The sequence below is a fragment of the Prionailurus bengalensis genome, chromosome A1 (genome assembly GCF_016509475.1).
Source record: "Prionailurus bengalensis isolate Pbe53 chromosome A1, Fcat_Pben_1.1_paternal_pri, whole genome shotgun sequence".
In the NCBI taxonomy this organism is placed as follows: Eukaryota; Metazoa; Chordata; class Mammalia; order Carnivora; family Felidae; genus Prionailurus; species Prionailurus bengalensis.
Window position 1 is genome coordinate 105,607,226 of NC_057343.1, and position 72,089 is coordinate 105,679,314.

The 72,089-nt window shown below is 39.3% G+C and overlaps 1 protein-coding gene and 1 non-coding gene across 5 annotated transcripts; both read left to right on the forward strand.

Moving 5' to 3' along the window:
• Positions 1-3,611: 3,611 nt before the first annotated feature.
• Positions 3,612-40,121, forward strand: PRRC1 (proline rich coiled-coil 1). Of its 4 annotated transcripts, none has more exons than XM_043586806.1 (9): positions 3,612-3,794; positions 8,542-8,664; positions 9,311-9,694; positions 11,808-11,968; positions 14,399-14,501; positions 18,501-18,664; positions 24,684-24,787; positions 30,761-30,863; positions 37,014-40,121. In XM_043586806.1, the coding sequence occupies exons 2-9, from the start codon at positions 8,562-8,564 to the stop codon at positions 37,221-37,223; spliced, it is 1,332 nt and encodes a 443-aa protein (XP_043442741.1). In that variant the 5' UTR covers positions 3,612-3,794; positions 8,542-8,561; the 3' UTR covers positions 37,224-40,121. The 4 variants fall into 4 exon arrangements, with proteins under 4 accessions (XP_043442741.1, XP_043442731.1, XP_043442723.1 ...); XM_043586796.1 differs by having other exon boundaries at positions 3,645-3,792; positions 8,538-8,664; XM_043586788.1 differs by lacking the exon at positions 3,612-3,794 and adding an exon at positions 3,870-4,434.
• Positions 40,122-66,649: 26,528 nt separating this feature from the next.
• TRNAR-UCG lies at positions 66,650-66,734 on the forward strand. The gene has a single exon. It is a non-coding gene; the product is annotated as a tRNA-Arg (tRNA).
• The last annotated feature ends 5,355 nt before the right edge of the window (positions 66,735-72,089 follow it).

Genomic DNA, 72,089 nt, shown 5'->3' on the forward strand with positions numbered 1-72,089 from the left:
ACTCCTAAACTTGAATTCCAGAGCAACCATGCATAATCGTTCAGTACAAGCATTTCCCATGCAATGTTTGGATCAATACTTCTCCTTCCTAGGAAACTTCTCGATCCTGTTTGCCTGGCTGTGGGCCCCTGGTCCCTATGTGTTGGCTGGTAGCCTTGATGTATCTGCTAATGTGTCTTTTGTGTATGTGGACCTCGTGGAGCATTTTCTCAGCCCAGCCCATGGTATCTCTGACCAGGTTCAGTTCTGCCTTTATTCCTGGTCATGCTGCAGATGCCCGGAGTTCCAGCCTCTTCTCCTTCCTACCTCAAAATACAGGCTTTAGAGGCACCTGGGTGGCTCAGTCAGGTAAGCATCAGACTTTGGCTCAGGTCATGATCTCACAGTTCGTGGGTTTGTGCTTATGTTAGGCTCTGTGCTGACAGCTCAGAGCCTGGAGCCTGCATTGACTTTCTCTCTCTCTCTCTCTCTCTCTCTCTCTCTCTCTCTCTCTCTGCCCCTCCCCTGCTTGCACTCTTTCTGTCTCTCAAAAATAATAAATGATAAAAAAATAAAACCAAACTACATGCTTTAATATCCATATGAATATTATACATTTTATAGACTATTTTAAGAATATTTAAGCGTAGACTCTGTAGTGAGCTAAAAAACTTCAACTCGTGTGGGAAATAGTTCCGTTTGCCTGGGGGTGATAAAATCAAATTTCCACTCTAACATGGTATCTCTCATTATGGCTGAAAAATGAACTCTCTTATTTAAAAAAAAATTTTTTTTAACATTTATTTATTTTCAAGAGACAGAGACAGAGTGTGAGTTGGGGAGTGGCAGAGAGAGAGGGAGACACAGGATCCGAAGCAGCCTCCAGGCTCTGAGCTGTCAGTGCAGAGCTTGACATGGGACTGGAACCCACCAACAGTGAGATCATGAGCTGAGCTGAAGTCCGACGCTTAACCTACTGAGCCACCCAGGCGCCTCTGGACTTTATTTATGAGAGACTTCCCAGAAGGAAAAATCTTGGTGAGATCTGTTAGTAATAACTAAACAAACTAAGCAGATCTTTGCTCTGTCATTAGGCAGCAATTTTTTGTCAATGCCCCTCATTACCCTCTATCTAGGAACACATTTTATTACCACCCAAAAGCAGGCCTGCAGTTGGGGTAAAGAATTCTGGGTTTCAATTCCAGTTCTACACACAATTTTCAAAGTCTTCTAATATTAGAACAATAGTCTCACCTGCCACACATTCTTTTGAAGTTTCATTGGAAAGCGGAAAGCAAAACATAAAATGTTTTAAATGCAATTCAAGGTCATAATCTTACTCGGTTGATTCCTGTCTGTCATGGCCCATGTAGTGAGCTGAATAGTGGCCTCCCCAAGAGATATGTCTACTGGGAACTTGTGAATGGGAGCTTATTTGGGAATTGGGTGTAGACCCCTAAGGATATAGAGATGAGATCACTCTGGATTTAGGAGGGGCCCTCAGTGCAATGATAGGTATGCTTAAGGAAAGGCAGAGGGCGGTTTGAGACACAGAGACACTAGGGAGAAGGACATACAAAGGTAAGTAGAGATTGATGTTGCACTGGTACAAGTCAAGGAGCATCTGGATCCAGCAGAAGCTAGACACACATGGAAGGATTCTCTCCAGGAGCCTTTGGAGAATCCCTGCTGACCCTTGAGTTTGGACTTCTGGCCTCTATAACTGGAAGAGAAAAAACGTTTGTTGTTTATCTAACCAGTTGTGGTGATTTGTTGGGCAGTCCCAGGAAACTGGTAACAGCTCACATTCAATCCATTGGTAATCAACCTTCAAAATATACCTAGACCAAGTATCACCTCTTCCTGCCCAATTAGAGATACAGGCCAACTCACGTGCTATTATTGGCAACCCCGTGTTAGTCCTTGTGTCCCTACAATGACAGCAGAGAGTGATTTCACCCTGAAGTCAAATCTTCTGAGTCCTGTGCTCAAAACCTTCCACTCCTCATTTCTCTCATAATAGAACCCAAAAGTCTTTACAGGGCCTGCAAGCCTAGATATGATCTAGCCCTCCTATCTCTCTGACCTCATTTCTTACCCCCCCCCTCCCCCAGTCCCAGTTTCCTTGTTGTTCTGGAAAGGTGCTAAGCACCCTCTCTTAGAGCCTTTGTGTGCCCTTCCTTCCATCCAGACAACCACAGGCCTGCTTCCTTACAGGTCTCTGTTCAAACCTCCTCAGAGAAGCCTTGCTCATTCACCCTATCCAAAGTAACCAATTACTGTCTGTAACTTACTGGTTTATTGATTTTCTTCAAAGTGCTCATTACAGTGTATTTTCCTCTGTCTGCTGTGAAAATGAAGTGTCAGGACCTTGTCTGTCTTGTTCGTTCTATATTTCTAGCATTCATGTGCAGTACATTGCAGCCAGTAATGAATATTTGTTGAATGAATGAAGAAGCCAACAAACCTTATAGCTGTTAAGGGTTTCAGCCAAACAGGTTGGAGATAGTAACTACTTTCAGCCCCACCCTAAACAGCACTTTTGGAAGAGTAACCTGGATACCTACCTACACCCATTCTCTATGGGCAGGACAAGAGTCACCACCAAAAGGAACAACCCATTGTAGTGGCAAGGCATGATCTAAAGTTTGGGCATAGTTAAATACCATTAACTTTTTAGTGAGGCATGTTAGAGTGCTCATGACTGTCAAGTCCAAGAGATCTATTAATGTGAAATCTATAGGTTCCTAAAGGAATCTGGAAACAGCAAAAACAAATATTCATGTGTTTAACACGACACAGTTTAAGAAGTGCTTTCATACATCTCATTTGGACTGTTACCTGCCTGACTTAGAGATGACAGATGATACTATTCTCAGCTATGATACTATTCTCAGCTTACAGATGGAAATAGGGAGACGGGAAGAGGCTAAGCGACCTGTACAAGGACATAGCTGCACCACTGGCATTAGGGTAGTCTCAGCCCCAAACCCAGACTTGTGATTTCAAATCCCTTATTTTCCTCCATTGCACGCCATTCGCTTATTTATTTAAGGTACATTATGGAGCCCAAACTGTTTCAAGTATTGTTTTAAGTGAGGCACTTAAGGTTAAGAAGGTTGATGATCTTTGTCTTGGGTTTTTCAATTATAAAGAAAAAATGTACACGTACTGTGGTTGAGGAAAATGTAACAGTAGCTGCTACCTTTTACCCGCCCGCTCTCTCTTTCTCAGGATGCAAGCCACTGCTGTTATCTGGAAATCTTTGTAAATATGTAAGTCCCCCGTTTGTGAAGCGGGGTCCTGCTTGCAGGTGGGGGCTGGACTAGACGACCTTGGCTGGCTCATCTCCATCCCGTGGGCAGCCACGGCACAGGATAAAGGGAGCTACACCTGGTAACGAGAGTGCCGTTCTCAGGTGCGGGGATGTGGAGTGGAAAGCATGACCGTGCTACAGAAGAACGTTTCTGGGGGGAATGCGCCGAGACCGCGCCGGCAGCAGCACCTTAGGTCGGAGGTACTCAGACGGGTTAGACTAGCGTCCTCGGGCTGGGCGGGCGGGGGGCGGGGCGGGGCGAGGAGAGACCCGGCTCCCAGCGGACGGGGCGGGGCGACGCGCGGGGCGGGGCGACGCGCGGTCGACGTGGCAGCCGCAGGGGCGTGCGCCTCCGGTGGCCATCTTGGAGGCGGGGACGCGCGGCGCTGAGCTTCTGCCGGCGTCTTCGTGGTCTTCTCCGAGCTTTACTCTTAGCACCCCAAACTCCACGTCCCGCGCTTTTCAACTGCCACGCAGACGCTCTGTCGGGCCCCCCCAGGTGAGCGTCAGCCTGGCAGCGACGCGGGTGCTTGCGGGCGGCGGGATGGGATGCGGGCGCCTACGGGCGCAGTCCCTGCCGGGTGGGCGGGCCGGCCGGCGCCCGGAGATGGTTAGGGTCGCGTCGGAGCCCTGCTGTCGTGGAGTCCGGGCGTAAGCTGTGCGAGCGTGCTTCGCCAGGCCAGCAGTCCCTGCCGCGCTCAGCCCTGTGAGTGCGGGTTGTGGGTCTTGTGCCGGCCCTGCGCTCCGGGGTGCCGACCCAGACTGGCGCCCGTGGCCGTTTGGCTCCGCCTTCCGGAGCGCTGGATGTGGGAGCGGGACCGGCGGCAGGCGCCCGCTGACCTTAGGCCGGCCCAGCCCAGCCTGGAGACGTGGCAGAGCCTGCGGGGAGGCCGCTGCCTCCAGGAACAGGATTTCGGCAGCTTCGGCCTTCTCTCGGCTCTGGGGTGCACACCCCGGGCCCGCCCTTGGGAAGTAGCTTGTTTTCCCTAGGTTTCTCCAGTCGGGCCGAGCCCCTTTCCAGAGGGTGTTTGCTTTCTGCTGTCTCTTTGTTCCTCCCTGGAGCCAAGTCTTTAGGCAAGTTTGCAAGAAAGCTCCTCTTCTAGATTGGCCGAGTGATACATCCATTTCTGCATTTCAAAGTAGGTACTTTGAGAGGCACCGTGGACATTCCCGCCAAAGTGACACATTTTGGCATTCCAGCCTTTCTCCTGTAGGGCCATTATTTCATTCACTTAACGTTTGTGGAAATTTCTTTTGGCCTCACAACTGAGAATGCAAAGTCAAAACTCACATCCTGCTTTGGCACTGTTTTGTCTGTTACTGGAGACCATCTTTTGCCCTAGTAAAAGATCAATAATGGCTTTTAGTGCTTTTATCATCAAAGCTGCATTATTCCATTTCTTTTATTGTATTCTAATAAGTAGGCATTCACTTTTTAACAGAAAACTCTGATGGGAAGCAAATTGGAAGAGGAGGGTCTGGCCAAAGCCTGAGGGCTCAATTTTTCTAAGCCATTTTCATCACTTTCTTTAATGTTAATACATCAATAATACTTCTTACGCTGAGACTTCTGCACTAAAACCTTTATCAACTTTGACATTTCACTGTTGTCACGATAGCTTTTCTTTAGAAGGGTTCATGTTTATGCACACAGCATTTATCCAGTATTGTCATTAAGCTGTTTCTTAAATAGGGTATCTTTTAAAGACTGAAAAAAATTGACCTTTTGTTGCAGGTTATAGATTGTTTTCATTGCATAGGTCATTTTGCCAACACATTCGTTAGTGTTATGGATCAAGATTATCTTTAAACCTGACTTCCACCAGCCAGTGTAAGGATTTGGCAGCACCTGTAGGAGGAGACTGAATGACCAACAGAAAATGGGGAGATGAAAAGAGGTAGCTTTCGCAGGGAGTGATAAAGTCCCCAGAAGGCCATTTGTGTTCGAGGTTATTGCCCTTAGGTGTATGGGTACTGAATGAAAGGATTTTGCCTCCCTGATCCCCGTTCCTTCTTAATGACACAGATGTTTCCTGTAGGTTCACAACCATACTTTTTGAAAGTGTGTATTTCTGCCTCACCTTCTACTCATTGTGGTTGAAATTGCCTTCTAGCCCCACTCTGCATGGAAATCGCTGTCACTGTGTTCATACCTTAGTTTGGGCAAGCCATCGACTTTTTCAGACATCAGTCACTGTATTTGGCATTTCCACAGCATTTGATATTGCTGCCTGTTCCCACCTTGAAACTCTTCTTTAGCTTTTGGACCCTATGGTCTCCTGGTTTTCTTCTTTTTGGTCGTCTCCCTCTTCTCAGTAAGCTCATCTTCTTTCTGCCAGACTATTTTTCAAGGACTGATGGGGTCATCTCTTTTCATGGTATTCTCTTAGGTAACCTCATTCCAGAACATGACTTTAGAGGCTATCAGTAAACTGAAGACATCCCCACCCCCACTTACTTTGAAACCGCAGAGCAAGTCACATGTCTCTATTTGGGTGTTTCAAGGAGCTGAAACTCGACGTGTCCAGGGGACACTGCACAATGCCCCCTTCCCAAGAAAGAAGACGTCATACAAATACCTTGACCTCTTCCTGTATCCCTGTCTTCGTGAATGGTGTAGACATCTGTGCAGTTGTGCAAGTCATGCCTCTTCCTGCCACTGCCCCGTATCCAGTTCTTCAGTCGACCTACTCTCCTCTCTCTCCCGTATCATCACATGTGTCTAGGCCAGAGCTTCTCACCTTTGGCACTTTTGCTATTTGGGGCTGGATAATTCTTTCTTGTGAGGGCTGTCTTGTGCATTGTAGGATCTTTAGTGGTATCTCGAGCCTTGACCTACTAGATGATAGTAGTCCCTCTAGTTCTGACAACCACAAAGGTCTTCAGACGTTGGCAAATGACCGTGAGAGGCAGGATTATCCTCTTTTCTTCCTGCACGTGAGAGCCACTTGTCTAGAGTGTTACCAGTTTTATATGAACCACTTCTATCCTTCTCTCTGCATTTACTCTGTCCCGTGTCCCTGTCTGCATACTGTGGTCAAAGGAATGTTTTCATACTTAGGACACAAATACGAATTGGCAAAAGCTGGAATTAGCTTTAAATACATCCTTCAGCATACCAGTAGCTAAACTGTGGCACATCTATAAAATGGAATACTGTTCAGCAGTTAAAAAAACCTACCTAGTGATAGAGCCAACAACTTGGATGGATCTCCAGAGCATTATGCTGAGTAAAAAAAAAAAAAAAAAAAAAGGCTGATCTCAAAACGTATGCTGTATGATTCTATTTAGGTAACATTTCATGAAATGAGAAAATGATAGAGAACAGTCGGTTGCCACGGCTTATGGTTAGTGGGCGGATGCGACAAAGGAACACTCTGAGGGAGTTTCTTTAGGGTAATAGAACAGTTCTGTAACCTGATTGTGGTGTTGGTTACATGAGTCTTTGCAGATGATGAAACTTCATAGAACTACACACACAAACATACACACAGGTGAAAATGCAAATAAAGTCTGTAGTTACTAGTATTGAACCAATGTTAATTTTCTGGGTTTAATCACTGTACCGCAGTTAGGTAGGATGCTGTTGCTGGAGAAGCTGAGTGTAGGGTAGTCCAAGAACTCTGGTCTATTTTGCATCTTTCTTTGAATCCAATTAAAAAAAAAATTAAGGCTTATTTATTTTTGAGAGAGAGAGAGGGAGACACAGAATTCAAAGCAGATCCAGGCTCTGAGCTGTGACCACAGAGCCCACTGTGGGGCTCGAACCCACAAGCCTTGTGGTCATGACCTGAGCTGAAGTCGCCGATTAACCTCTGGAGCCACCCAGGTGCCTCTAAAACTTTTAAAAAGTTAAAACAGAAGACCGAGATTTCATCTCCAGCTTGAATGCTGTACGATGATTTTCTGTTCTTAAAAACCCCAACTCCTTGACGTGGTGTATAAGGTTCACCCCAGTGTGGGCTGTTGCCTGTGTCTCCAGTCTTCATTCTTCTTTTCTGTTCAGTGCACATGGATTTTCTTGAACTTGTCTTGTCCCCCGCCCTTACAGGGCTTGTTTACCTCCTTTATTTTCACTTTGTCTGGAATCTGCTCTCCTTAGTTCTTTTCCCTTGCTTAATTCTATATATCTTTCAGATCTCTGCTTATATGTGATTGTCTTTCCTCCCTTTGAACTCAGAATCATATTCCTCTCAAGACTGTGTTCTTACCCATGGAGCACATAATTCAGTTCATTGCACATGGGTGGTATTATTTTATTGTCTCTCCTACTAGACTGTATGTATCCTGTTTGTTTCTGCATACATTGTATGTCCACAGGCACCAGTACAGTGCTTGGCAAACAGTTGACTTTCACTGAATATTTGTTAAATGAATAGAAACATCAAAAGCAAATTCTGAAGTTTTATTTGGAAGTTTTGATTTTATATTTGAGACAAGCTTGGAAATTTGTCATTTTTAAGGAAGTTTTCCCATATTTTGTACTTCATTATTGTCTTAGGACCTGCTTTTTTTAAAAAAAAATTTTTTTTAAGTTTATTTATTTTTGAGAGACAGAGAGAGACAGAGTGTGAGCAGGGGAGGGGCAGAGAGAGAGAGAGAGAGAGAGAGAAAGAAAGACACAGAACCTGAAGAGGCTCCAGGCTCTGAGCTGTCAGCACAGAACCCGACGCGGGGCTCAAACTCACAAGCCGTGAGATCATGACCTGAGCCAAAGCCGGACAGCCTAACTGCCTGAGCCACCCAGGCGCCCCAGACCTGCTCTTTAGTTACTGTATAACATTTTTGCTGAAGTTAATGTTTCCAGTACGTGAAACATATCATTTCACAGTTACTAAAGATGACTTAAGATGTGAACTAGAGATACTGGGAATGGAGCACATTTCAGTTTTATTTTCATGTTAACAGAAATAGCCCACATAATACACTATGGGGAGAGAAGTAATGTTAAGAATATTTAATAATAGGAGCACCTGGGTGGCTCAGTCGGTTAAGTGTCCAACTCTCGATTTCAGCTCAGGTCGTGATCTCTGGGTAGTGGGAATGAGCCCTGTGTCAGGCTCCAGGCTAGGCGTGAGCCTGCTTAAGATTCTGTCCCCTCCCTCTCAAAAAATACTGAGTGATACTTAATGCTTAAAAAATTCATTTTTAATTTAAATGTAACAGTGACTGGAATCTAGATATAAGACTTACATACATTCATGTGATTACCGTATAATATTTATTACAATTTTATATCTTTACAGTAAACCATAACTGAAGAAAAATGATGGAAGAGAGCGGAATAGAGACCACCCCACCCGGGACTCCTCCTCCACATCCTGCAGGACCAGCCGCGGCTGCTGTGTCTTCAACCCCTCTTCCTTCAGGTACATGAAGCTGTCGAGTGTCTAGTGTGTCTGGAGGGCGGTGAAGACACTTAACTTTTCTCAGAGTCAATTAGAAGACTACATATTTACAACTCTTGTGATCTTTGCCAGGATGAAAGGAAGGAGCCTTTCTTATTTAAGCCCGCAGGTAGAAAACGTTATGTTTTGCTTTGGGTCAAGTTTTGTTCTTTGTATTTATACTGACTGTATTAAATCATCTTCTTATAAAAATATCCTAAGAAGCACGTATTGGTTTTGTCTCATGTTCTGTGGGTTTGATGATTAACTTTCTGGCCAAAATTTTTCAGCCAGTATGTAGGTTTTTTATGCTGAAGTTAGCAGTGGTGAAAAACAGCTCTATTTTATTAAAAATACATCCAAAATGAATGAAAACACAAAGATCTGCTTATGAATGGGACTGTAACTTAATTATATACGGCTGCCTCTTTTACTTAAGGGAGTTGAAAGTCATTTGCACTCAGTCATATTTGTTGTGTAATTCAAATTGTACATTTTAAATACTCAGTTATGGCTTGCTTGTTAATGTGTTAGATTTTGCAAGAAAAATGTGATAAGATACTTTGAAAATCAAGTGAAAACATTTTCAGTCTTCTGTTTTTTTTCCCCTCCCCACCTGTTTTTTTAGCTGCAACCGGTTCCTTTTCTTCTCCAAATGTGTCCTCCATACAAACCTTGCCGCCGCACGTGTATGCCACCCCCCAGCCGCCCCTTCCTCCCGTGAGGCCCTCTGCGCCCTTGGTGCCACCTTCACCCGTCCCTTCTGTCCCAGCGCTTGCTGCCTCCGTGCCACCTCCGGGTTCGCCAGCACCCGCTGCCGCCTTCACTAGCCCTCCTCTGTCCCACTTCCCTCCTCCATCTTCTGCCCCAAACACGCTCTTACCTGCACCCTCTTCTGGTCCTCCCACATCGGGGTTTTCTGTTGGGGCCGCTTATGACATTACAAGGGGACATGCGGGAAGAGCTCCCCAGACACCCCTGATGCCGTCGTTCTCTGCACCTCCCGTCACAGGTAATCCTCTCGTACTGATATTTGAATTAAATGGCTGTAGGTAATGTTTAAGTATGTGGTTGTTGTTTTTTAATAACTGTTCTATTGAGAAATAACTTACATACCATATAATTCACCCCTTTAAAATATACAATTCAGTGGTTGTCAGAGTTTTTACTGAGTTCTGCAACCATCGCCATCATCAGTTTTAGAACCTTTTAATCACACCGCCCCCCCCGCCCCCCCCGAAAAGAAGCCCCATTGCTCTTAGCAGTCACTCCTGACTTGCTCCCAACGTTCACAGCCCGAAGGAAGCATTCATCTGCCTTCTGTCTCTACGAATTTGCCTATTTTGGACATTTCATATAAATAGAATCATGCAGCGTGTGGCTTTTGTGACAGGATTCTTTCACTTAGCATATGTAGCATGTTTCTGTACTCTGTTTGTCGTATGGATATTCCTTCCACATTTTATTTCATCAGTTGATGAACTTTGTTTTGTTTCTACTTTTTGGTGTTATGCATACTGCTTTTATGAACATTGGTGTACAAGTTTTCATGAGGACATGTTTTCATGTCTCTTGGGTATATACCTAGGCACGGGATTGCTGGCTTTGAGAAAATGCTAGACTTTTCCAAAGCAGTTGTACCATTTCACTTTCGCCTCAGCACTGTCTCTGTATTACTTTTTTTTTTTTTAACTTTGTTGTTTCTTGCTGCATTATTTTTAGCTCCTTTCTTTAAGCTCTGGAATGTTCTCATGTTTTGACTTTTTTTTTTTCTTTAAAAAATTTTTTTTAATGTTTATTTATCTTTGAGAGAGACACAGAGCATGAGCGGGGAGGGACAGAGACAGAGGGAGACACAGAATCTGAAGCAGGCTCCAGGCTCCTAGCCACCAGCACAGAGCTGGACGTGGGGCTCTAACCCACGAACCATGAGATCATGACCTGAGCTGAAGTCGGATGCCCAACTAACTGAGCCACCCAGGTGCCCCATTGACATTTAAACTATCAAAATAAAGCTGTTGTTAACTTAGTAAATGCTAAAGTTAATATGTTGTAAAATGTACATGTTTAGTATATGAAGTGCAGTTTCTCCTACAGAGAAATACCAGGGTGAAATTCTAGAGTTTCTTAAAGCTTTACTTGAAAGGTTATATGGGCAGAATGGTTCAGGAAATAGTTTTATTTAGCCAGGTAAAAATTTAGAACCAAATAAAAGCTCATGTATACCTTAAGTTTGTGGTGTTGGGCCATTTTCCTTTTCTAAGTTGGTTATACCTACTTTTTTGTCTTCGCCGAATGGTTTTTGAAAACCAGTATCCAAACTTCAGCCTTGTCATCTTCTGCCTGTTACTTCTCCTTTTACAAAAAGAAGCTACTTTTTTGTGATTTTTATTACCAAGGTTTCTGCTTATCTACCTTTAAAAACAGAATTTTTAGTACAGTATAATACGTCCATGAATGTGTGAATTTTCTATTTTGAGTTCAAGTAGAGCACATGGAATATGTACTTATTGTCATACTCTTTTTTATGATAGGCTTGGGTGCTCACATCAATTAATTTTATGCATTAAAGGGATTGGAATTATAGCTGCCCACATCCAAGTGCTAAATAGGGCCAATAGGAAGTACTTTTTGATATACATTTGGTCCATTTTCGGGACACTTCATAAAAATGTCTACAGAAAGGGAAAGAAATTTGTTCTTTGGAATCTTGTTCCATTTGTATTTTATAAAGATTTAGGTGATTCTTGGAGTACATAACTCAATCCTGAAATGCCTGAGTATAGGGGTGCCTTGGTGGCTCAATTCGTTAAGCTTCGGACTTCGGCTCAGGTTATGATCTCGCGGTTTGTGAGTTCAAGCCCCACCTCAGTCTCCATGCTGACTGCAGAACCTGCTTCCCATCCTCTGTCCCCCTGCCCCCCTTCTGTCTCTGCCCCTCCCTGGCTCATTCTGTCTCTCTCAAAAATAAATAAACATTAAATTAAAAAAAAAAAAAAAAAGAAATGCCTGAGTATATATTCACATTATTGAAGCTGTTTTGAGCTACTCATCTCATACATCTTTTTACAGGAAATAGTTTATGAAATAAATTACACATATTAGAAATTTTTGCCATTTACTAGGTATTTTGCCGACTCCCATTACTCAGCAAGCCAGTTTGTCATCTCTGGCACAGGGACCTGGAACCACATCAGCCATTACTTTTCCAGAGGAACAAGAAGATCCCAGAGTTGGTAGAGGTCAGGATGAAGCATCTGCTGGTGGACTCTGGGGTTTTATTAAGGTAAGGGGTATTTAGTGTAAAAACTAGGCTGAACTTTTTAATTCTAAAATTATTAGATGGCCATTAGAATAATTTTTAAAGAACAAAATGATATAAGGAAAAGTAAAAATTCTTTTCAGTCTTATGACCAGTTTTTTATAGTTTCTCTCCATCTTTTTTATGTGCTTATCGGCGTAGATAGATCTTTTCTAAAATTAAAGTCAAAATGGGGTAGTGACACGTGGACACTATTTTGTGTCTCGTTTGTCCTTATGTAGCACATGTCAGGAACATCTTCCAAGCCATAAACATTCTTCAGAAATTTTCTTTATGGCTGCTTTGCCCTTCATGCCGTGGCATTTATTTCCCATATTTTGCTAATGGACTTGAGTATTCTCAATTGTAATTCTTATAATACAGCTGTGATGAGCATGCTTGTAGGCAGATCTTTGTGCTCATCTCTGTTTTGTTGAGGTTAATTTCTGATGAATGTCAGCGTGAACAGAGTGAATGTCTGACTGTCCCAGCATTTTTCATTTGTCAGCACTGATTATGAATTTGAAATACAACTTTTTCTGATTTGATAAACACAACACATACCTTGTTTTAATTTGCATTTCTTCGTTAACAGATTTGAACATTTTTTTCATGTGATTTTTTTTGCCATTCGTGTTTTTTTTTCTTAAGTCTCCAGTCCTTTTCTTTGCCCATTTTTGAATTGGGATGATTTTTCGTCTCTGAACAAAAATTCTTAAGAGCTCCTAATGTAGTAAGAATGTTTTATTATATGCCATCATATGTTGCAGTTTTCTCTATTTTTATCATACATTTAAATTATATTATCCTTTTTTGAGACAAAATCTAGATTTGCAGAAGTTCTTCATATCAGTGTTATGGGTTTTTTTTTTTTTTTTTTTAATGTTAAAAATGACCTTTTACCACCACAATATATCATGAATGTTTTTCTGTGATTTCTTCTAATTCTTTTATGGTTTCATTTTTTTTATACCCACCAGTTTTTTGTTGCTGATACTTTATTACATGAAGTAGAAGTCAAACTTAATTTTTTTCTGACCACTTACTCGACTCTGGCAACATCGTATCCCAGTGTTTTGATACGTCATCTTTACGAAACTGTGTGTTAATATCATTTTCTGGAGTTGTTTCTCTTCCACTGTTTGGCCTGCCCCTGCAATAGTACCTCACTATTTCGATTATTATTAACTCTGTTTATTATTATACTATTATTTATTGAAAGTTGACTCTGTGCTCAGGGAGATTAGGAATATTCATTGATGAGTAAGATATAAAGGTCATTTCCAAGTGCCTGCTTTTGCACTGATTTATCAGTATTTAATTTTATAAGTTTGCAGGTTTCTCTTAAGAATTTTTTTTTACTAGTCTTCTGCATTTATTTCTCTTAATGAATTTTGGAATCACTCTGACAGAGTTTCTCCCAGTATTCTGCGGAGAGTTTGGCTACAATTTAATTATATATTAAATATATTTTTAAATTGCTAAGTAGCTAACTTATTTACTACATTTGAGCTTTATGTTACACAGGGATGGTATTTTTCTAAGCTTCCTTTTTTTCTTTTTTAAATGCTTCTGTACTTTTTAAAGGTTTTTCCTTATATAGGGATTACTACTAGTTTCCTTTGTTAATAGCATGTGTTATGAACTCAACTTTTTTCTGATTCCAGTTCAGTGGTAGATTGGAAAAGCCTGCTAGTCAGATGCCATCTCAGGAGGCACTTCTCCCTAGAAGTCTCTTACCACGGGAGAAGTATAGCATAAGAAGGGAATACTCAGACCTAGTTCCTTCTGCTTAATAGTGTGGTTGTAAGAATTCAGAGGAATGGGTCTGGGTTAAAAGAGAGAATTTGGGGATGAACGCAACAAACAAGAAGCAGGAAAAAAGAAACGTTAGTAGAACATAGCGGAGTAATACATATTAATAGGTAACTTGTGGGGAATAAGGGTGAGAAACATTACTATTTATATTTTTTGGTTAGGGAATCAAGTATGAGTTTATGGAGACATCTCATTACAGTTTTTATTTGGGATCTTAATGGATAAGTTTTGCATAGTCTTTCATATAAATAAGTGGAAATGAAATGCAATAAGAATATGTACATACAGAGAAATGATCGTGTGTGTGTGTCTCAGATGAATACGTATGAATATATACATCCACAAAATGAATACATACACATGTGGATATACAGGCCTGTGTGGTCTGTAGACTGCTGTGGGTCTGCGATAAGAAGAGAAATTGAGGGTAAGCATTTTGAAATCTTAACAGCAATTTGACATTGCTATAACCATGTTTTCTTACATTTTACAAAATCACAGGTCTACCATGTATCAGAAACTTCAAAAAAGTTTTCTTCCACCGTCAGGTGTTCTGTAGTTAGAATGGGCATTTATATATTAATTTGTCCTGTGCAGGGTGTGGCCGGAAATCCCATGGTGAAATCTGTGCTTGACAAAACAAAACATTCGGTGGAAAGTATGATTACAACGTTGGACCCTGGCATGGCTCCGTATATCAGTATGTACTTAAGATAGAGCTGCGTCTGCCGTATGGTTTTAAAGTATATGCCTTTGTCAGCCACTCACTGTGACCCATAGTCTTGTAATCATTGGAGATCTTATGTTCTTGATTATAAGTCTTAGCGTTGGCAATCTTAACTTTTTCTTAGTCACAGATACATTTTGAAAACTCCACAGAATCAACTTTGGGAGGAGTAAAACCCATATGAATTCGTATAGTATAGTTTAATTGCAGTTAGTGTATTTTAATTGTAAATGTGGTTGGTATTGTTTTGTGTGAATTTTATTTTATTCACTGTTGACGTTTGAAATGATGCTTTGTTTATATTTGGTTTTGATAATTCTCCACTTCATCTATTTTTTTTTTTTTATTTTTTTTTTTTTTCAACGTTTATTTATTTTTGGGACAGAGAGAGACAGAGCATGAACGGGGGAGGGGCAGAGAGAGAGGGAGACACAGAATCGGAAACAGTCTCCAGGCTCTGAGCCATCAGCCCAGAGCCTGACGCGGGGCTCGAACTCACATACCGCGAGATCGTGACCTGGCTGAAGTCGAACGCTTAACCGACTGCGCCACCCAGGCGCCCCATCCACTTCATCTATTTTAATTAAGTGATTGTGCTTACCCTGGGAATATTTTTAGAGGGTGTCGATCTATTTACTAATAATGTCTGATTACCAGGTCTGTTGGGGAAGTTATTTTAACCACCTTTGACTCCCCGTTACCAAGAATTCTCCAGACAGATGACATAGACATACATGTTCCATGCTGTTTAATTTTGAAGGTACATGTTCTAGTATGTGAACAAGCATAATCGTTAGCAGGATCAGTGACCAATTATTAGTAATTCTATTAAAGATAACAACTTAAAAGCCAGAGCCATGCACCAGGTACTTGAACAGAGATTTTGAGTAGCAAGGGAAAAGTTAGTAGCTTTCAGGAGTCTTGATATTTGGTGGTTGGCTAGTAAATGTCAAAGGACAGGACCTAATTGGAATGAGTATCCTTTATTAAGTGGTTGCTCTGCCAGGCAGTACTTGTCATAAGACCTCTGCAGGGTAAGTATTTTCTTCAAGTTGGAGATGAAGAACCTCGGTTAGGAGAGATTATTATCGTAGGTCGTATACAATTTGGTGGAGCTAGATTGAACCCATGTTCAATTTGTTTTTACACTTAGCCACTTGCTTCTCTGGAAATAGAAAATTGAATCAAGTATTAAATCAGCTGAATTGTTCTTTGTGTTTGTAACTGCCAGAGGATTTAGAAATTGGACCCTGTCATAGATACTGATTTCACGTATTCATAATAATCAAGTTTGACATAATTAATGCATCATATATATTCTTCGCAAGCTCATGTTTTGAATGAGGGAAGGAAAGCAAGTAGTATCTTTGAAGCTCTTGCTATTTTAACAGGTACTGTGTTAGACTGTGAAAGCAGTTACTTTACCATAACAACAAGCCCCCTGAGGTGGCAAATGTTTTTCCGTGAAAAAACAAGCTCATTGACTGCCCCGAGGTGACCAAGCTAATCGAGTCAGGACTCACATCCTGGGCTTTTTTTCAGGCCAGTGGTCTGCGCGGCATCATGAAAAAGGCAGAAAACGAAAGGGGTCGGGTTGCAGGGGAAAATATCAAATAAATTGTCTCCCAGCAAATATCGTAACGTAATACATAGTCTTAATCAGTTAACTATAAAAAGCAGTAAAACTGATGTGAAAAAGCCAACTCTTTAGAGACAGTGAAAGCAAGACCATTCTAACAAAATTCAAAAAAAAAATTTTTATGGATATATTCTAGAAATCATTACAGTTTCATTTGTATCAAGAAGGCACAAGAATATTAGGAATGGATTTTAACACAATTTAGCTTCCTGAATTCTTAAAATTACTTTCCTCGTCGTCATTAAAGGTGGCACTGCTCATCAAAAAAAGGCTGAGAAGCCTTTTGAGCTGAAGTTTAATCGAATGGTACTCAGCTAGAGTCAAGAGATAGGTGCCACATGGAGAAAAAGTTAGAAAAAAAAGTGTATTTGTTCTCTCCTATGAGACTCAATGCTTTTAGGTTTTAGTAACTTAAGAAACTCTAGTACAGATGGGATCTGTGGATCATCCTCTTAAATAGGAAGAAAGATTCATGATAAAAAGCCCAGATGTTTTGAAAATATTTTCAGCTGTTCCACAAGATGTTTATTAGGGCATACCATAACATTGTCTCTGGGGCAAAATATTTTACAATACAAACCGCTTTTTTGATCTTTGTATTTGATTCGTGACAGCCATTAATGCCAGGTGGCAAAGTATGCAGTGCTTAGAAATAGGTCTTTGAACTCAGTATGTCACAAAATGTTAGATTAAGGTTTTAAAAAAATAATTAGGTGTATTTATCAAATTACCCTGTGTAAATGGAACACCGTTTTTAGAAGTGATGTATTAAAACTGTTTCAGAATTTTTATTTCATATTGCTCTTTGCCTTTTTAGATTTCAAGTTTTATATGTGTTGGTACTTCCATTTCCTTATATGCTTGCATATTAGGACAATAATAGATGTACAATTTATAGCTAGATAACCCATTTATTTATGGCATATGCTGTTTTTTTCTTCTAATGATGGAGACGTAGGATAAAAAGTTGACTCACCATGTAAACTATTTTCTACATAAAAAGTACGTTTCATGGCAGCCCTTGTTGAGTGCAGAACTTTTTTACAACTCTGACACATTCCTTATTGTCAATAACAGCCTTCATTTTCATTTTCTGTAACATACCCTAAATGTGTAACTTGGGTTCCACAAGCCACGTATTTAATTTCTGTGATCGCTCAGTTAGTTGAAGGACTTGGAACTCCAGCATCCTCATGGTATCAGAAGTTTACACATAACAGGTGTGTGTCTTTGTTACCTGAAAGCAGGAAATCCATTGTGATTTGCAGCCTTAAAAATGGCAATGTGTTTTATCCAAAGTGTAAACTTCCCAGAAAATGAAATCTTGTGAAATTAATAGAGCAGCATAATAGAAAACTAAACTTTTTTCATAGCTGTTAAAACATTATTTCCCAAATTGACATCTGTGGAAGACTTTGTAGGAGCTGTCATTAGATGCTAAATGAGTATGAACAGATGGAAAGTATGGAAAGTACTGGGTTAAAGCCATGAATTTTAACTGTTGGTTTTCTGAGACTCTTAATGTTCCCTGTGGATTTCTTTTAAAAAAAAATTTTTTTTTTAATGTTTATTTATTTCTGAGGCAGAGAGAGACAGAGCATGAGTGGGGGAAGGTCAAAGAGAGAGGGAGACACAGCATCAGAAGCAGGCTCCAGGCACTTAGCTGGCAGCACAGAGCCCGACGCGGGGCTTGAACTCACAAACCGTGAGATCATGACCTGAGCCGAAGTCAGTCGCTCAACCGACTGAGCCACCCAGGCGCCCCTCCCTGTGGATTTCTAAGAGAGAAATGTGTAGAGCATCTCTCAAGCTTGTTTGATCACAAAATGGCTGTTTTAAGGGGATCTACTAATATACCCTGGAACAGCATTTCATAGGAAAACAACTGTTGTGCTGTATTTGTGGCAGATGAGATGTTCAGAACATTGAGAAGGTATGCAGTATCTCCCGCCTGCAGATTAGAGTGTCTCAGGTAATGCATTAAATGCTCATTTTTAAAAGTCAGGAAAAGTTGGTAGTTTGCGTCCAAGCACTTGGAATAAGATGCTGTTAGATTAGAGGGTGAAAGTGTGTCTGATAGAGCAGATGGTGTAGTGAAAGAGGATTTCGGAGTGTGAGAGACCTAGGTTTGCATCCTGACATCATCGCAAAATTGTTATGTTACTGTTGGCAAGGTCTTATCAGTCTTAGCTTCCTCAGCCTGTAAAGAAGTTGATAATCTGTGTCTTGCATTATTTTGTGAGCTTAGTAATAATTATGTAATGTTAGCATATGACAATGATTAGGACAATTCCATTCATCTGGATTTGAAATTTTTTTTCTTGTCTTGGTAGAATCTGGAGGTGAACTGGATATCGTAGTGACCTCGAATAAAGAAGTGAAAGTTGCCGCCGTCCGAGATGCCTTCCAGGAGGTCTTTGGCTTAGCTGTGGTGATAGGGGAAGCTGGACAGTCCAATATTGCCCCACAGCCGGTCGGGTATGCAGCTGGGTTAAAAGTAAGTAATAGAAAACTTTTTCAGTATATAGAAACTGGAAGCTAATTTTTTTCAGAATTCTGATAATCCTTTGGTCTTTATGGAGCTAATGGCTTTTTACATTCTGAAATATTGATCGTCTTGGTTTTTAATTAGACAACCGTTGTTTAGTTTTACTTTAAAGATAGGGTAGGTTTCAGTGATGGGACGGGAGGAAAGACGTGGAGAACACAAAGAATAGTTAGTGCTAAGAGAGATCTTAACCCAGTGTTAGCATGTAATTTATCATTTTATACTGAAATTACAGTATCTCTTGAATTCTTTAAGCTTTTTATTGCTTCACTATAAATAATACTTTATACTTATGTATTTCTTCATGGTTTGGAGAAGTCTAATATGTTTGAAAGTTTCCTGATTATTAATGGGGTGCCAGTAGGCAGGTGCTATCTTGATTGACCCTACAAATGTCCCTTTTGCTTTGTACTTGGTGAAGGGACTTAGCAGTCATCTGGAAAGCTTTTCTTAGCTTCCTTGCCTTGATTCTTCCTCTTCTCCATCCTTTTAATTCCTTTGTCTTAAAGACTTGACTGCCTGGCACCTACCTTATAGGTACAATACCTGTGTATAACCAGAGTTTTTCAGGGTCTCCTCAGTGTATAGAAACTTTTAAAATCTCATTAGCACTAATATCAAAAGGAAGACGTGGTCTTATTTTTTCCATAATGAAGGAAGAGGATCTTGTGATCAAGTTTGTAGCAGGGGCAGATGATAGAATGACTTGTTTTAAAAAGAAATTTAACACCACTGCATACTCACACCACCATTTAAATTTTACAGTTTGTCTTCTGGCCTGTTACAGTTCAAAACCTTGTCCTAAATCTGCGTAAAACCTGTCCAGTTCCCAGTGAACTAGAGCTGGTTTTCTTAAGCTAGCGAGGATTCAAGTTCCAAGAATCTGGGGGCGCCTGGGTGGCTCAGCCGGTTGAGCGTCCGACTTCGGCTCAGGTCATGATCTCATGATTTGTGGGTTCGAGCTCCACATCGGGCTCTGTGCTGACAGCTTGGAGCCTGGAACCTGCTTCGGAATCTGTCTCCCTCTCTCTCTCTCTGCCCCTCCCCTACTCATGCTCTGTCTGTCTCTCGCTCAAACATTAAAATTCCAAGAATCCTATCCTTTCTCTCATACATTTTTTACCACCAGCATATAGACGTGCAGTCCTCGAGCAAATGAATACTGAACAGGTCATTAGCATGCAAATATTTTTCTCACCTTAAATAAACCAAAGAAATTTTAACAAAATTTTTTACCTCATTTAACTCATCATCTTTCACCTTAATTTTTTATTATTTTGTGCTTCTTTTTGCAGCAAAACTTCTCCAAAGAGTTGCTAATCCTGTATCTCTAATTCTTGCCTTCATAGTCTCTGAAACTCAGCCCAGCCAGACTGTCAGCCTGACCCCACAGAGAATGCTGTCCAGGTCACCACTGATCTCCATCTGGTTTTACCCATCTGTAGCTTTTGAGACACTTAGGCTTCTTTAATGTTTTTTTCACTTCTGGGGTTCCACATGTTTTTCCCCCGCCTCACTATTTGTTCATTCCCCTTGTGCTTCCTTTGTTGGTTCCCTCTGATGATTTTGTCTTTATCTGCGTTCCCTCCCTTGGTGAGCTCATGGTGTCCTATGGCTTTAAATGCCATCTGTGTGCTGACAGTTTCAGATTTCTGTCTCTAGCACAGACCTCTCATGTAAACTAGATTTATGTAAAAGTTGCCTTCTCAACATCCTAACTTGAGTGCCTCAAACATCCACCTGCTTTTCTTTCCTCCCGGTCTGAGCCTAGCCTTCTCCATCTCTGTTGATTGATGGCAGCACTATCCTTCCATCTTCCCCAGTGAGAAATGTTAGAGTCACCCTTCTCTCTTTCCCCATGTTCAGTTTATGAAGAAATCTTGTTCGTCCTGCCTTCATGGTGTGTCCAGCCAGCATTTGACTTCTCGCGTCTCTACCGCCACTGCAGTGCCTTGCTGGAATCTTGCCATCCTCTCTGACTAGGCCATCCAGCTGTTACGGTTACCCTGACAGGGTAATGACCTTGTAGCCCTCTAGGTCATTCTCAGCAGAGTGGCCAGATAATCCTTTCATATCATACATCAGAGCACATCACTCTCTTTTTCAACACTTTATATTTCACTCATCGTAAGCCCACGTTCCTTAAGTGGCTTCCACGGCCCCTCACAGTTTGGCTGACGTGGCCTTTTGTTTCTTCTCTCAGTGCTACAACTCCTGGTCGTCCCCTCCCTCACTCATGCCAGTCACAGTGGCTTCCTTGCTGCTCTTCATACTTGCCTGGCCTGCTTGTCTTTGATGGGCCTTTTCACTAGGTCTTTCCTCTGGGACGTTCTTCCCTCCAACATGTGCTTGGCAGGCTCTTTAAACCTTTAAGTCTTCACGCACATCTTGCCTGCACGGCAAGGCCTGTCCTGACTGCCTTGTTTTGTCCTGCATTTTGCATTTTATTTCTGTGGTTCTCAGCACCTTCTGATACACTGTGTCATTTTGTTTTGTATTCGTGTTTCGGAATGTGTCCCCACAAGAATTAAGTTCCTCAGGAGTAGGAATTTTGGTTTGGTCCAGAGATGTGAACTCTTAAAGTGCTTGGTGCTTTTCAAAGTGAGTATCTAACAGTTTTATCAAGATGTCTGAACTGCAAACAACAGAACTAAAAATTCTAGGGTATGTTTTTAAAATTATTAATTTTCCCAAGTAAGCAGTCTGATACACAAGACATTTTCATTGTGGGATCTGCTTTCAGTTTTGGTTTAACGTCCTATCGGTTTCATGACAAGAGTAGAGATTTTTTAAGCTCACTTAAGAGCACTCTAGCTGCCCCCCACCCATCACTATCCCTTGATTGTACCTCCACAGTCACACAGTGGTCTTAAGACTGGTCTAGAAGTACCTCTCTGGAGACACAAACATTTTGCAGGGTCTCAGGAGAGCCCAAGAGCTTTAAGGAATTCAGCTTCAGCCTTTGAGAGGCTCTGTTCTTTCCCTTTGGGAAATGAGACCTACCTCCTCCCCACTAAATGTTCATATGGTACATTGCCCCACAACATAAAATGCTCTGGAGTGTCATTTGAAGGGACGGTTCAAATTACTGTGTTCAATGTTGGGAATACAAATGACATAATGATGAAGTAAAATCTTGTTTGTTCTCATCAATACTGAAAAAGGACCGACACAGTTGTCAGCTCGATAGGTCATTAATAATTTTTGAAGATAAATCACCATGTGATATTTGGACTGTAACTCAAAATTTCATGGTTTTTAAAAGATGGGTCTGAAATATTTTGTTATGTCAAATATTATTACACAGAAGAGATTTAAAATTGGGGTGCCTGAGTGGTTTCATCAGTTAAGCAGCCAACTTTTGTTTTTGGCTCAGGTCATGATTTCATGGTTCTCTCACATGAGTTCAAGCCCTGCATCGGGCTCTGTGCTAACAGTGTAGAGCTGTATGGGATTCTCTCTCTGCCCCTCCCCTGTTCGTGCTCGCTCTGTCTCAAAAGAAGATACTTAAAATCATTAGGTGCTGTTTTTGAAAGGCTTATGGAAATTTTTTTCTGCAAGAAAAGCTTCATCTTTTAGATAATAGATAATATTAATAGCTCAGTATGTTGTGATTTTTCTAGTGTTTGACAGATTCATTTTTATTATTGGTTTTTTCCCTTCAGACATACAGATTTCTTATAAGAAGCTTAAAATCAAAATTCACAGAAACTGATAGATAGGAAAATCCTTCATAAATTTTTTCCCCACAAACAGCAGAGGGAGCTAATGAGAAGAAAAGTAATATAGAATCCTAGAATTTAAAATTTCAACACAGATTTTTTACTCTCCATCAGATTTTATTTTATTTTATTTTTTTTTTTTTTTTTTTTTTTTTTTCAACGTTTAGTTATTTTTGGGACAGAGAGAGACAGAGCATGAACGGGGAGGGGCAGAGAGAGAGGGAGACACAGAATCGGAAACAGGCTCCAGGCTCCGAGCCATCAGCCCAGAGCCTGACGCGGGGCTCGAACTCACTGACCGTGAGATCGTGACCTGGCTGAAGGCGGACGCTTAACCAACTGCGCCACCCAGGCGCCCCCATCAGATTTTAATTAAATGACTTTTCTCAACTAAACCCAAGTTTTCCTTTAAGCACACGAGAGTGTTTCGGGAAATAAACCTGCCGTAATTAAAATTAGGAAGATTCTGAAGCATGTATGCCAACCATTAATTGTATGGAAAAGCCAATGATAGTTATGACCACTGTTTTATAGCTTCTGTTCAACAGATACAGATAAAAATCCACATGCATTTTATAAGTATGGAATTTTGATTAAACCAAATTGCTTAGTATAAGCTCCTAAGAGTACACAGTAAGCTCTGGTGGCCTTTTGTGGATTGCTTCCATTTGAGATCATTACTTCATTGTAGCCTCAAAAGTACCTAATTCTTGATTCCTTACACTTCTGAAAATGAAGTTAAAATGTGTTTTCAAAACATGGATGGGGGCTCTGCTTAAAGTGTCTTTATTTGTGACTCCAGAAGATGCCATACCTAACGTCACGGGAGAAGAGAGGCACATATAACCCTCTCTCTGTGTTCCTTGTGAAATACAAACCCCTATGTGGTAGGATAGTAAAAAAAATGAACAAGTTTATTTTCCTGAAAGCATTAAATCTAGGAATATTTTGTTGTGCATAGCTGAGATACCTTCTTCAAAGAGGGTTGAATCTCCTAATAGTTTTTACTGAGTTAACAGTAAAATAACATTTATTTAAACTTATTCATAATCAGAATTTAACTATAACTAACTTCCTCTTGGGAGGAGTAACTGGGGCAAATTTACATTTTCCAGTATAACATCTCTTAGATTTTCTTTCAAATCCAATAGGTGCCTCCTCATTCACTGTTACTAGAAAATTTACACTATTAAGATTAACATGAGTGATAAAATTTTTTAAGAAATACTTTATTTCTTCCTTTATTTTTTTCATGTAGTATTTTTTTCACTATGTGAGAGATAAGAGTAAGCAAAAATACAGTCTTGATACTATATAAGCTAATGTCTTAAATTGATTTACCCATTTTCTTGCAGTTATCACTTTATTTCTGTTGTCTCTAAAATCAGTTGTCTCTTGAAGTGCTCTTGCTTTTAAATTTTCATTTGATAAGCATTGACCACTTTTTCTTAATCACTACTTAGCTCTGTTACCCATAGTAAAAATAGGTTAATGTATTCTCCATGGCAAGTTTTATTAAAAATTAGAACACATTTGTCTAACTTTTTAGACATTCCTGTCACTTCCCTTATCACTGTTTATGAAGTAATTAAGATGAAAGTAGGTAAACAGCAACCTTATTGTAAACTTGTAGTTTTGTATCATAAGATATGTATTGATGATATTGAGTTATGTAGCATTGTCAGCCCCTCAGTTTTGTTGCATAAATGTATTTTCCTGAATAAATCTTGGTGCAGTATATCCATTTGCAGTTAAAAATACATCAGCTGTCATTTTGGTGCTTATTTTAAGGCTATATTTAAAGGAAATAAGAAGAAAGAGGGAAAAACATTTACTGTTGATACGATTGCCTACCTAGGTAACTCAAGAGCAAATTGAATAAAAACTACTAGGACTAAAAAAAGATTTATCAGTAAGATATCCTCTTGACAGATCAACATTAAGAAGTAGCACACAGTTTTCATATTAGTACAATTAGTACCAATTAGAACATTAATGTAAAAATAATCCATTTTATAGTAACAACCAAAGTAATAGTGTATATGGAAAGTGCTCTGTAAACGTTAATACGGAGGAGAACATGACTGCACTCTTGTACTGTTTATACTTCTGTATTCTTTGGATATATGCAGTGGGTATATAGGTGTGTTTTGTGTAGATGTATATATTACTTATGTATCCATGAATTAGTATATAGAATACTGAGTAACTTGAAATGGCTTCTAACCTGTGCTGTTGTCATTCAGGGCGCCCAGGAACGGATAGATAGTTTGCGTCGAACTGGAGTGATCCATGAAAAACAGATTGCTGTGTCAGTGGAAAACTTCATTGCAGAATTGCTACCTGACAAGTAAGAGGCTTCTTTTCTTTTAACATAATTAAAAATTTTTTTTTCTTATAATGAGAACTTTCGCAATCTACTCTCTTAGCATTTTTCAGATACACAGTACAGTATTAACTATAGTCACCGTGCTATATATTTTATCCCGACTTATTTCATGACTGAAAGTTGATACCTGTTAACCTCCTTCACCCATTTTAACCACCCCCCCCCACTGCTAACCGTCAGTCTATTCTTTGTATCTGTGAGTTTTTTGTTTTTTTTTTTTATTCCATATATAAGTGAGATCATGCAATATTTGTTTTCTCCGACTTATTTCCTTTAGACTCTCCTTCTTTGTTCATGGCTGAATAGTGTGTGTGTTTGTGTGTGTGTATACATCACAATTTCTTCATTCTTCCACTGACGTGCTTAGGTTGCTTCCATGTTTTGCTAATTGTAAATGCTGTTGCAGTGAACATTGGTGAGGGGTGCATGTATCTCTTCAAGTTAGTTTTCATTTCCGTCAGATAAATACTCAGAAGGGGAATTGATAGATCATATGCTTGAATTTTTTGAGGAACCTCCATATTGTTTTCATACTGCTGTACCAGTTTACATTCTCATCAAGGGATTTTTCTCCACATCTCTGCCAACACTTGTTATTTTTTTGACTTGTGGTAATAGCCATACCGATGGATGTAAGGTGAGATCTCATTGTGGTTTTGAGCACCTTTTCATGTACATGTTGGCCATCTGTATGTCTTTGGAAAACTATTTAGAGCCTCTGCCCATTTTTTAATCATTTGGTTTTTGTGCTCTTGAAGTTTTTAATATATTTGTATGTTAATACCTTCCGAGATAAAGGATTTGTAAATGATTTTTCCTATTCAGTAGGTTGCCTTTTCATTTCGTTGATGGTTTCCTTTGCTCTGTAGAACCTTTTTAGTTTGATATAGTCCCACTGAATCATTTTTGGTTTTGTTGCCATTGCTTTTGGTGTCCAATCTAAAAAATCACCACCAAGACTGATAGCAAGCACTTTACTCCCTCTTGTTTTCTAGTAGGAGTTTTATGGCTTTAGGGCTTAAGTTCGAGTCTTAAATCCATTTGAGTTTTTGTGTATGGTGTCAGTAGTCTAGTTTCCCCAGGGCCATTTATCCTATAGACTCTCCTTTCCCCGTTGTATATTCTTGGGTCTTTTGTCGTAAATTAATTTTAATTGACCATGTGTGTAGGTTTGTCAGCTATTTTGTTGCATTGATGTGTGTCTGTTTTTATGCCAATACCATACTGTTGTGATGAGTATAGCTTGGTAATATATATTGCTTGAAATACAGTTTGAAATCGGGGAGTGTGATGCTGTTTCTTTCTCAGGATTGCTTTGTCTATTCAGGGTCTTGTTCTCTGTGAAAAATGCCATGGGAATTTTGATAGAGATTGCATTGAATCTTAGATCGCTTTGGATGGTATGGACATTTTAACAATTGTAATTCCTCCAGTCCAGGAGCATGGAATATCTTTCTATATATTTTGAGTTTTCAGGTTTTTTTGGCTGTGTTACAGTTTTCAGAGTAGAGATCTTTCACCTTCTTGGTTGTTAAGTGATTCTAGAGAACATTCCATGTGCTCTTGGAAAGAGTATGTTTTCATCTGGTTTGGGAAGGAATGTTCTATATAGATCGGTTAAGCCTATCTGGTGTGATGTGTTGTTGAAAGCCACCATTTCCTTACTCATTTTCTGTCTGGGTGATCTATCCATTGATACAAATGGGGTGGGAAAGTTCTTTACTGTTACTGTTTTACTGTCAATTTCTTCTTTGTATCTGCTAATTTTGCCTTATATATCTTCCATTATTGGGTTCATCTATATTTGCCATTGTTATAATCTCTTGTTGGATTGATCCCTTCGTTATTATGTAATGCCCTTCTTTGTCTCTCATTACCGTCTGTTTTAAAGTCTGTCTGGTCTAAGTATTGTTCCCCCAGTTTTTTTTTTTTTGGTTTCTTTCATGTCCATTTGCGTGGAATATTTTTTTATTTAAAAAAGACATAAACTTAAAAGTCTATATGTGTCTTTAGGTATGACGTGAGTCTCTTTTAGGCCACATATAAATGCATCTTGTTTTTTTATGTAGTCACCCTATGTCTTTTGATTGGAGCATTTAGACATTTTATTGTTTTGTAGTTGTGTCGTTCTTTCATTATGACCGATGACTTTCTGTTGTGTTATACGTAGCCTTATTTTTTTTATCTATTAGAGGTTTTGGGTTTGTAGTTACCATAAGGTTTCTATATAACACCTTACCTATATAGCAGTCTGTTAACTTACACCAATCAAAAACTCCATTTTTACTCATCCCTCCACCCTTTCTGTATGTCGTATTTTACATCTTACCGTGAATCCCTTAATTAATGTAAATATGGTTTTACTACTTTTGCCTTTGATCTATCCCTTTGCTGTGTGTTTGCTTTTACCTGTAAATTTTTTTCCTTTATAGTGTTATCTCTGTGGCCTTTGCTTCTTAGAAAAGTCTGTGACATTTCTTACAAGCCTGGGTTAGTGGTAATGAACTACTTATCTGTTTTAGTGGTGACTATTACCATTGCCCGGTAGAATAGTCATGACTGTAGGCTTTTTTTTTTCCTCCACGGTGATTATAATGCCACTTCCTTCTTTTCTGCAGAGTTTGTGTGGAGAAATCCGAGAGCTTGATGAGGTTTCCCTTGTATGTAACTGGTTGTTTACCTCTTGATGTCTTCAGGATTTTCTGTCTTATTTTTTGACATTTTACTTATGTGGACCTCCTTGGGTTCATCTTGCTTTGGGCTGTGATTCTTTGACCTGGATATTTCTTTCTTGCCCCAGGTCAGGGCAGGTTTTGCTCCTTTCTCTCTCTTCTGGGACCCCGACCCTGCGAGTGTTAGTATGCTTAATATTATTCCAGAGATCACTTTTACGTATCTTCATGTTTTTTCTTTCTGCTTTTCAGCCTCTTTGCTTTATGATACCCTCTCTTCCAGATCACAGATCTGTTCTTCTTTCTAGTCTGACATTTCACTTATTGTATTTAACTCTGATTAGTTCTTTTTTATGTTTGGAGTTTACACACTCCAGTCCAGTGAGCACTTTTGTGACCGTTACTTTGAACTCTTTTTCCGTTAGATTGTGTAGCTCTAAGTTTTTTCTTGTTTGAAGCATAGGAGTTTGTGATTTAGGCAAAAACACCTACCTTTCTCAGTCTTGAAGTCGTGGCTTTGTGTAGATGTGTGTTTGGAGTCTTGGGAGGTCCCAGGGCATACCATGCTGGCATCACCTTCACAAGATGGCTTGAGCTGGTGTGTGTGTCCTAGGGGCCAGGGCTCACTGAGGTGGCATGCCAGCTTGTCTGCATTGTCACAGGTCCTGAGCACCTCCCACCCCAGAGAAAAGTCTAACAATTTCCCCACTGCTTGGGAGATGCTGTGGACTTAATGAATGAGCTTCCTTCACTTCTAGTCGAGTTGCTGAATTAAGGTTAGGTGGTACTTAGGTCCAACTGAAAGTCTTCACCTCACTCTGAAAGCTTTTCCCCATCCAGAGCGTTACTCCATTTTGCCCTCCTGGCTTTTACAGCTCTTTAATTTGGTTACATGTAGGATTTACATACCTCATCCACCTTTTCATTGGGAGCATTGGTCTGCCATAAACTGCCGCATTGTAGCTAGCTGTGGCATTTTTCCTACCAATTACCTTTTGACCAATACAGTGGCGTTTAGGAAGATTAGGGATAGAAAAACAGTTGACTCGTGAAAAGCATAGATTGGAACTGCACAGATCACTTACACAGCTTTTCTCTGATAGAATGCAGTACTATAAATGCCCTTTTTTCTTCCTAATGATGTTTTAAGTGTTTAGTTTTGAGAGAGAGAGCACAAGCAGGGGAGGGGCATAGAGAGGGCAACAGAGGATCGGAATATGAGGCTTGTGCTGACAGCACAGAGCCCTGTATGAGGCTCAGACTTGTGTACTGTGATGTCATGATCTGAGCCGAAGTCAGACATGTAACTGAGCCACCCCGGTGCCCCTCTTCTTAATGATTTTCTTACTTTTTTCTAGCTCACTTTATTGCAAGAATATGGTAGATGATACCTATAAAACATGCAAAGTATGTTTTAGTAGACTGTTATTGGTAAGGCTTTTGGTCAACAGTAGGCTTTTATATGTGTTTGGAGAGTCAGAAGTTAGATTTTTGACTGCACTAGGGGGTCATGGCAACCCAAATGTCCACGTTGTTCAAGGGGATACTGTAGTATTAGGAAATCTGTTGGTTTCTAGTGTGGATTAAAGAGGAGGGGACGGAAAGGCTGTGATAGGAAAGTGCAGACGAGCCAAGAGGGAGAACATACAGAGCAAATAGCAAACCTAGGATCAAACCACTTGACAGTTCCTGCTTTCTCTCTGCTGTGGTCCTGGTCCTGTAGGAAATAAATGCCGGGAAGATAAAGTCAAAAACACAGTTACAATGAAGAAGATACCCATCCAGGAAGAGCCAGTCGAAAAAATGTGTTGACGCCTAATAACCAAGAGTAGAGCCAGTACAGACATACTTCTCTGTTGAATTTTATATCAGTTCATGTTATGTGAGGAAAACTAACATGGTCTGTACCATGCCTGGACAAAAGCCCGTGTAAGCATGGACTGTCCTTATTCAGAGATTAACCTGTGAAGGTCAGAAATCTTAGGTTTTGTGTTAAATGTATTAAAATGTCTTTTTTGTGTGTGAATTGACTGGTGGTGGTAGGTGGTCTGTCTTTGTAAAATACAGTGGCGGTTCCCACATTCTGTTTTGAGATTTTTGCTGGTAAAAGGTATTCAAGTATCTTGGAATCACAATTCTTGAGCTCTTTTTTAGTCAAAATGGCAGCCACATGAGATTGGTTATTTTAGCAGCTACCTGGAGAGGCGTCCTCAGTGATTGTCCGTGAATGTGGGGTGGGGAGTACCCTTGGAGTTCTTGAAGGATTGTATTTGGGAGAGGAGGAGGACCTAAAGTTTCCCTGGCCAATAGCACTCTTGAAAGAAATGCAGAAGGTTTCCAAGGGCGTGATCTTGGTTGCAGTTTTAGCCACATCGCTGTTGACGTGCTCAAGAGCCTGATGGAATTTTAGATAACAAAGAGGACCTTGTAGTTCTTCTAATGCGTCTTCACCAGCATCACCAAGGGACTTTTACCTTCAGTGAGTCTCATTTTCAGCAAGTGCTTGCCTAACAGTCACTACAGTTATACACAAGTTACTGATGAGTATGCCAAATAAATAGTGTGATTTAATGTTGTTATTTTGAAACCAGATTTTAGGATATGAATACTAAGAATGTAATGTCTGATCATTTTAATCCTCAGCAAAACTTATTCTATATTTTACTTTGCTGTTTCTTTAAATATGTAAATAGAAGTTACCTAATTCATTTTCTCTTCCATCACACTTTATTAGATCTACATATTTTTAAAAAGAGTGAACTTTTTTTGCTCTATATATCCTCTTGTTATTCAGGCTTATGATTTCATGGCATCTGGTGGTTGCATAATTCTAGTTATCTAAAATGCTGGTAGTGTTACAGATGACTTAAGGCAATTATAAAATGTTTTTTTATAATTTATGAGTAACTTTAAATAGAACAAAGTTTTCTTGAAGTGTTTTTAAAGACTGATTATCAAAAATGAGAAGATTTATTTCCTCTGAATGAGCTTAATGTGCTATTAACTTTGCAAATCAGCTACGTATTAACGATGGAGATGGTAATGTAAAATTTCTCCTATTTTACCAAGTGTCCTCCCTCCTCTTGGAATTAAGCTAATAGGTAATTTTATATATTATTCTTATGGATTGTTTGCTTGAAAATTGATTAGAAAAACATTTCCGGTTTGAACGATAATAGTTTTTGGGTTAGTTTTGTCTATTCACTGTAACTTTTTTTTTTATGGCACATCAACAACTTAATCCTCATCCATCCCGTTGTAGGTGGTTTGACATTGGCTGTTTGATAGTTGAAGATCCTGCCCATGGCATTCACCTTGAAACGTTTACCCAGGCCACACCAGTGCCTTTGGAATTTGTACAACAGGTTGGTTTTCTCCTTTTTCATTATACTCCACAGAAACTTGAAATACTGTTTTAACAATAAAAGCTTTTGTTAGATTTTTCACTGGATATACATTTTTGATTTTGCTTCTTAATTCTTTCCCCTTTCAGCTTTTTCTCTTTGCTTTCCAGTTTCTTCTTCGTTTTCCAGCTGTCTTTGAAAAGATAATACTTGGCAACCTTAATCATTAATTTCCTCTTTTGTTTTTATGATTGTGCTGTGCTACTAACAACAGAAAAACGATTTACCAATTCTGGTTTTATATCCACTTTTCGTTATCTACCATTTTGGTTCCCTTAATTATTCCTATCTTTTGTCTTCATCTTCCTTTTTAGTTCATCTTTTCTAACAAGTTCCTGGAACTCAGGAAACCCACTTTTTCTCCATTATGGATTTATTATAAAAGGATCTAACTCCAGAATGACTAGATGGAAGAACTGCATGGGGCAGGGGTCCATCTGGCTGGACCCTCCACTTTTCCAGATTTGTCATGTTGACTCAGAAGCTCTCCCAACCCCATCCTTGTGGGTTTTTATGGCGAGTATGTTATGGAGGCATGTTACCAAGCCCATAGGTTCGGGCTTTCAACCTGATTAACAAAAGATATCTTTGCAGTTCTCAGTCCTTAAGAAATTACAAGGATGGTGGGAGCACTGTGCCAAAAACTGGGGTCCAAGATCCAATATGTATTTCTTACTATAAACCACAGTATTACATGTCCACCGCCTGGTCTTCAAACACAAATTCCTTTTAGCAAAACCACCACGAAGGTTTAAGACAACTTGCACATTACTAGAATCCCATTCAGTAATAATTAACTATCTAGTGTGTCATCACGTCCTGTCAAAATGTCCACAGGGAGAGGCCACTCAGGTTTGTAGTCTTCTGTTGCCTTCCTAAACCGGGTGTGGTGGCCTTACCCTTCCAGGCCTGCAGTATAATGGAGCTCAGAGCCAGTGTTAGCTCTTGCCCTGGCCTTTTGAGGTGTTAGCATAATGTTTGGTTTCCCTCTTTGTATAACCCATTAATTCGTTCCTTTACCCATAGCTACTATTTACCCTGTTTTCCTTTTCATACTCAAACTTTTTCCCTTGCGTCTGCTGGCATGCTTTGGAGGTGGCCGTAGGAGTCTAGCAAGTACATCCCCACTCAGTCCACTTGTATTCAGACAAGGTGAGGTTACAGAGGTGCAGAGATCTTGCAGGTTTGCTTCCAGACCTGAGATAAAGCTGGTGTCACAGTAACGCATCTGAAATGTGTTTCTTGGTTTCTCAGTGCAGATGATGGTTATGTTTACACTATATTGTTAAACGTACAAGAGCATATTTATTTTTTTCCCATGTTGATAAAATAGTATTTATTCTCTCAGAAAGCTCTCGTAAAACTGGCAAGTTTAATTTTCTACTTAGTGATTTTTTTTCTGGAATTATTCCTCCCCTTGCTTCCGGTCTTATTTGCCTCTATCCCAAATTAGCATTATATTTGAAAAAACAATATGACTTTTATACCTCAACTAAAAAATACACGACTGCTAAAAAAAATTCATCTGGGCACCGAGCAAGTTGTAATTATCGATCACAGATCACTAACAAATAATGAAAAAGTTGGAAACATTGTGAGAATTACGTATTTAGGAGACAGAATGACAAACGCTGTTGGAAAAGTGGCACCAATACACTTGCTTACTGTTGCCACACACCTTCCATTTGTAAAAAGTGCAGTACCAGCAACACGCGGTAAAGCGAGATGCAACAGAATGACGCCTCCCTATGGTGGGCTGTCTCCACCACTGGTACATGTAGCCACACTCCCTGTCACCCAGTTTTGCCACAGAGAGTGCGGGCACATCCTGCCCCGTAGGCCCTTAGGAACTTTGTAATGTCAAGTTTGAAACCATACCTAGAGTTTCTTGCTTAGGAGTCATCCCTGTTTCCACGTCTGTGTTTGCAACATCGAACAGGGGAATGAAAAGTTGAAGTGATCTAAGGAAGAAAGAACAAGTCACTATACCAGGGTCACCCTCCCTTGGCCAGAATTGCAGCGTGAGACCATCATCCTCGTCTGCCCCCTGCCCCACATCCACAGGAAAAGAGAGCTTTTCATCTCTTTCATCCCACTCACGCTCAGTGCCACACTTATGTGAGCCGGCACCTAAATGCCTACACCTGCAGCTTTTCAGACAACTGTGTTTCTGTTGCCCATTTCTCTTCTGGACCAAACTCGTTCTCCAAGGAGGATATCTCTGTCCATCGTGTCCATTGCTAGACACGGGCTGTCAGGTGTGTTCCTTGCTCTGGAGAAACGCTCAGCCATCCAAATTGGCACAGTATCTTCTATTCAGGTTCTGTTAGGCTGTCTGAACATTTGCACCTACCCCTTAGTAAGGAAAGCTCCATCCAAAGTCAACGTCTGTTCCTGCCAAGGCTCATCTGTAGCCCCCAGAGCTGTCACCATCAGTCTCCTTCGTCGTCTGTGTTTATGGTCTTCCCAGCAGGGAACGTGCTGCATAACCATTTGCATGCTTTCTGTCTCCGGTTGGGAGACAGTTCATATTGGCATTTTTTTGTCTCAGAGAATGCAAGAGGACTCTGTCTAGATTCAGCCTACCTCTGTATTTATCCACTCATTTTGTAGAACCAGGTAGCCATCTAAAGCGGGGGTATCTGTTTGTCCATTCCACTCACCTTCCAAACCTGGAAGAAGTTCTAATGGGATCCTGTCCTGCTTCATTGCACCCCTCAGATTCATTTCCACAGGGCTGTGCCCCACATGGGCAACCTTTTAACAGGTAACATATCCAGTGTGCCTTCCTGCCCGACCATATGGTCAGACCATTGGCCACTGCCCTGAGTCAGTAAAAACTGAAACAGGAAAAAAAAAAAAAAAAAAAAAAAAAAACACTGGTAAAACCCCCAATCATGCTGAGAAAATAGTGTGCATTTTAGCCCATGGAGCTGATTCATTTTTACCTTCTTCTGTCCAAGTGATGGCCTTCCAGGTAGACTGTCCCCTCACCTGTGGACCTGCCATCCACGGACCAAGCAGCTAGCTCTTTGCTCTTCAGTTGAGAGTTGTTCATAGGGCACGGTCTACATGGCAGTTGCTTCTCACAGCTTTTCCCATGGCTCCAAAGTGAGTCCTAGAGGAAAAGAGGCGCCCTGGTCATGACTGTCTCCCTAGGCATCATGATCCTGTATGTAAACCATTTCCACATTAGGAACTTTTCCTGGGCACTGCCGTCCTATTAAGGGATTCTGCAATATCATCCTAGACGTTATGCGTATTTCACATTTCAAAATCATTTTATGTCCTTCAGTGAACCGGGTAGCTTTAACTAATAGTCTGGTAGCAAGGTAGTAAATGCCCCTCAGAGGGAAACATGCTACTCCCGAGTCCCAGGAAATGTCGCTGGATGACACTCAGATTTCTGCCATAAGCCTCAGTCTAAGCTCCACATCAGACTGGCACAGAGTTTGTCACTGCCAGCTCACAGCTTCTGCCTCACACAGTGTGGGCTCAGCCAGTCCTACTGGTTACTGTATAGCATGGCCAATAAATGATACTTGAAGGGTGAATTTACAGCCCTTCACTAGGCTGGGGAAGCTTTCCACAGTGATTACAGTGTCCATGCCCAAAATGCAATCAGATAAAAAAAAAAAATACACTTCACATAAAGCCTGTTCAAACCTAACAGTTTCCTTGCACATTGGTACTTTGATCTGTACTTTTATCCCCCTAACGCTAGACTGTATTTGGAGCTTATCCACAGGATATGGTTTTACAATAATAGGCAGGGCAGCTATTCCCCAAACAGACATGATCACCATTTGCACATAAAATCCAAGTCAAGGAGACACCTTCACATAAAACTTGCTGAAACAATTCAGCTTCCATAACCCAATCAACCCTTCCATTTTCACTTTCTAATTGTAGCTCTCATCACGGCTTCACCAGTAGGCCTGGTAGAACAGCTCGAGGGACTTGAAACCTCTCTTCTCCACTCTTGGCCATTGTCTCTGCTTGTGTGCACAGGTCTTTGTGTTTCCAGCAAGAGGGACAAGGGATAGGTCTTCCCTCTCCGTTGACCACCTTCTTAGTGACCAGAGGTCTGAGAGGTTCTTTGTGTTGTCCGTGCATAACTTGTACCTTGGAGAGGGTGGCCTTGAGGCTAGTGGCATAAACGAAGCCAGACAAGTCGAGTTGGGCCCAGCATCAAGGCTGGACTCACCACATTTTCTTTTAGAGTGTAGCTGTGGTAGAGAACAACCACCAAGGGACTCTTGTGCCTTTTTGTTAATAGTTTGCATTTCTTTGGGTTTCCAAGAAATCAGCTTCCCAGGAGTTGGATCCATCTCTAATTTTCACTGGTAACTTGACCTTTTAGTAACCGAGTACATCCCAGATGCTGTTCCATGCAAGTGGTGGCCGCCCCGCAACCAGACGGTCTTCCTCCCTCATTTTTTATCTTTGTTCTTGGCAAGCTACGTGTTTCCATGAGCCACGGCTGTGCAAGCCAGCTACCCCTTCTGACACCTACTAACTAGGTCTCCTACCCATTTCTAGTGTGTGGGAGGGGTTTTTCCACACCACCCAGCAATTCTAGGATACCAGCTGGTATCATACATTGCAGCTCCACTCTGACACTGTCTTCCTGGAGATAGTGTCAGATCCTAAGAGGAAGGACTCGGTCCTACAAGACAGCCCCTCCCCAACCTCACACACCAGGGCCAAGTCCAGGTTATCACCTCTGCTTCTGGCCCCACTGCCGCACATTGGTTCTCATAACACCTTCCTTCTCAGGAAGCCTGGTGACTCACTAGATGGCTTGCCTGTTACGAAAGGATACAAGTCAGAAACAGCCAGATGGATGAGAGGCAGAGGACAAGGTACTGGGAGAGGGTGCAGCGCTTCCATGCCCTCTCCCAGCCCTCCCCTCTCCCTCGATCTCCACATGTCTAGAAGCTCTCCCAGCCCCATCCTTCTGGGTTTTTATGGAGTTCATTCGATAAGCATGATTGGTACATCTGGGCCGTGGTTACTTGGTCACCTTGCAGTCTCCCTCCCTCCCCTGAGTTGGGAGGGGATGGGATGACCAAGCACAGTTGACCCGTGAACACCATGGGTTTGAACTGCACAGGTCACTTACATGCAGACTTTCTACAGTACAGTACTTATTTTCTCTATGATTTTCTTAACATTTTTTTCTGTAGCTTACCTTATTGTAAGCATATGGTATATATATAATGTACAAAGTGGGTCTTAGTTGACTCTGTTATTACAAAGGCTTCTTCTCAACAGGCTATTTAGTAGTGAAGTTTTTGGGGAATCACAAGTTATATGTGGGTTTTCAACTATACCAGGTGGTCACTGTCCCTAACCCCTGCATTGTTCAGTGGTCACGTGTAAGTATGTTTTTTATTGTAAGTCCCGGTATCACCGATATTCTAGCCTAGCCACGATAGGTTTATGCCAGAAACGGCCTGATGGTTCAAGCAATAGCTCATCAACTCACACAGTTCAAAACCTATTGAAGAAGAAAAAAGTATTTCTACAGAACTGACATGTATTTGCTACAGATAACCACAGCGATAACTTGTTAGCAGATCGGCATGAGAAGGGTATGTGTGTACTGACAAAGCAAAAATCAGACCTGCTGATAAAATGTTAGATCCTCCGACATGCCCCAGACTAGACACTTTATAAGTGAAACGTGTAAATGAAAATTTGACATGGTGGAAAGGTTCCGAAGAGCACACTGATGAGCCAGGGACTGTGGAAAAGGACGGGAAGGTGCGCTCTCTCACCACTCAGATTGTTAACCTGGAGCAACACACTGGCACTGAGACCTCAACCCTTGGACACTGAGCTCTGTTAGAGGGAGTCGTTCGATTAGGGCTGACATGACATGTGAGCAAGAGAATGAGCTTACCGTGGACAGTAAACACAGGAGGTGTGTGAAGCACTGTTCTAGGTTCTTCTGTAGCCTGGTCACTTCCTGTAGCTGCTCGCATAGCTTCTCCGGGTTTGTCCTCATCTGTAGCAAAAGTAATCTGAGAGACTTTGGAATGTCAGAGCTAGGTCCAATCGTTTTTAAAATGTATTATAAATCTGATAAATTTCCTTTTTCCATAGGCTCAAAGTCTCACTCCCCAAGACTACCATCTGAGGTGGTCAGGCCTTTTGGTGACGGTGGGTGAAGTTCTGGAAAAGAGCTTAGTAAATGTCACCCGGACTGACTGGCACAGGACGTTCACCGGCATGTCTCGGCGACAGATGATCTACAGTGCGGCCAAAGCCCTTGCCGGCATGTATAGACAGCGCCTGCCCCCCAGGACCGTGTGAGGGAACGCTCCCCCCGGGCACGGAGACTCCTTCGCTTGGGGCCTGGCGGTATTTAGACCTTGTACCTCCCCTAAGTGGACAGCTTCAGTGAACGCAGCCGTCTTGATAGTTTGCCTGTGCGCTGCGGTTGTTCTTTTTTAGAAAGGCACGGGGTCATTCCAGTAGATGAAAAGAAACAGATCCTTTCTTTGATCGTGTCATTTCGTGTACCACAGTTCTTAAAAAAGAAAATCTATAAATATTTTTATAAGATACTTTGATATACCAAATTTATAAGGTGCAAATTCATGTGCCTACTACATTTAACTTAATGATATGTACTTGATTTTTTTCGTTAAGAAGACTTAACTCATTAAAGAACGTGTCATTGTTTCTTCTATTTCAAGATTAATCTCTTCCTTCTTAGTTTTTGATGCTTCTTGTGTGTGCAGGTGATCTCAGGTCAGACACTGAGCCATGTGCTCATAGTTGACCCTCAGACACCTTCTTGCAGGGAGATGGTTTGCATTTCTGTGCATATTTTTTACATGGGCCAAAATAATGAAATTGATAATTTTGTTGGTGTTATCATGTACACACATACATAGTCTAAAAAAGGAAAGATTTTTTTCAAAGTAAGTTTTGGCATTTCACAGATTTATACTCTCAAACGTTGGCGTGATGGGTTTTGTTTGCCGTGGCTGTGGGACAACTAAGCGGCACATGATTCAAGTGTACTTTACATCAGAAACATTTGGGTTATTTTCATGTAATACTATTCAGTATTTCCAAGTAAACTCTGATGTTGGCCATTATTTCTCTTTCCACTCGTGTTTTCTCAGCTGTTGTAGAGAAATTGTTCAGAGGAATTGCTTTGTTATTTATGGGATTGTACGCCTCATTTTAATTAAGGTTACTTAATGTTTAGTTTGCCTTAAACACTGCTTTTCTAACCTGGTGCCATTCTGCCTTTACTCTTTATGGAAGTTTTCAGTGAAACTATTTAATACTCATTCTGGCTTATCTACTTCATTGTGTTTGTATTTAGTGAAAGCTTCTTTTTCCCCCAAATAATATATTTTACCGTTTTTGAATTTCTATAAATCAAAATTTAAATAGTTTTGTCTTATACTTTTGGACTCTATATATGCAAGTTCATATAACTTTTTTGAGGACAGTTTCTTACCTAAGTGTAACTTAATTTTTTTTACTCGTCTATATAAGTCTTTAGATGGACCAGAATTAGCACAATCTTATAAAGGGTATCAAAGCTCTTACCCTGCACTGTCATTACATGTACCGGTTTCTTTGTATTGTTTTGAGTACTTAATTGATCCGTGCTATTTTTTACCTGAGGATGAAAAGCATTAATTTCACAACTGTGGTTTGGTGAAATTCAGACTTGTCATTAAAAGTAATGAGAGAGAGAAAAGACTTGTAACCAGCTGCTGTGGCATAATAGGGATCGAATACTTTTCTCTCCTCTTTTATTGCTATTTGTGGAACAGTCTATCTATGTTTCCTCCATCTCGTTAATAAAAAAGAGCTTTTCTCTACCATGTACTTTTCTCCTTTATTTTTAAAAAGGTACTCTTAGCTAACAGTATTTTATTGTGGCATTGGCCTGAGGAGAAAACACAGTTAGGGATGAAGGGTGCCCCTACCATATTTCTGCCGCTTTCCCTCCTGTTATAGTGAATTTTATAGATCCTAAGGAATGTCTGTTTTATTTTAGCAAGTCGCAAATATTTTATGTTTTTAAGGACACAACAATGGACCTCCCTCAGATGACAGTTTTCCCACATTTCTCCAGTGATTCACTTCTTCTGCCACTTGGGTGAAGGAAGCCAAGTGATCTCCCCGCTCCTGCCAATTTGCTGAGCCTTCGTTCTCTGGATCCGGGAAGGGCACATGTGATCTGGTTCCGGCCTCTGGATTCCTTTCTCGGCCACTGAAAGGCGTCTGAGCGTGACTGCCTGCACACATGCTGTATTCCCAACCTCAGGCTTGTTTTTTCATTGTTAGCTTTCTTTGTTGTACTCGGGGCGAGAAGAGTAACGTGTGATCTTGTTCACGCCCTGGCAGCGGCAGGCAGGCGGGGTTTCCTTGTGCTGGCATAAGATAACTCAGGTCATCCGTCAGCCCAGGGGTCTTTGCTTTTTTGTCCCTCAAGCTTCTCAGGAAAACCAGACTTTAACACGGCTCTTTACTTCTGGCCACAGTACGTTTTTCTTCTGAAGTGCTCAAGTAATTACTTAACTGAATTCTCTCAGCTTGTACACTTTTAATTAAGTAGTGTCAAAGACGACAGGAAAAATGCGGGAAGAGTCATGTAACCTCAGTTGACAGAAGGTTCTCAGATGGTTCAGTTCAAGACCCTCCTCTTAATAAGCTTGTCACGTAACCCCGGACCCAGAGTTTTGCCACGGACTCGTTCAGTTGGAAAGCTTCAGGTAGTCTCTGTAGTTTTCCCCTCTGGTCTCTTTACTGCTTCTCCATTCTCTGTTCCTTTTTATCTCAAGGATTAATGAGGTAGAAGATGGAGATGACTGAATATACAGCCAAATGGTAGTGCAGTTCTAAGTTTAAGGAAAGTATTATATGCATGTATTCAAAAATTATGCAAATTCGTGATGTACTCAGGGTCAGCTAAATTACTTTAATATGTTGTTGAATTTACTTTGTTCCTCAACTACAAAAAACCCGAAACCGGTATATGTGTTCTCTGAAGCCAAATTGGTATTTTGTGACCCAAGAGATGTTGGGTTATGTATAAATTATTTAAAAACTTGGATTTTTTACTCCCAGAATATGATGTTCATTCTTCAGATACTATGCAGGATGACATATTGGATAAAAACAATTTTGTAAGTATGTAAATATGTCATAAATAAATAATACCTCAATTTATTGCCCTAAGGTGTATAGTGATTTTTTTTAAATGCTAAGTCATTAACGTATTAGGAGGACCTACATTCCTTCGTCTAAACTAGCTACTGGCTGTCAAGAATTCTTACACGGTAGCAACTTAAAACACATCTTCCCAGTTCACTGGTAGCATTCAGATGTACTAGAAATGCTGATTTCAAGTTCAGAGAACTCAGAATATTAAGGGGAGAGGATATTCTGGAGATAGAGTCGATGGGCAAGAAGTTAATGGCCTGCATTCCTGAGATCTCTTGACTAGGGGGTTAATTTACCCTTAACCTCCACAAACACCTTCTTTAAAAACACAACACAACAAAACAACCTTGGTATATGCTATTCTGAGCCTGTGATCTCAGGGCGGAGAGTTTTGTTTTGATTTGGTAAGCAAGGGTGTACTTTACAAAAGACAACGAAATGTTCATGTGGGTGTTTTGTTTGTTTGCCAAAGGAAAACAATATTGTTTGCAGAAGACTAGAAAAACACCCATTTGGAACCTAGGAAAGGTCCTGTTAAATTTATAATCTGTTTCAGAATTAACTGGAGAAGTTTGGGCAAGAGAAACAAAATTGACCAAAGGCCAATATCAAGGTGTAAAAACTTACACATGAAGGATATCTTTGAAATTCTCCTTAATGTGAACGCATGTGAAGTAATTTAAAGCTGAGAGAAAACCAAGAACTGACAGTTACGTGATAAATGCATACTGCTGGTTAGGTAGTGCAGTAGACACGTATTTTTATAGGTGATGGAAGTGAAACGGAATCAGCTGTTCCATCAGTATCATCCCAGCAAGTGAGTTACAGAGAAGGGAGTCACATGGAGGGTGTTACCAAACCCTTCTCTTCCAAAGCATCCTGTGTATTTGCTTCACTAAGTGGGCACACAGCTAATCTTGTAAATGTTTGTCGAATGCAACTTCATACCTTGAGACTCTGCCCTGGTGTACTTTTAGTTTTACAATATTATGTTTAAGAAACACTCTTTATACTCCATATTTTTTCCTTTTACTTTCAAGCGCTACTTGGGGCTTCCCAACGGGTATTAGAATGTATCTGTGATAATTGAGTATTCTCCCAAATGCAACAATCCAGAAACTAGGCTCACATTTGAGTATCATTTTTAGGATTAGAGCCAGAAATGTTCTTACTGTCTAGTCTTCAGGCAAGGTACTGACCACATACCTTTCAAAATGTATTTTAATATTTTGAGTCCTCCTGCTCCAAGGGCCACACTTTGAGAACCACTGCTGTGATACCATTCCTGACTCATTCTTAATGTCCTAAGTTATTTTAGAGGGTGAGGTCACCAAGATAGCAGCATAGGTCGTCCCTGACTTCCCCGTTCCTCTCAGAACAGCAATTAACAACTATTCATGGAACAGATACCACTGAGAGGATCAGAACAAGGTAGCGAGGTTGATGTATCCCTCTGCCATAGAGACTAGGATCGACTGTGTGGGAAGGGCAGGAGGAGCAGCGACGTATGGGACTCTGTTGCCGCGCCACCGGGCCGGCACAGCACCACACTGAGAAAGCCTCCCTGAGCCTCTTGTCCCTCCGTGGGGAACAGAACCCAGGCTGGACATCCTGCTCCCCCAACATTATGGGTTACTTCTTGGGAGGTCCTACTCTAGTTTTGAATCCTAGGTACTGTGGGCGAATCTGCAGGACTTGAGCACAGTGAATTTGATGATGACGGAAAAGTAAACAGAGGCTTCCAACAACCAGCATTGGCACCTTGGCCAACCCATTTCCCCCCTGCAGCCCCCAAGCAGTGGTCCCAACAAGTGGTTTTGCTCATCTGCAGCACCAAGGATGTGGCACAGTCTGATGAGGGAACTCAGCAGGGAGTGGGTCAGCCTGCTTTCAGTCCTATAAATCAACAGCCTCACCAGCCCTGGATCCTGGTCTGCACCCATCCAGGCAGTGGAACTGAATCAGAGCCCAGCCCTCTGCTGAGTGTGACTCTTATTAGCCCCATCTGACCCAGAAAGGCTAGCAGAAACCCCTGGAAGCTGCATAGCCTGGCAGTGCTCGTGCAAGGAGTATGGTAGGCAGAGCTGATCATCCACAAAATGAAGTCAGTGCCAGGTGACCCAGAGGAGCTAATTCATACCCCCACTCACCATTAAGTAAAAACTCCCACCACCACCACCAAGCCAGAAAGCCTGGCTCTACCACCTGCAAAGCTAAGTAGCCTATCAACTCTTGAGCAGAGACTGTGGAAGGCAGAGCTGACAGTCTGCGGAGCAAGGCTAGTAACCCTGGTCAGGTAGGGAAATTGAGGCAGAGAATGGTTTAAGACAAGACTATAAATAAAGAGCCTTACCACCCACCTTGGAGCTGGTTCTCCCAATGTGCTCTGACAGAGAAACTAATTCATAGCCTCACTCAATGCTGAATAAAGCCTCAGCCTGCCTTCCCAGAGAAGTTAGCCAGAGCACATGTAGTCCATCCAATAGCTCACGACTTTACCCATTTATAAAGAACAAAACCAGTGGCCTTGTTTGGCCAGGAAATACATTGTGTACTCTTGCGTGATTCAGGTGCCCAATCAATGAACCATGCATGTCCTGGGTTCTGCCCTGCTGCCCTGCCAGGGCACGGAAGCTAATTCCCCACGCTGCTTAGTATCCAGTCCCAACCATCTAGTATGCCAGAGAATCCTACCACTTCACTTGGGCAAGGAATCAAACCAGGAGTTCAGTCCAGCCATTCTCAAAGCCACACCCCACCTCCCAACCCAGACCAGAGCTTGGGCAGTGGCCTCAACCCACAATAGACCCTGAAAGCAAACCTCACCAGCCCAAGGATGCGCCTAGCAGATACTTCCTACCATATTGAGCTTCCTGGGGAAAAACTGTCTATGCCTAATCGAATCTGTAAAGTAGAGAAGAGCAACTGCTTATTTAAATGTGCAAATACCAACATCAAGAATTCAGGATCATTAAAAAGAGAGCAAGAAGCACCAAAGAAAACATAAAACTCCAGTAACTGACCCTAAAGAAATGGAGAGCTCTCAAATATCAGACTAAAATTCAGAATAATCCTTTAAAAAATGTTTAGTGAAATGTAAGAATACACAGATACCTCAATGAAATTTGAAAACAATGCATGCACAAACTGAAAAGTTCCACTAATAAAGAGCGATCATCAACAACAAAAACCCAAGTAGAATTCCTAGGGCTGAAAAGTATAATGACTGAAGTGAAGAACTCAATAAAGAGCTTCAAAAACAGATTTGATCATGCAGAAGAAATCATTAGTGACTTAAAAGACAGAACAGGTGAAATTATGCAGAGGGGGAAAAATTAAAAAAAAAAAAAAACGAATGAAAGAAGCCTACTACCAACAGGACACCATCAGAAGAAACAATATTCACTCCTTGGGAATTCCAGAAGGAGAAGAAAAACAGTAAGTGACAAAGTAGATTTAAATAAAAAATGGCTGAAAACTTCCCAAAACCTGACCCCAAGGGCCCAAAATAGGTTGAGTTCGAAAGGGGCTGCAAAAAGACACATTATCATTAAACTGTGAAAAGTCAAAGTTAAGTAATTTTGAAGCTAGCAAGAAAAAAGAGCAGAGTTACATGCAAGGGAGCTCCCAAAAGACTATTGATCTCTCAGCAGAAATGTTCCAGGCCATGAGAGAATGGGATGATATATTCAAAATATTGCAAGAAAAAACTCAACCAAGAATTCCACACCCGGCCAAGCTGCTGGTAGTCAGCAATAGAGAGGTGAAAACTTTACCAATCAATAAAAGCTGAGGGAGTTCATCACCACTACACCTGCCCTACCAGAAGTGTTAATGGGAGTTCTTTGAGTGGAAATAAAAAGAATCCAATTAACATCAGAAAAATGTAAGAAGATAGCATAAAACTCACAGGTAATGGTAAATACATAATCAAAGTTAGATTCTGTAACATGGAAGGGAGGTAGATAATGCACTTATACTTGAAGTTTTAAAACATAGTAAAAATAACCATATCTGTACTGTCTGTTACTAGAAACCAAATATTTAAAGATATGCAAACTATAATATCAGTAAACAAAAATGGGGGTGGGGAAAGCATGAAGTTTAAGAATGCTATTCAAGTTAAGTTTTCAGTTTAAGATAGGGTGTTACAATTTTCAGATATTTTATGTGAGCCTCATGGTACCTTTAAAGGAAAAACCTAAAGAATTACACAAACAACATTACAGTTCAAAGGATATCTGTACCAAAAGATATCAAAACACAAAATGAGAGGATATGAAACAATGAACAACGGATCTGCAAAACACCCAGAAAACAAACGACAAAATGGCAATAGTAAGTCCTTACCTATCAATAATTACTTTAAACCTAAATGGATTAAGTTCTCCAAAACACAAAGAATGGCTCTGCTGGGGAAAAAAAAAATAAAAACCAACAAGATCCAATCATATGTTGTCTACAAGAGACTCACTATAGCCTTAAAAAGGACACAGACTGAGAATAAAGGGATGAGAAAAGATATTCCAAGCAAATGGTAACCAAAAACAAGCAAATAAAAAGGCAGGGAAGCTCTACTTTTATCAGACAAAATAGACTTTAAGAATGACTACAATAATAAGAGACGACATTATATAATGATAAATGGATCAATCCACTGAGAAGATGTAACACATGTAAATATTTATGCACTCGATATCAGAACCCCTAAATAAATGAAGGAAAAATGAATCGCTTAAAGACAAATCAACAGTAATACAGTAATTGGGACTTTTCTACCAACATTTCAACACTGGACAGATCAGACAGAGAATAAAGAAGGAGACAGCAGAAAGGGGAAATTAAAGGGGAAAATAAAAATTATCTTCAGACAATGAAATGGAAACACAACATGCAAAAGCTTACGGAATGCAGCCAAAGCAGTTCTAAGAGGGAATTCATAGCAATAATGCCTACACTAAGAAACAAAGATCTCAAATAAACAATGTAACTTCTTCAGACATTTCATTTGGTAATTCTTGTAGAAACAAACCTACTTGGAAAATTTTCTAGGCTTAGAAAATATAAGGAATGAAAGGCACTTGCCATTACTGATTGTAATTCAGAAAGGTGATACTAAATTTTGTGTTGGCTTTTTCATATATGCCCACATGTGTAAAGTAGAATCCAAGATTAAGAATTAAGAGGATACAATAGAAAACAATATGGGAGAGAACATGAAGAATAGGTTAGAGGTGAAAATTAAGTCTACTAATTTTTGTATAAATTGCAGCTATAAAATAAAAACCTTTATGAGGAAGTGTTGGGGTAAGGGGGTAAAAGTGGCATTTGAAAAAACTAAGAACAATACTCTTCGAAAACAATAAAGCATAATCCTAATAGGTTTGGGGGAAAAGAAGAATTTTTAAAAATCTGCCGACCTCTTTAGATTAAATGGCAATTTTGCCATTCCATACATATAATTATAACTCAACAACTGTGTGTTCTTCAAAACATTTTGTTAAAATCCAAGAAAAAAATTTTTGGATTCTTTTGAGTCTCACCAACCCAGAAACTACAAGATGCCATCTCTATCTAAAAACAAGAGAAAGTAATGCTCCCAAGCTTATTGTACAAGGCTAGCATCACTCTGATACCCAAATCAGACACACTACAAAAGAAATTATCGGCCAGTATCCCTTATGGCTATAGATACAAAAATCCTCAGCAAAACATCAGCAAACCAAATTCAATAACACATTAAAAGGATCATACACCATGAATAAGTTGGATTTCTTCCAGGCATGCAAGGATGGTTCAGTATCTATAAATCAACATGATACACCACATTAACAAAATGAAGGACATTTTATGATCACCCCAATAAATACAGAGAAAGGATTTTACAAAATGTAACATCCACTTTTGATAAAACCTCTCAATATCATGGGTATGGAGGGAACATATCACCACTTACTGAAGTCCATATGTGATAAGCCTACAGCTAACATCATCTCAATGATAAAAAGCTGACAGCTTTCCTTTTAAGACCAGAATTAGGAATACCTACTCTTGCCACTTTTGTTCAGTGTATTATTGAAAGTTCTAGTCACAGCAACCAGATAAGAAACAAAGGCTTCCAAGTTAAAAAGGAAGAAGCAAAACCATCACCATTTACAGATGACATGATACTATACATAGAAAACCCTCAAGCCACCATCCAAAAACTACTGGCAGAAATGAGTCCAGTAAAGTTTCAAGGTACCAAATTAACATGTAGAAATATGTTGCATTTCTATACACGTGAACTATGTGCCAACGATCAACAAGAGTTATTAAGAAAACAATTCCATCTATAACTGCATCAAAAAGAAAGAAAACAAAACAAAATGTAGGAGGAAGCTTAAAGATCTGTACTCTGAAACTATAACACATTGATGAGAGCCACTGAGGATGACACAAAACAAAGTGAAAGATCTATCATACTCACAGATTGGAAGAATATTGTTTAAATGTCCAAACCACCCAAAACAATATACAGATTCAATACAATCCCTGTCACAATATCCATGGCATTTTCAAAAACAGAACTATAATAAAAAATTCTAAAACTTATATAGAACCACAAATGACTCCAAAGGGCCAAAGCAGTCTTCAGAAAGAAAAACACAGTAGGGGGTATCCTGTTCCTGGATTTCAAACTATACTACGAAGTTACAGTTCAAAACAGTATGGTAGTGGCACAAAAACAGATACACAGATCAATCAAACAGAAGAGACAGGCCAGAAATAAAACCACACTTATACAGTCAATTCATCTACAGCAAGGAGGCAAAAATCTCCAAAGAGGTAGAGACCATCTCATCAAAAAATGGTGCTGGGAAAACTGGACAGCTTATATGCAAAGAATAATAGAGTACTACTTTCTTACCTCATATGCAAAAATAAACTCAGAATGGATGAAGGACTTAAATATAAGAACTGAAACTGTAAAACTCACAGGAAAAAAAAAAACATAGGCAGTAAGCTCTTTGACACTGGTCTTTGCAATATTTTGGGAGGCCTATTTCCTTAAGCGAGGACATCAAAAGCAAAAACAAACAAATGGGACATCAAATTAAAAAGCTTTCTGCACAGCAGAGGAAACCATCAACAAAACAAGAAGGCCACACAACGAAAGGGAGAAGATAACCACAAATGATGAAACTGGTAAGGGTTTAACATCCAAGTATATAAAGAACTCCTACAACTCCATAGCAAAAGAACAATTACAAAATGGGCAAAGGCCTGAACAGATATTTTCCCAAAGGATACATACCTATCACGAAAAGATACTCAACATCACTCACCGTCAAGGAAATGCACATCAAAACCCCAGTAAGTTATCATCTTAAACCAGTCAGAATAACTATTATGAAAAAGACAAGAAATAAGTGTTGCTGAGGATGTGAAGAAAAGGGAACCCTCATGCTCTATTATTGGTGGTAATGTAAGTGGGTGCAGCCCCTAGGGAAAACATGGAGATTTTTAAACATATTAAAAATAGAAATACTAGGGTGCCTGGGTGGCTCAGTCTGTCCAACTCTCAATTTCAGCTCAGGTCATGATCTCACAGTTTGCGGGTTTGAGCCCCTTAATCGGGCTCTGCACTGACAGCACGGAGTCTGCTTGGGATTCTCTCTCTGTCTCTCTCTCCCTCTCTCTCTCGTTCTCTCTCTACTCCTCCCCACTCACACTTATCTCTCTCTCTCAAAATAAAAAAAACATTAAAAAATACAAATATTATACAACACATCAGTGTGTGTATATATATACATTAAATATAAATATTTAATGATGAATTTAATGATGAATATTTAATGATGAATATTTAATGATGAATTAGACTTATTGTGGTGACTATTTTTAATGTATATAAATACTGAATCACCAGAAACGATACACCAGAAACTAATACTACATTGTATATCAGTTATTCTCTAATAATACCATTCACGTGTTTACGTACTTGATTTTTCTACAAAAATAGTTTCTGTTACTATGGCAATATTTATCTGAAAAAGGCAGCCTCCGACAGTCAACTATTAATTGGAGTAACCAGTGTATCATTATGAGCCAATAGTGCAACAAATCTGGCAAGTTATATTTAATATTCAAATAATGAACAGACGGGTCAGATAGGAAAAATTGCAACTATGAAGAAATGCAAATGTACATAAAGGATACACATCAAAACAGAAAGTCCACAAGGCACAAACACAAATATTAGAAGGATGCTTCAAAAATCAACTACTATTGGAGAAAGGTTTTATGAAAGCAATACAGAATCTAAGTGAACACACCTCCCTATAAATTAACAGAACTCTAGATACTTGATCTGACATCCTCATCAATGTTAAGTGCTACAATACTAATTTCTTCAGGTTTTTCTGAAAAAAATCTATAGGATTTGTGTACTTAACTGGTGCAAAAAAATTTTCTCAACTGTACAAAGTGGAAATCACTTCTGCAGCCTTTCAAGAGAAGAAAATTAAGGGGTGCCTGGGTGGCTCGGTCAGTTGAGCGTCTGACTTCGGCTCGGGTCATGATCTCACAGTTTGTGGGCTCGAGCCCCGTGTCAGGCTCTGGGCTGACAGCTCAGAGCCTGAAACCCGCTTCAGATTGTGTGTGTGTGTCTCTCTCTGTCCCTCCCCCACTCATGCTCTGTCTCTCAAAAACAAATAAATGTTAAGTAAAATTTAAAAAAAAAAAGAAAATTAAGAATTTCTTCACTTTAAGACAAAAAAGCAGAGTATCTGTTTATTTTGCCACACATGTCGACATATACAGAGGGAAAAGCACAGAAATAACAAACGAACTGATGAATTACCATAAGGTGGACACACTCACACGACCACCGCTATGATCAACAAATAAGCGAGCCCCTCAAATCACCCCGTAGGCCTCCTTAAAATCAGTCCTCTACCTCCTCCCCAAAGGTGACCAACCCCTATCCCGTGCTCCAACACCAATAAGGCTTTTGCCTGTCGTTGGACTTTAAATACTTCTGTGGCGTCTCTTCTTCAACACCGTGTCTGTGTCAATCATTTGTGATGTTGGTACAGCATTATTTGTCCGCTTGCCTTTCTGTGTAGTGCTCTGTTGTGTGAATATACTGTAAGTTATGCATTTTTTTCTTCTGTTACTGGACAGGTGGGCCTGTTTCCAGTGTTGGGTTTTTTTTTTTAAACATTTTTTGTAATGTTTATTTATTTTTGAGACAGAGAGAGACAGAGCATGAACGGGGGAGGGTCAGAGAGAGGGAGACACAGAATCCGAAGCAGGCTACAGGCTCTGAGCTGTCAGCACAGAGCTCTACGCGGGGCTTGAACTCACGGACTGTGAGATCATGACCTGAGCCGAAGTTGGATGCCCAATCGACTGAGCCACGCAGGTGCCGCTTGTTTTTTTTTTTTTTTTTTTTTTTTAACTATAAAGGGTAATGCAGCTGTGGACAGACATCTGGTACAGTTATTATGATGCACATGTAGAGCAATGCTGCTAGAAATATACAGAAGAGTGGAAGTTTTGGGTCATAATATACGGATATGCTTAACTCCAGTAGGTATTCTCACAATGTGGTCTGAGTGATCAAACCACTTTGTGGTCCCACCATTAGTACGCATTTCTTCTGCTTTCCTACAGTTAATAATTCCGTATCCTTGCCAACTCTTGCTACAATTCATTAAAATGCTTCCTTTTATTAGGGTTTCAATTTACTTTTCTCTAAATCTGAGGGGCACCGGGGTGGCTCAGTCAGCTAAGTTACCCGTTCTTGATTTCTGTTCAGGTCACCATCTCCGGGTCGTGAGATCGAGTCCCCACGTTGAATTCCACACTGGACGTGGACGCTACTTGGGACTCTCTCTCTCTCACTCTCCCTCTCTCTCTGCCCCTGCCCTGTTCACACTCTCTAAAAAATTAGTGAAAATAAAAAATATTAATAAATTAAAAAAATAAACTTAAGGGGCACTTAGCTGACTCATTGGGTAGAACGTGTGACTCTCAATCTCACGGTCATGAGTTCAATCCCCACATGGGGTATGAAGCCTACTTAAGTAAATTTTTAAAAAATGAATCTGAGGGGCGCCTGGGTGGCTCAGTCAGTTGAGCGTCTGACTTCGGCTCAGGTCATGATCTCACAGTTTGTGGGTTTGAGCCCCGCGTCGGGCTCTGTGCTGACAGCTCAGAGCCTGGAGCCTGTTTCAGATTCTGTGTCTCCCTCTCTCTGCCCCTCCCCTGTTCACGCTCTGTCTCTGTCTCAAGAATAAACATTAGAAAAAATTTTTAAAAAAATGAATTTGAGCCACTTTTCATATATTTGCCATTTTGTTATCTTCCTTTATGAAGTACTAAGTCTCCTATTTTCCCATTAAGTTTTTTCTATTTTTCAAACGATTTTTAGAAACTCCTTATATACTCTGAGTAATACATGTTACAGATACCACACACTTGTCTTTCCACTCCCTCTGTGGTATGCGTCACTGAACAAAAGTTTAGATTATAACAGAGAGGGCTATTTCTCTCTTCCTTTATGGTTAGTGCCATTTGTGTCCTATTAAAAAAAAAAAAAGAAAAAAAGAAAGGAAAATCTTTACCCCAAGTTCTTGAAGACATTCTACATTGACTTACACATTCTTCACTGTTGTTGCTTTTGTATTTGAGATTGACAGACCTTCTGGAATCATTTTATATGTGTATAAAGGGCATGACATAAAGGTTACAAGTTTTTCCCCTCAAGAGAAATGCACAGTTTTGCTGATACCATTTGTGTAAAAGACCATCCTTAGATTTACTGACCTTACAGCACTTTAACTGGATTAAAGTCCTTCTACCATATATGCTTCTCTTTCCTTAAAAAGAGAAATTCTATGTATTTTATTAATTTTTTAATGTTTCTTTTTGAGAGAGAGACAAAACACCAGCAGGGGAGGGGCAGAGAAAGAGGGAGACACAGAATCTGAAGAAGGCTCCGGGCTTCGAGCTGTCGGCACAAAGTTTGGGGCTTGAACCCATGAACTGTGAGATCAGGACCTCAGCCAACGTCAGACGCCTTAACTAAATAAGCCACCCAGGCACCCCTGTACATATGTTAAATCTCAGTATACATTACTGGTTTTGTTTATAAAATCAACATTCATTTATATTTACCTATGATTTACTCTTTTTATTGCTCTTTATTCCTTTTTGTGTTTCTGAACTTTCTTCTGGGATTATTTTCTTTTTTTACCCTGAAGAAACTGCTTTCTACAGGTCCTTTGTTGTGCATCTTCTGGGGTCATTCTTTTTTTAAAAAATGTATTCCATAATTTTTTTTCATAATTTTTGAAGGATGCTTTCCCTGGTTATAGAATTCCAGTTTCACATGTTTTTCCTTCAACACTTTTAAGGATAACATATCCTCTGGCTTCTATTGTTTCTATTTGTAAGCCAGTTGTCAGTCTTACTGTTGTTTCTTTGAAGACAGGTGATACAGGCTTTTACTCGAACTGCCTTCAAGATTTTCTCTTTGCCTCTGGATTTCAGCAGATGTACCATGATGTGCTGAGAATCCGTTGCTTCCAAATTCTGTAGACCTCTATTCTGGGACTATAGCTACACATACAATAAACATTTTCACTGTGTCCCTGATCTCTGTTCTCTATTCTGTCCTTTTGACTCTGAACTTCAGTCTAGTCATTTTCTTCCAATTAGCATTCAGTTTACTAATTCCTTCCTCTCTTGTGCCTACTCTGCTACTAAACTCATCTACTGAGTTCTTGATACTCTCTTCTTCAGCACTACAATTTCTATTTTTGTATTTTTGATAATTTCCATTTTTGGATAAAAGTCTCCATTTTTTCTTTCAGTTCCTTCAAAATATTAATTTTGGTTATTTTAAAGATCCCATCTGGTAGCATTATCTTCTGAACCTCCTGTGGGTCAGTTTCTATTGCTGATTCTTTTCTCTTAGTTTCTGGTAAAAACCTGTCTTCTTGTAACAGCTGCTCATTTTTGATTGAGGGCTAAACATTGTGTATGAGAACTGCCATGGTAATTTGAGACTCTGTATTTTCCTTCAGAGAGGATCTAGTTTTGCTTTTGCTAAGGAACCAGGTTAGCAGCATATCAACTTAACCCAATAAGACATTAAAATAATTTAAGGTGCTTTTCATCCTTCTGAGGAGTGGAATGCTCTATTTTTGGTTCAGTCTTACTCCTGGAATGTACCTGAAACCCGTGGCAGGTCTCACACTCCGTTTCTCTCTCCCTAGTCCTGTGAATCTGACAAAAGCTGTGTTCCATTTCTTACCTCAGCCACTGCTTTCATATTTCACAATATTCCCAGTGATTAAATTGGTGCCAGGCTTATGCCTCTTTCTACATACATGGAAAATTTGTTCTCCCTTCACTCCTGGACGTTGGTTCCACAAATTTTCACTTCTTTCGCAGCTTCCTGATTTCAACTAAATGTTTTTTTGTTTTTGTTTTTGTTTTTTTCTATACGATATGTTGTCTGGCTTTTCATTTGCTCTTTCTGGGAGGGTTGTATCTAAAAATCTCGGTTGCTGTTGCTAAAAGTAAAACTCACCTTGTCATTTAAATAAAAGCTATTGTGTCTCTAAGTATACGGTCAGGGAAATGCAAAGATTTATCATTTAATAGAATTTTCAAATCCAAAGTCCTTTGCAGAAAACCATTAAATTCCAAGCAAGTTCTTTGAAATATATCAGAACAAGTAGAACTATAGAGGAGTCTATTGGAGTATTCAAATTACACCTCCACACACCCTGCACACCAGTGAGGTTATCGCATGTCAGAGGGGTAGGAAATACCTAGATTATCGTGGTTTGTGGTGGTGGCTTTTGCTCAGAAGCAGCCACTCGTCAGAGTACAGATTTAACTTCCTGACCACAATGCAGTACCTGCCCATCATCCTAAAATCTACTTGCCTCTTAGGAGGCTTTGTAATTAGCATTATTCCCTATCAATTCAATAATAGGTACTAATAGCCAGATGGTTTCTATGAGTGGGGCCTCTTTTTTTAAAAAAAAATTTTCACGGTTCTTTGAGAGAGACAGAAAGAGCTCGAACAGGGGAAAGGCAGGGAGAGAGGGAGAGAGAGAATCCCAAGCAGGCTCCACATTAGCAGTTCAGCCTGACACAGGGCTTCAAGTCGCGGACTGTGAGATCATGACCTGAGGTGAAATCCAGAGTTGGACACAAGTGACTGAGCCATAAAGGCGCCCCACATACGGCCCACTTTTAATGCCTAGTTCCAAATTCTTAGTGCATCCCTGCAAAGTGAGTGTTAGTATCATTTCACACATTTGTTAAAAAGGTTATTCCACTCGAAGGATGGCCCATGGAACACCAGCACCATGGAGGTCCTATCTACCATTATACTTCAGGGCTTGACATGATTATAAATATTAATAAATTTAATACAAAAATGGGTAAATATCTTGTGACTAAAGAAGCTCAAGTGTGTATGACCCCATAGGCCAGTTGTTTTTTTTTTTTTCTGTACCATGCAGGATGATTATTTAATGCATATGTTGTGCTCTTTCTTTTCAGTACGAAAACTTTTTTAAAATATCAAATGCAAGTCTGACTTTGAAAGGACTGTCAGTCACTTAATGATGAAAGAAGGAGTTTAAATTGATTTAAAGATGACTGTCCATCAGAAGTGTTCAACTTGAAACGACCAGACTACTTGGGGCGCCTGGGTGGCGCAGTCGGTGAAGCGTCCGACTTCAGCCAGGTCACGATCTCACGGTCCGTGAGTTCGAGCCCCGCGTCAGGCTCTGGGCTGATGGCTCAGAGCCTGGAGCCTGTTTCCGATTCTGTGTCTCCCTCTCTCTCTGCCCCTCCCCCGTTCATGCTCTGTCTCTCTCTGTCCCCCCCAAAAAAATAAAAACGTTGAAAAAAAAAATTAAAAAAAAAAAAAGAAACGACCAGACTACTGAAAGCTGCAGACTGAACTCCTGAGGAGTGAAGAACTGAAAGCAACCATTGCAGAATGGGAGAGCTCCAAGTTAGAAACTCTGGATTTGAAACACGGGCTCAGCCCTCAGGACCTGGGTAATTTCAAGCAAATTCTTCATCTCTTCGAGCCTCACATTTTTTATGAGTAATACACAAGTGCTGATACCACAGGCACAAGACCATTTTGGGAAATACATCAAGTGATATTCATAGTCAACTCCTTTAAGTCCATTTACTCTGAACATCTGCTCACCATGATGATGGCTGTGATGTTGGAAAATGGGAATGTTTCATGTAATGGAAACCTTAAGTGCTAGCCAACCAGTCAACCACCCAGCACTGCGGCATGTGCTACGCTGGGCATAACATGCATGACACGTCCACGTTGCTCTCCTCTATCAGTCCTTCAGGGCTGATTTTTCAAGGATGGTTTTCACCACACAGACACTTCTATTGTGACTGGATAAATGTATTCCCGAAAACCTTTGCTTTCCGTATAATTGCGTGTAAGAAATAGAAGTTACGTGAATGGATGGTGTTAGGGTCTGATTATTCAGAACTCATCCCTCTTGGAAACCAGAGCAGTAAGAAATTCGATGACAACCTCAACTAGAATATCACACAATTAAAAACAAAACAAAACCAACTAAACAAACAAACACACACACAAAAACGTGCTACATTCCCAATAGGACAACAAGACAACTCTTACCAGAGTGGGAAAAAAAAATGAGGTTCTGGTTGAATATGGTGACAAAGGAGATTCCTAAACTCACCTTCTCCTACATATGCACTGAAACTATGGCTACATGCAGAAAAATATCTGCGTGTAACATCTGGATAAGTACTGAATAATCAGACTGTAACATCTCCAGTCTTTGTATGAACGAGACCTGTGTGCCTGCCTTGGTGCTTTGGCCTGAGAAACAGGCTTCTGGTCTGGCTCCCAACTAGAAACCTACTAAGACACTGTCTGCGGACAGAGGCCTGTGAGCACCATCTCTGTGACTCTCCTCTGCTTCGCTCTGGGTCACTGGAATCTCCTGGGGGCGGGGGGGAACCAGTCATCTGGTGCCCCGATCTCTGTGGCTGCCGCCAAGGTAAACACTTGTTAATTGCCTGGCTCTGGTGGCCAGAGGGATCTGCACCAGCAGGCCCCATGGGACTGTTACAAATGGACAGTTTTTAACAACCTACCTCCCTTGCAGGGCAAGCACAGAGACAGCAGAATGACACCTGTCCCCACAGTCTGTCTGTAAAAGAGTCCCCTGAGCTTATTCTCATGGCTGCAGCCTGAGGGGCAGGTTTGTACTTAAACGTACATCGGGAGGCTGACAACAGTCATTTCCAGAGACTAGAGAGGCCAGAGGTGCTGACTTCATGCTCTTCTTTTGCCGCACCTTGGGCTGTTCAAGTCTCCAAAAAAGACCTTATGTACATATCTGGCAAATAGGCCATGATGTCTGTTGCCCAGAGGACATCCCTTGATAGTCTGGTTCTAGTGGCCAGCAGGGTTTGTGCTGACGGGTTCAATGGGATGGTAGTAAACCAAGAAGAAGTCCTTTTTTTTTTTAATGTTTATTTTTGAGAGAGAGAGAGAGAGAGAGAGAGAGGGAGGGAGGGAGGGAGGGAGGGAGAGAGGAGGGGCAGAGAAGAGAGGGAGACACAGAATCTGAACCAGGCTCTAGGCTCTGAGCTGTCAGTCCAGAGCCAGGGGCAGAGCTCAAACTTATGAACCGTGAGATCATGACCTGAGCCAAAGTCAGACGCTTAACCGACTGAGCCACCCAGGTGCCCCAAGCAGCAGTTCTTAATTGTGGGTCATTCCAGAGCTCAGCACAGAGGACACAAGCAGAGACATCACCCTCCCAGTCTTCTCCTGAAAGAAGTATTTTTGCATACTTTAAAAACTGCTGGAGGCTTCTAGGTGGCTCAGATGGTTGACTGTCCAACTTCAGTTCAAGTCATGATCTTATGGCTAGTGGGTTCAAGCCCAGCATCAAGCTCTCTGCTGTCAGCACAGAGCCTGCTTTGGATCATCCGTCTCCCTCTCTCTCTCTCTGCCCCTCCCCTGCTTGTACTCCCTCTCCCTCTTTTAAAAATAAACATTAAATAAATAAATAAATAAATAAATACATAAATAAATAAATAAATACTGCTGCCTAAGGATCTGGCTTCCACTCAGCCTACATTTAGGTGCTGAGATCTGCCTCTTTGGAACAGTGACAGGTCTTACACCCTCAACTACTAAAGCCACTAGAAAGAAATTAGTTGCTTGGAAAATTGCAAAGGTTTGGTAGACAACCAAGAACTAGGACAAGGTTGAATGTTAACGCCACTCCTTCAAGAATGGGAGAGGTGGCTGCTTTAAACAATGCAAAGAAGCCAAGACAGATAATCAAGGAAAATGAAGAAACAGAGGAATGTGTTCCAAATGAAAGGACCAGACAAAACTTCAGAGAAAGACCTTAATGACATGAAGTTATGTGACTTACCTGATAAAGAGTTCAAAATAATGGTCATAAATATTCCCACTTAACTAAGGAGAAGAATGGATGAAAAGAATTTCAACCAAAAGGGAATATAATAAAGTATCAAAATAAAAGTCCAAAAGATAAAGAATATAATAAGCCAACTGAAAAACACCGAGAGGCTCACAGAAGTCTAAATGAAGAAGAAAGGCTCAATGAACTCAGGCTAAGGCAGTGGAACTCAATCACAGCAGCATAAAGAAAAAAGAATGAAAAGAGTAAACATGGCTTAACGGGCTTAGGGGATATCATAGGAAGACCACCATTCACATTACAGAGAACTCAGAAGGAAAAGACACAGAGAAAAGGAAGAAAACTTAATTGAAGAAAATCATGGCTGAAAATTTCCCTAACCTGGAAAGGCACAGATATTCAAAGCCAGCAAGTCCAGCAAGTCCCAAACAAGAGGAGCCCCAGGAGACCCCACAGCAAGACACATTATAATTCAAGTGTTGAAAGTTAAAGACCAGAAAATAATCTTAAAACCCGCAAGAGAAAAACAACTTGTTACATACAATGAATTCACATAGACTATCTGCAGATTTTTAAGCAGATTTGCAGGCCATAATGAAATGGAAGATATTCAAAGAGCTGAAATGAAATTAAAGACAAAACCAAACAAAAAACAGGTGACCAAAAATACTCTACCTGGCAAAGTTGTCCTTCAGAATTTAAGGAAAGAGAAAGAATTTTACAGATAAGGTAAGGCTTAAAAGGTTTATCACCACTAGTCCAGCTTTACAAGAAATGTTAAAGGAACTTCTTTAAGGTGAAATAAAAGAATGATAATTAGTAACAGGAAAACCTATTATAAATCTCATTATTAAAGATAAATATTTATGTTAAAATTTAAAATAATCTAGTGGTGTGAAGGTTGTATGCTAATGACTTATAAAGTTAGTATAAGCCTAGAAAATAAATTTAGTAAAAGTAACTATAACTACACTAAGTTAATGGATACACAAGATAAAACAATATTAATTGTGACATCAGAAACATAAAACATGGAAGCAGGGAAAGAATAAGAATGTAGAGCATTAGAATACATTCAAACTTAAGTTATTATCAATTTAAAATAGGCTAATAGAAGTTGTTTTATATAAGATTTAAGTTTACCACAAAGCAATAACCTGCATCAGAGCTGAAGAATTCAGCTCCTAAAATTGAAAATATACTAGAAGGTATCAACATATTAGAGAATTCAGAAGAAGAGATAAGCAATCTGGAAGACAGGGTAATGGAAAGCAACCAAGCTGAAGAGCAAAAAGGAAAAAAAGAATAAAAAATGACAATAGGTTAAAGGAACTCAGAAACATCATCAAGTATAATAATATTGGCATACAGGGATTCCAGAGGGAGAAGGGAGGAAGGGGAGGGGACGGAAAATTTATCTGAAAAATTAATAGGTGAAAACTTCCCTAATCTGGTTAAGTAAACAGACATCCCGGGCTAGAAATCACAGAGAACCCCTAGCAAGATGACTACAAGGAGGTACACATGAATACACATAATAATTAAGATGGCAAAAATCACAGAACTTTAAAATCAGCAAGAGAAAATAGTTATGTATATACACACAAAAAGCCCCATAAAGCTAGGGCTGATTTGTCAGCAGAGACTTTGCAATCCAGAAGGGAATAGTATGATATATTCCAAAAAAAATATCATGAAAGGAAATAACCTACAACCTACAACCTACAACCCAGAATACTCTGCCTAGCAAGTTTATCATTCGGAATAGAATGAGAAATAAATAATTTCCTTGATCAAAGAAAGGAGATAAAGAGTTTATCCACAATAACCAGCCTTACAAAAAATGTTAAAGGGAAGTCTTTCAATGCAAAGGCTACAACTAGGAGAAAATTGGAAGAGCAAAAAAATTTACCGGTAAAAGCAAATGTTTTGTAAAATAGTAGATCACTTGTAAACCCAATATGGAGGTTAAAATACAAAAGTAGTAGAAGAGATTATTTCTACAAAAATTAGCCAAAGGATAAGCAAAATTAAAAAAAGGAAAATATGGTATCATGTACCATATTCACAGAGGGAATGAAAATGTAGTGCTTTTAGAATGTGTTTGGGGGCGCCTGGGTGGCGCAGTCGGTTAAGCGTCCGACTTCAGCCAGGTCACGATCTCGCGGTCTGTGAGTTCGAGCCCCGCGTTGGGCTCTGGGCTGATGGCTCAGAGCCTGGAGCTTGTTTCCGATTCTGTGTCTCCCTCTCTCTCTGCCCCTCCACCGTTCATGCTTTGTCTCTCTCTGTCCCAAAAATAAATAAACGTTGGATAGAATGTGTTTGAACTTTCAGTGACCCTCAAATTAAGATAGATTGTTATACACAATGATGCTATAAATAAACCCAATAGTAACTACAAATCAAATACCTGTAATATATACCCAAAAAATTAAGACAAAGAAAGCCATGCTTAACACCAATGAAAGCCATCAAAAACCACAAGGGAAGAAAGCAAGTGGAGAAGCAAACAAACAGAGACAAACTACAGAAAAAAACAGAGAACAAGTAACAGAATGGCCATAAGTACAGATCAATAATTACTTTAAATGTAAATGGACTAAATGATCCAATCAAAAGACAGAGTGACTGAATATGAGATCATGACCTGAGCTGAAATCAAGAGTTGGCTGCTTAGCTGACTGAGCCACCAAATACTCCCACAAAGTGGGTTCAGAGGGAACATACCTCAACATAATTAAGGCCATATATGACAAACTCACAGCTAACATTATGCTCTATGGTGATAAATAGAACTTTTTTTTCCCTAAAATCAGGAAAAAGACAAGAATTTCCACTCTGACCACTTTCACTCAATACAATACTGGAAGTCCTGGCTACAGCAATCAGACAAGGAAAAATAAAGGCATCCAAATTATTAAGGAAGAAGTAAAACTCTGTATTTGCATGTAACATAATACTACACATTGAAAACCCTCAAGACTACACCAAACAAACAAACAAAAAAAACTTTGAGAATTGACAAATCAGTTCAGTGAAGTTGCAGGATATTCAATTAAGACACAGAAATCTGTTGTGTTTTCACAGACTAGAAGAGAGTAGGAGAAAGAGAATTTAAGAAAACAAGTCTATTTACAATTGCATCAAATACAACAAAATGCCTAGGAATAAATTTAGCCAAGGAGGTAAAAGACCTATCTTCTGAAAACGATAAGACACTGATGAAATTAATTTAAGATGACACTAATAAATAGAACGATATTCCGTGCTCATTGACAGGAATGTCAAAACTGGAAGTTTATAACTTACAAAGTCAGATAAAAATACTGCATACAGAATATAGACAATATTACAATAATGTTGTATGGTGATAAGATGGTGACTATGCTTATCGTGGTGAACATTAAGTAACTTATAGCATTGTCAAATCAGTATGTTGTACGCCTAAAATATATGATTGTATTTAATTATACTTCAACAAAAAATCCCAAAAGCCTATAGTAGATACACAATAGGTAAACCAAAAGAATTCTAATCACATCACTGTGGAAAAACCATCAAACAACAAAAGCACAGATCGAGAATAGAGAACAAAAGTATTAAAAGACTGTCATAAATCCATGAACAAAATTACAGTAAGTCCATACCCATCAATAATTACTTAAAAATATTTTTTAATCTTTTTTATTTTTGAGAGAGAGACAGCATGTGAGCAGGGGAAGAGCAGAGAGAGGGAGACACAGAATCCAAAGCAGGCTCCGGGCCCTGAGCTGCCAGCACAGAGCATGACACGGGGCTCGAACTCACAAACTGTGAGATCATGACATGAGCTGAAGTTGAACGCTCAACCAACTGAGCCACCCAGGTGCCCCTATCAATAATTACTTAAAAAGTAAATGGACTAAATTCTCCAATTAAAAGACAGAGTGGCTGAATGAATTTAAAGGGAAAAAAAAAAAAGACCTAACTACGTGCTGCCTGTCAGGGACTACCTCAGCTTTAAGAACATACACAGACTGGAAGTGAAGGGATAGAAAAAGATATTCCATACAAACAGAAAGCAAAGCAAAAGAAAACAGAGATAACTGTTCTTTATCAGGGAAAATTTACTTTAAATCAAAGACCGCATTAAGAGACAAAGTCATCATACAGCGATACAGCGATCAAATAAGAGGGTATAACACTCGTAAGGCTTATGCACCCCAAATCAGTAAGGAGCAATTAAACAGATAGGCAAACATTAACAAGACCAAAAGAGACAAACAATAACACAGTAACAGTAGGGAACTTCGATACTTTATTTTCATCAATGGTAGATTATCCAGAACAAAAACCAATAAGGAAACATTGGACTTACACACTGAGATGAATTAATAGATATTTATAAAACATTCGATCTAAAAACAGAATACACACTTTTCTAAAGTGCACATGAAACATTCTCCAGGATACATCATATATTGAGCAACAAAAAACTCTTATTACATTTAAGGCTGAAATCATAACAAGCAGTTTTCCTGGTTCTAACAGTTTAAAACTTTATTTATAAGAAAAAAACTGGAAACTTCACAGATATGTGGAAATTAAACAACATGATACTACAGAACCCATGGGTCAAAGAAGATATAAAAAAAAATAAAAAGCAACTCTATACCTCATCAAACTGGGGGTGGGGGGAAAGAATATAGAAGTCTGAAGTTAGTAGAAGCAAGGTTATAACAAAGACCAGAGCAGAAACGAATAAAATAGGGACAAAAAAGACAATAGAGAAGATGAAACGAAGAGCTGGTTTTTGAAAAGACTGACAAACCTTTATGTAGTTTCATCAAGAAAAATAGAAGAATCAAATAAATCAGAAATGAAAGAGGAGAGGGGCACATGGGTGGCTCAGTTAGTTAAGCATCCAACTTCAGCTCAGGCCATGATCTCGCAGTCTGTGAGTCTGAGCCCATGTCAGGCTCTGTGTTGACAGCTCAAAGCCTGGAGCCTGCTTTGAGTTCTGGGTCTCCCTCTTGCACTCTGTCTCTCTCTCAAAAATAAGCAATAAATTTTTTTTTAAATAAAAAAAGAAATGAAAGAGGATAGGTTACAACCAATACTAGAGAAATACAAAGGATCATAAGAGACTACTAGGAACAATTATGGAACAAAAAATGAAAAATGTTGGAGAAAGATTAATTCTAATAATATACAACCTACAAAGAATGAATCATGAAGAAATAGGAAATCTGAACAGAGTAAGGAGATTTCATCAGTGATCAACAGTCTTCCAAGAATCCAAAGGCCATGAGATTAGTTTGATTGGTGAATTCTATCAAACATTTAAGGAAAATTAATACCAAGTCTTCTCAAACTATTCCAAAAAATTCAAGAGGAGGGACCACTTCCAAACTCATTCTATGAGACCAGCATTACCTTGATAACAAAACCAGACAACAATACCACAAGAAAATAAAATTACAGGTCAATATCCCTAGTGAATATAAATGCAAAAATGCAAAAGTCTTCTGGAGCACCTGGCTGGCTCACTTGGAAAAGCATGTAACTCTTGATCTCAGGTTCATGAGTTTAAGCCCCATGTTGGGTGTAGAGATTACTATAAAAAAATAAAAAGACTTAAAAAAAGAGAACAAAGTATACGCATATTGAATTTAACAGTACATTAAAAAGATCATACATGATAATAAAGTGAAATTTATCCCAGAAAGGCAAGACAGTTCACTGTTCACAAATCAGTTTGATATACCATGTTAACACAATGAAATATAAAATTATAGGATCATTTTAAGAGATGCAGAAAAAGAACTGGACCAAGTTCAATATGCATGTATGATAAAAACACTCAACAAGTGGGTATAAAGTACCTCCACCTAATAAACTCCACATATGACACATTCACAGTTAACATCATATTAATGGTGAAAAGCTGACAGGTTTTCCTCTAAGAACAGGAAAAAACAAGATACCCACTCTTAACACTTTTATTCAACATGCTATTAGAAATCCTAGGCAGAGCAATTAGACAAGAAACAAAATGCATCAAAATCAAAAAGGAAGAATTAAAACTATCATTATTTGCATATGGCATGATAATCTATATAGAAAACCCTGAAGACTTTACCAAAACCTGTTAGAACTAATTGACAAATTTAATAAAGTTGCAGGATTCAAAAAATCAACCCACAAAAATCTGTTTCATTTTTTTTTTTTACATAATAATCAACTATCAGACTAAGAAAATAATCTCACCTACAACTGCATCAAAAAGAATGAAATACCTTAGCAACAAATTTAACTAAGCAGGGTGGGAGGTGGGAACTGTAAGGTATTGATATAGTAATGAATATAGTAAATTAAAGAAAACAAAAATAATGGAAAGATAGCTCATGGTCACGGACTGAATAATCAATATTGTTAAAATATACATAGTACCCAAAGAAAACTACAGACTGAATATAATCTCTATCCAAACTCCAATGGCACTCATAAAATTAGCATAAACCATTCTAAAACTTCTAAGGAACCACGTAAGTCCCCAAACAGTCAAAGCAATCTTGAGAAAGAAGATCAAAGCTAAAGGTATCATGTTTCCTTATTTCAAAATGTATTACAGCTATAGTGATCAAAAAAGTATTGTGAAAGGCCTAAAAAAAACCATGAAGATCCATTTGACAGAATAGAGAGCCCAGAAATAAACCCACATGTACATGGTTGGTTAATTTAGGGTAAAGGAGGCAATAATATACAATAAAGAAATGACAGCTTCCTCAATAAATGGTGTTGGGAAAACTGGGCTGCCACATGGAAAAGAATAAAACTGAACCACTCTCTTATGCCATATGCAAACTAACTCAGGATGGATGAAATATTTCAAGACCTGAAACCATAAACTTCCTAGAAGAAAACTGGCAGCAAGTTGCTTAACTTTGGTCTTGCCAATTATGTTTGGATTTGACACCAAAAGCAAGATAACAAAATCCAAAGTTAACAAATGAGACTATATCAAACTAAAAAGCTCTGCACAGCAAAGAAAACAACCAACATTGATAAGGCAACCTGTGGCATGGGTGAGAATGTTTGCAAACTATTTATCTAATAAAAGATTTACTATCCAAAATACATGAAGAATTCATACAACTCAATAGCAAAAACCAAACAATCTCATTAAAATAAGGCAGAGGATATAGAGAGCTGTTTTTCCAAAGAACACATACAGATATCCAAGGAACATGTAAAGGTGTTCAACATCGCTCATGATCAGGGAGAAAGAAGTAAATCAAAACCAAAATGATGTATCACTTCATACCTTTTAGAATAGTTATTATCAATGCACCTGGGTGGCTCAGTTAGTTGAGCATCTGACCCTTGGTCTTGGCTCAGGTCATGATCTCACAGTTCATGGGTTCGAGCCCAGCATCAGGCTCTGTGCTAGCAGTGTGGAGCCTGCTTGGGATTCTCTCTCTTCCTCTGGCCCTCCCCCACTCATGCTTGTACTCTCTCTTAAAAGTAAACTTAAGAAAAAAAAAAAAAGAATGGCTATTATCAGAAAGAAAAGAAAGAATGACCAAGATGGTGACATTAAACATTGCTTATTTCACTCCCATTCACAAAACAAACAATTAACAACTATTCTTGGACAAGACACTATTGAGAGAATTCTAAAACTAAGGATGGAGACTGAAGCACCCAAGTAGTCCTAACCAGTAGTTTAGTTTTGCTCATCACCTGAATCAAGCCCATGGTACACTCAGAGCAGGGAATTCTTGGGGGTGCAGGTCTGCCTATTTTGGATCTGCAAATTTTCCAGGCCTGCCTCCTGGTCTTCTCTTGCCCATCTAAGGTGAGCACAGTCATTGCCCCAGCCACTGATGAGTGAAGATCTCAGCCCCACCACACCAGAACCCTACAGGAACAAATGTAAAGCTATATATCCAGAAATATTTGAGCAAAGTCTGGCAACCAGAGCTGATAGTCTACAGAATAAGCCACTGGCCTTAGTAAGCCAGAGAACTTGAAGCCTCTATCAGCCACCACCAAGACAACAAAGAGTCTTACCTGCCTCCGAGCTGGTTCTTCTACTGCATCCATGCAGAAAAACTAACGGCTTCCCCAATTGACAGAGCACAACTGTTGGTCCTGTCTGCCCAGCGACTTTAATACACAGTCTTTTTTGATTAGTATCAACAAATAATACATTGGGTGGGCCCTGGGCCCAGTCCTGCTACCCTCCCTAAAACAGAGAAGCTGATTCATAACTCCATAGACTGCTGCAAATAGTACCCAGTCTGACTGTATAGTAAGTCTGACAAGAAAAACTCAGAAAATTCATAGTTCCTCCTAGAACTTCACCTTAGGCAGGAAAGCAAACCAGCAGTCCTACTCAACTCCTTTCAGCTTGCATCATGTCCTCTCCTTCTGATTCAAAGCATTGACCTTGATAGCAAGCCCTACCTGCCCAAAGACATGACCAGCAGACACATCCACACATCTGATCTGAGCTGACTGATGGAAAATGGTCTCTGCCAAACAAATCTGTAAAGTCTAATAAAGGAGGCCACTTACTCAAATGTGCAGATACTAGGGTAAAAAAATGTAGCATCATAAAAAATGTGGTAAACATGACACCATCAGAGGAAACTAATAAAGCTCCAATAATTTATCCTAAAGAAATGGAGAACTATAAACCATCCAACATATAATTCTTAATAATTCTCTTTAAGTATTTTAGTGAACTATAACAACACACAAAGAACTAAACGAAAATAGGAAAACAATGCATGAACAAAATGAGAAGCTCAATGAAGAAATCATAACCATCAAAAAACCTAAAACCAAACAAATTCTAGAGCTGAAAAATACAATGATTGCACTGAAGCAGTCAATAAAGAACTTCAAAACAGACTCAACCATTTAGAAGAAACAATCAGTTACCTTCAAGACAAGAAATCTGGCATTATCCAGTCAGTGGAACAACAATAACAAGAATGAAATGAATGAAAAAGATAGAAGAAAATCTATAGAAATAATACAGCATCATCAAAAGAAACAATATTGTGATTATGTCAATTCCAGAAGGAAAAAGAGAAAGAGATTGGGACAGCAAATATATTTAAAGTATATATAACAAGGCGATGGCTGGCTTAGTTGGTAGAACAGGTGACTCTCGATTTCAGGGTTCTGAGTTTGAGCCCAATATTGGGTGTAGAGATTACTAAAAAAATAAAATAAATTTTAGAGTATGTTCATACTATAATGGGTGGAAACTTCCCAAAACTCAGGCAAGAAATGGACATCCAATCCATGAGGCCAAAGGACCCCAAAGAGATTGAAATGAATAGGGCTACACTAGGACACAATATAACTAAACGTTCTAAGACAAAGAAATAATTTTTGAAAGCATCAGAAGAAAAGCAAGACATTACATACCAGGTAACTCCCATAATATTATTAGATTTCTAAGAAAAATATTTCAGACCAGGAGAGAATGTGATGATATGTTCCAAATATTCAAACAGAAACCTGTCAGGGACATCTGAGTGGCTCAGTCAGTTGAGCTTCTGACTGTGGCTCAGGTCATGATCTCATGGTTCATGAGCTTGAGGCATGCTTTGGGTGAGCTCCAGCCCCACAGTGGGTGAGCCCAAGGCCTATTTCTAGTGAACATGAGCCCCATCTTGGGTAAAAAACATGAACCTCGCTTCAGGAAAGCCCCACTTCTCTCTCTCTCTCTCTCTCTCTCTCTCTCTCTCTCTCTCTGTGTGTGTGCCCCTTGTGGGATTCTCTCTCTCTCTCTCTCTGCCCCTCACTCATTTGTGCCCTGTCTCAAAAAAAAAAAAAAGCCTGTCAAACAAGAAGGCTACACCTGGTAAAGCAATCCTTGAAAAATGAAGGAGAGATGAAGACTTTCCTGAGCAAACACACACTAAGGGAATTCATCGCTACTAGACCTGCCCTCTAAGGAATGATGCAGGCAGTTCTTTGAGTGTAAGTAAAAGGACACTAGTTAACATCCTAAAATGTAAAACAAGTATTGAAAATCTCACTGGTAGGGGCGCCTGGGTGGCTCAGTCGGTTGAGCTTCTGACTTCGGCTCAGGTCATGATCTCACGGTTCGTGGGTTCGAGCCCCACGTCAGGCTCTGTGCTGACAGCTCAGAGCCTGGAGCTTGTTTCGGATTCTGTGTCTCCCTCTCTCTCTGACCCTCCCCCATTCATGCTCTGTCTCTCTCTGTCTCAAAAATAAATAAACATTAAAAAAAATTTTTTTTAAAAAAAGAAAATCTCACTGGTAATGGTAAATACACAGTCAAAATTAGATGCTGGAATATGGTAATGATACTGCATTATTCACTTACAACTCTAGTTTAGAAGTTAAAAATAAGCAGTAAAAACAAAACCTAACTACAATTTATTATGAGCTACACAATATAAAAATATGGAAAGAGTAACATCAATAACCTGGAATGTGAGGGAAAGAAGTAAAAGTATAAAGTTTAGAAATGCTATCAAAGTTGTTGTTAGTTAAAAATGAGATGTTATAATTTTAAGATATTTTATGTAAACTTCATGGTAACCAGGTAACCATAAGGAAAAGCTCTATAGTGATTACACACACACACACACATACACACAAAACATGATTGAGAAGTCAAAGTACACTGATACCAAAAGACATGAAATCACACAAAAAACAGTAGGATACAAAACAATGAAAATGGGCCAGTTCCCGTAGTATAGTGGTTGTCACGTTCACCTCAGCAAACAGTGTAAATGGATCTACGTAACACTCAGAAAATAATGAACAAAATAGCAAAAGTCCTATGTATCAACAATTACCCCAAAATAAAAAGATTAAATTTTCCAACCAAAAAACATTCATGGCTGAATGAATAAAAAGATAAGACTCAATGATATGCTGCCTACCTGAGACTCATTTTTGCCTTAAAGACGCATAAGCTGTGAGTGAATGGACAAAAAAAGTTTCTTCAAGCTGATGGAACCGCCCACCCTGCCCCCAAAAGCAGGTATGGCTGTACTTAGACAAAATGGATTTCAAAAGAGGTAAAAGAGACATAGGAGGGCATTATATATTAATAAAAGGAGTTGATCCATCAACATATATATGCCTATATATGTATAAAACATCTTGTTATAATTACATATATATCTCCACCAACATGTATATATGTGTGTATATAAACATCTTGTTATAGAAGATATAACTAATGTAAATATTTATGCACTCAACATTGAAGCACCTAAATACATAAAGCAAAACTAAGAGCTAAAAGGATAAATAAATAGCAATGCAATAATAATTGGGGACTTTAATACTCCATTCTCAACAATGGATGGGTCAAACAGAGAATCAATAAGGACACAGTGGATTTGAACAATACTATAGGCCAAATGGATCTAACAAACATATGTAGAACATTTTATCCAGTAACAACAGAATACACATTCCTAGTAAATGGCCATGAAACATTTTCTAAGTGAGACCTTACGTGGACCACAAAACAAGCCTCAGCAAATTGAGGAACAAAATTGTACCAAGTATCTTCTCTGACCACAAAGGTATGAAACTAGAAGTCAAAAACAGGAGGAAAACTTTAATTTCTTGCAACAGACAAAAATGGAAACACAACATATCAAAACTTGTGGGATATAGTCAAAGCTGTTCTAATGGTTTATGTAATAAATGCCAACTTTAAGAAAAAAGATCTCAACAACAAAACTTTATGCTCTGAGGAACTAGAAAAAGAACAGAGTTAGCTTACAGTTAGTATAGGGAAGGACATAATAATGATTAGAGAAGAAACAGTGAAACAGAGGACAGGAAAATAATAGAAGAGATCAACACAACTAAAAGCTGCTTCTTTGGAAAGATAAACAAAACTGACGGTCTTTAGCTAACCAAAGAAAACTAACCGAAGAGAAAAGAGAACCCAAATGGACACAATTATAAATGAAAAAGGAGACACTGCAACTGATAACACAGAAATACAAAAGATCCTAAGTGGCTACTTTGAGAAGGCATGTCAACAAATTGCATAATCCACAAGAAACGGTAAAATTCTTAGAAACATACAATCTACCAAGACTGCAGCAGGAAGAAACAAAAAATCTTAATAGACCAATTAGTAGCAAGGGGATTGTATGAGTAATGGAAAAACCTTCCAACAAAGTTAAGCCCAGGACCAGACAGCTTCACTGATGAATTTTACCAAACATTTAAACAAAGAATGCCAATCCTTTTTAAACTCTTCCAAAATATCTTAGAGGAGGGAACATTTCCAAAGTAATTTTGAGGTCAGCATTACCTTGACACCAAAGCCAGATGAGGACATTAACAGAAAAGAAAACTACAAACCAATATCCCTGATGAATACAGATGCAAAAATTCTCAACAAAATACTAGCAAACATAATTCAGAAGCACATTAAAACAATCATTCACAAAGATCAAATGGGAGTTATAGCCCTGGGATGCCAGGGTAGTTCAACATACACAAATCAATCAATGTGAAGTTATCACATTAATAAAATGAAAGCTAAATATCATATGGTCATGTCAATGGAAGCAGAAAGAGCATTTGACAAAATTCATCATTCATTCACGACAAAAGGTTTTCGCAAATCAGGAACAGAAGCAATGTAGCACAAGGTAACAGAGATCATCTATGATAAGCCCACAGGTAATACCATATTCAATGACAAAAGATATAAAGTTTTTTTTCTAAGATCAGGAGGAAGACAAGGGTGTCTCCTCACACTATTCCTGTTCAACATACAAATTGAAGTCTTAGCCAGACCTATCAGGAAAAAAAAAAAAAAAAAACCAAACAGGAAAGAAATCCAAGTCTTAGAATTGGAAAGAAGGAAATAAAATTTTCTCTATTTGTAGAGGACAGGATTCTATACACAGAAAATTGTAAAGACTGCACCTAAAAACTCTTAGATCTCATCATTTAAATTCAGTAAAATTACAAGATACAAAATTCACATACAAAACTCAGTAGCATTTCTGTGCACTATCAATAAATTATCTGAAAAATAAATAAAGAAAATGATCCCATTTACAATAGCATCCTAAACAAAATGCTTAAAAATAAATTTAACCAAGTAGGTAAAAGATCCTCTCTCTACTCAGAAAACTACAAGACACTGATGAAAGAAATCAAAGACAAGTAACTGGAAAGCTGTCCCATGTTCATGCATTGGAAAAAGTAGTATTGCAACAATGTTCATATTACTCAAAGCCATCTATAGATTCAAAGCAATCTCTATCAAAATTCCAGTGGCATCTCTAAAGAATCTTAACAATCCTAAAATTTATATGGAACCATAAAAGACCCCTAATAGTTAAGCAGGACTGAGAAAGAAGAATAAAGCAGGAGGCATCACACTTTTTGATTTTAAGCTATACTATCAAGCTATTGTCATCCAAGCAGTATGGTACTGGCCTAAAAACAGATGTATCAGCCAGTGGAATGGAATCAAGAGTCCAGAAGTAAACCCACACATTACAGTTAACTAATATTGGATAAGAGAACCAAGAATACTGAATGGAGGAAAGACAGTACTGTCATTAAGTGGTGCTGCACAAACTAGATAGTCACATGTAAAAGAATGAAACTAGACCCCTATCTCACACAACTCCAAAAATTAACTTGAAATGTATTATAGATCTAAATATAAGACTGGAAACCATAAATCTTCTAGGAAAAAAACTAAGAAAAAAGCATCTTGACATGGGCCTTGCAAATGAGATTTTTTTGGATATAACAACTAAAGTGAAATCAACCAAATGAAAAATTAAATGAAAAATTAAAAAGTGGGACTACGTCAAACTGAAAAGCTTCTGTAGAGAAAAAAAAAAAAGAAAGAAAGAAAGAAAAGAAAAAAAGAAAATCTACAGCATGGGAAAAAAACTTGTAAACCATATGTAGGATAAAGAGTAAAAATGCAAATATATGAAGAACTCAGATGACTCAATAGCAAAAAAATGCAAACAATCCAACTGAAAAATGGGCAAAAGTCCTTAGTCAACATTTTTCCAAGGAAGATATATGAGTGGCCAACAGGTACATGGAAAGATGCTTAACATCACTAATCCTTAGGGAAATACAAATCAAAACAAAAATGAGGTATCACCTCATGCATGTCAGAATGACTAATATTAAACAAACCAGAGATAGCATATAGTGGGGACAATGTGGGGAGAAGAGAACCTCCATATCCTATGGTGGGACTGTAAATTTGTGCATCCACTATCGAAAACAGTATGGCGGTTCGTCTAAAAAATTAAAAACAGAACTACTATATGATCCATCAATTCTAATTCTGGGAATATATCTGCAGAAAATTAAAACACTATGATAAAAAGATCTGTATTTTCATGTTAAGAGCATTATTTATAATAGCCAAGACATGGAAATAACCTAAGTGGCATCTGAAGGATGAATGTATAAAGAAAATCTGGTGTGTATATTATACACCTATGTACATACATACACAATGGAATATAGTTCAACCTTAAATAAGAGGAAATCCTGCCATTTGTGATAACATAAAGGGAACTTGCAGGCATATGCTAAGTGAAGTAAGCCAGACAGAGAAAGACAATTACTGTATGATCACACTCATGTATGGAATAAAAACAAACAAACATACATGCAAACAAACCAAACTCTTCATAGAAAAGGGGAGATCAGATTTGTGGTTACTAGAGGCAGGGAAGATTGAATGAAGGACATCAAAATGTACAAACTTCCAGTTCTACGATAACTAAGCACTGGGGGCGTAATCTATAATGTGATTGCTATAGTTAACATTGCTGTATGGTATATATGGAAATTAAGTGAGTAAATCCTAAGAGTTTGCATCACAAGGAAAAAATATATAGAGATATAGATATCTATAGATATCTATATCTAGATATCTATATATCAATATCTATATCTATCTATAGATATAGATATCTATATATAGATAGATATAGATATCTATCTATATAGAGATATCTAGATATAGAGATCTCTATATCGATATAGAGATAGAGATCTCTATATATAGAGATATCTATATCTCTATATATAGAGATCTCTATCTCTATATCTCTATATCTATATCTCTATATCTCTATATATCTCTTTATCTATAGATATTTATATAAATATAGATATAAATATATATCGATATAGATAGATATCTATATATATCTATAGATATATCTATAGATATCTATATATAGATATAATCTATATGAGACAATGGATGTTAGATGAACTTATTGTGGTAATTATTTAATGATATATGCAGCTGAAATCACGATGTACACCTTAAATTTATGGTGTAATAAGTTTAATAAACTTATGGTGTAACAATAAACAGTACTTTATGTTAATTCTATCTCAATAAAACTGGAAAAAAGAGATATAACAAGAGTTGGTGAGGTGGTGTAGAAAAGGGAAACCCTGTGCACTTTCGGTG

Bases quoted from the DNA above. Each gene is read 5' to 3' on its own strand.
- PRRC1 (XM_043586806.1), top strand. From the start codon at position 8,562: ATGATGGAAGAGAGCGGAATAGAGACCACCCCACCCGGGACTCCTCCT. The intron at 11,969-14,398 runs GTAAGGGGTATT...TGTCCTGTGCAG, and splicing joins GACTCTGGGGTTTTATTAAG to GGTGTGGCCGGAAATCCCAT. The intron at 24,788-30,760 runs GTAAGAGGCTTC...ATCCCGTTGTAG, and splicing joins GCAGAATTGCTACCTGACAA to GTGGTTTGACATTGGCTGTT.